Source organism: Cornus florida, unplaced genomic scaffold (assembly GCF_030987335.1).
Source record: "Cornus florida cultivar Cherokee Brave unplaced genomic scaffold, ASM3098733v1 CherokeeBrave_3.0.0_Hap2_Chr07, whole genome shotgun sequence".
Classification (NCBI taxonomy): Eukaryota; Viridiplantae; Streptophyta; class Magnoliopsida; order Cornales; family Cornaceae; genus Cornus; species Cornus florida.
The window spans coordinates 21,340,818-21,412,906 of NW_026775577.1; the positions used below are offsets into that span (position 1 = coordinate 21,340,818).

Here is a 72,089-nt window from a genome sequence, read left to right on the forward strand (position 1 = left end):
AAATAATTAAAAATACAATTAAAACAAATAAATAAATACCGAGACTATCCTTTTAAAATTAGGGGTATTACATTCTTCCCCCCTAACAAAAGGAATTCTGTTCTTGGAATTCGCCCTTACTTTCTTCCATTATGCTTGGAAATTGTGAATGAAAAACATCCTCCTATTCCCAAGTAGACGCAACCTTACTATGAGGGCTCCACTTAACTCCAATATACCAAGTGGTATACATGGTTCTTATATTGTAAGAAACATAATAATCATACAATGCATAGGTTGTATCAAACAATAACGTAATCCTCCCATTTCGATAAGGGAATGATCTACATACCTCCAAGTACCATAGAATATACGCACAAACTCCTATGCACCCAGCGCTAATAATTTGGTAATGCTAATCCAGAGGCGACTGCCTCAATTGCGAAACACAATCCTCTAAAAGTCAATGTAATAAGTAAAAATTGACCTTTCTCCAAAAATCGTCTTTCTTCCTACATGGAAGATATAACGAGCAAACTACTCCCTGATAGAAAATCTAGTACGAGGTCGACTATTTACAACATCCCACTGCTGCCTCCAAATTATGCGCAGTCCATTACAAAGGGGAGTATTTCTCTCCGACGTATTTTTAAATGAAGTCAAGGTCTGATTGTACAACCCTTTCTTCCATTTCAAACCAACAAATTAGAGGTATGCACAAGGTAATATACAAAACCTCAAACGTTGTCACCCCAACCTCCTTGTGCCAACAATACCACAGGCAAAAGTTGAAAAGCGAAATAAATACTTCCAATTGTCCATGAAAACATAGGATATATGTCTCAAACATATCCTTTATGGTCTAATTTAATCTCTCGATTAATTCATCTTCTATAGATATGAAGCAAAACTGCTGCTCCAAAATTATTATAAAGCTCCTTCGAAATAGCACTTTACATCCACTATAATGGACATCCACATGCTATAACACCACTATCACTGAACTATAGAACTACTATGAATTTCTAAAATAAGCATCACTCAAATTTATGTCCTCAAGCGATCTTTCTCAATCCACCACTCGAATTCCATATAAAAAATTGAAATTCCAAATCAATGTCGATCCTTCCCACTGACCGTCACTCCTGTTTAGTTCAACTTTCATATTTGTTATATGAAGTGGCTAAAGATTCCTATGATATCCGTTGATCAACTTTCCACTTTTGTAGCAGGTTTTATACTTAGGGCAATTATATACACGTCCCTATCCGTACCTATTCACCAAAATTGACATTTAATGTCGTGATGTACCTTCTAACCATTTGGGTGTACCAAGAAAAATTATAAATTTCCATCTCAGTCGCCCGACCGTCATATCACTATTTACAGAAACTACTAACTCTCCTCCAGTACCTTAAACTCCTTCTCTAGGGTTAGCTCCAATATTTAAAATTGACCTTCTGAACTACCTTGGTAATAACAAGTATTATTGTTACACCTACTATACATTCAATTGATAACTCATCAACGAACCGAAGGATTTAAATATCTTATCGATTGTTAAGAGCATCCACTTCCATAATTGCTTCCACTAGACGAAACTTGATATAAAGTGTGAATCACCACTTCTATCCATCTAAACAGTCTCGTGATCTATTATATTCGTATGAACTGAAGTCCTACCAGTTCAAAATAGATAAGAACTAAGTTGACCTAACTTATCAATCAACCAATATCCCATCCAGAATCATGACCCTTGTGCGAAGTCAGCAATCTCTCAACTAAATCCGTAGAAAATGCTCTCTCATTTCTACTTCAATATAGGGAATGGCTGTAAATGATCTAGTGATCTCTGATGGTCCATCTCGACTATCTAATAAATATTACACTGGGAGACAAAATCACTATATCCCCCCTTCTGCCTGTCCTCCAAACGTCTGCTTCATACCGTGAAGTATCATGTTTCCACTAGGATAAATAAAGAACTGTAATACCCCTAATTTTAAAAGGATAGGCTCGGTATTTATTTATTTATTTTTATTATATATTTTTTAATTGTTTAATTGATTATTTGACTAATTGTTTATGTGTTTAATTGAACCCTAATTTTAAAAGGATAGTCTCGGTATTTATTTATTTATTTTTATTGTATTTTTTTAATTGTTTAATTGATTATTTGACTAATTATTTATGTGTTTAATTGAATTAAGTGTTACTTGATTAATTGGCTACTTATCTATGTGTTACTTATATTTTATCTAGGTGTTATTGGTATTATTTGTTTAATTAGATTGTGTGCTTAAATGATATATTTGATTAATTGTAATTAATTGTAAATTAAATGATTAAATGTTTTATTTTATGGTTATGGTTAGTGGTAATGGGCTAACTAATTGGGTACCATGAACTACTTGGATAGGAGGTTGGATGGGTATGGTTAATTACCCATGGATAGTTGTATATGTATATATATAGATATATATGTATATACATATATATAAAAAGGAAAGTAATTTATTAATATTATAGTAACTTTAGTATTAATAAATAATCTGATGTATATATTTTATATATTTATATAATAAGGATATACATATATTTTATACGTAACATGTTTTAAGTTACCTTTTTAATATTATAGTAACTTTAGTATAAATAAATAATCTGATGTATATATTTTATTTATTTAACGAGGATACAGATAGATTATATACGCAACATGTTTTAAGTTACTTTTTAATATTATGGTAACTTTAGTATAAATAAATAATCTGATGTATATATTTTATTTATTTAATGAGGATATAGATAGATTATATACGTAACATGTTTTAAGTTACCTTTTAATATTATGGTAACTTTAGTATTAATAAATAATCTAATGTATATATTTTATTTAATTAATAAGGATATACATAGATTATATACATAACATATTTTAAGTTACCTTTTTAATATTTTCATTTTTTATTTTTCTTTATTAAGTTGACTTGGATTGGAAAAAGGAATAGGGTTATTATTTAGCCTATAAATACGCAACTATAGGTTGAAAAATGAGTGAAAATATATCACGTAATATATTCTAGAGAGAGAGAGTTAGAGAGAGAAGGAGAAAGAGGAAGGAATGAGGAGAAAACCCTTTAGAGAGAAGATTAAGGAAGAAGAAGTTTAACTTTCAGTCCGAAAGTTTAAGGCAAGTTCTTCTTCTATCTCTTTCCCTTTGATTCGTGTTTCTGTACATGCCTAGGAAATTCCAGGATTTATTAAACACATAAAATTAAATAATTATGCATGTTTAATTGGGTTAGAACATAGGTTTTATGAAATTGGCTCATATCTGTTCTTGTGTTATGAATTGATAAAATGCATGATTTTGATTTGATTTCTTATGCGAATTTTTACATGTTTAAATTATGTATTTTTCATATCTGTGAAATGATGGAACGTAGAAACATGCCTAGGATTCCTGAACATTAAATAGGGACTAGGTTTGGGTTTTAATAAATTTAAATAGACTCAATCATAATGATGCTTGCTATTTGAATGTTTTAAACAAACGAATGGATTTAATCTTTTAAAATATTTTAGCAATTGAGATTAAATGTGTAGGATGAATTGGATATAGAGAATCCTTATTTAACGGTATAATAAAATATCATCATGTATAAGATTCAGTTTGTATAGGACATATGATATAGGAAGTTTACAGAAATAATAAGTTATTCCTATTATGTGATAACTTGATATCATATTTATCATAGTTATTTATGGAATGTTTGATGTATTTCCTTAATTGTTACATCAATTGTTGGATTGTATGGTTTAATGCACCGGTATAGGACGGTGGCATTCTAGAGATAGATTAACTTATCAGTTAAGTCCTACCTATTTTATATAAGGGAATGGATTAACTAAAATGTTAAGTCCTACTTAAATTTAAGTTAGGTCAGCTGAACAAGTTGAATGACTTATGGAGGATTAATTTATTATATAAGGGAATGGATTAACTAAAATGTTAAGTCCTACTTATATTCAAGTCAGGTCAGCTGAACAAGTTGAATGACTTATGAAGGATTAATTTATTATATAAGGGAATGGATTAACTAAAATGTTAAGTCCTACTTATATTCAAGTCAAGTCAGCTAAACAAGTTGAATGACTTATGGAGGATTAATTTATACTGGATAGGATGGTTACTAGATTTTATATATATAAGTATGGTGTCATGATATGAGCTTGAGTCTCAGGATCAATAGTTAGGGCGCGTATATCGCCAGGGATGTGTAGCTAGATATAGTGTAGTTGTGTACCCTGGTAGGTCTAGGTACTCATGCCCACTATATGTGCGTTTTGCATGTTGCCTACTATTCAGGTTGAGACAACCCTATAGTCTAGTGAGGTTCCTTTAGTGTGTATATATATATATATATATATATATATATATATATATATATATACGGACTACTAATTACTGTTGGATTGACTAGGATGTATACGTGTATCGGATCTCTACTTGGACTGTAGTAGAGTAGAACTTGTTTGTGGGCCTGACCCACCATTATTTTTCAGGTGCTCACCACGAGTAGAGGTTGTTCGTGCTGAGCGAGGATCAGTCTACTTCATTCTTCCGATGCTACATAGGAGTTCCTTTATGATTCAGTTTTCTGTTTTAGATTACTGTCATTTGTTTAGTTTGGATTTTCTAGGGGTCCACACAGTATGGATTCCCGAGTTGTATTTTGGAGGATCAGTTGTATAAGAAGAGTTTATTAATTAATGGAAATATATTATGAGGTTTATTATTAGATTATCATTTTAGTTTCTTGTCAGCATTTTATTTATTCTTCTTTATTCTTTTGTACTCTGTGTTCGTTTATTATCAATTTGTTTTGATATCCTCGGGTATTCGGGCGTGGGCCTGGCCAGCCCGCATTCGAAAATTCGGGGGTATCACAAGAACTAAGAGTTGTGAAACTCAATCCTTGCATCCTCCATCCAATTTGTTTATAGAAAGTACCGTTAATCTGATACCACCAGCTTTCGTCTGTACCAATTGTTTAAATTGGAGCATCTTCAAAAGCAAATTCTACAACTAAATTTATCCACCACTGATCTGTGATAAACTTACCAATATTGAAAGTCAATCGGTAATTCCATTTATCAATAGTCAACTATGACTTTAACTTAACAAAAGTCAACAAACTACGACATTTCCATACTTACCATGCACCTCATCTTTATATAGGTGTTTGGTCTCACCATCTTATCTTTAACACACCCTGCTTCTGTAAGACAAGTTAATGACAATCCGACTTCTTTGTCTAACTTCAAAAGAATATGAAATCTTTCCATCCTCTACATAAGTCATCAATTTCCTAGCAACAACTAATTGTTGCAAATTGTGACTAAAAAATAATTCCATATTATTTATGGAAATGAAAAGACTTAGTTTCCTCCTCCATGTGCAACACCGACAAATTCTTCCTAATAACACACCCTCTTGAATAAATTTTTGATTAAGAATTTACTGATGAATATTTATTCAGTCTCCTATCCTCACTCGGTGTCATTCTAATAAGTACTTAATCTAATACTAAATCCTCCTTCCGACTTGGTAACAACTTTTGAAATTTTCAGCACCTCTAATAAATCATCATGGTGTTACAGTGATCTTTATTTACTACCACCTCACGCATACTGAAACATTAACAACCACCAATATCGTGGCATTCTAATATGATACGAATCCATACCTAACGTAAAGTATATCAAACTAATCGTTCTAAATTATTTGACTCATAGTGATGGTTTAACTAGCCCATCCTAAAACACACCATAATGACACATGTCCAGGTCCAATAGATTGGCTAGATTTATGTGTATTTACCAAATCCTACGACCGTATGCTTACAAATTTAGTGTAAATAACGCTATTACTCCATGTTATTAAAATAATAATTGGATGATCACACACTTGTGTCCCCAACTAAACCACATACCAAATCCCGAGTAATTAACAAAAAAATAAATAAATAAAACACGTATGATAAACACAATAAAACAAAATATACTCCTACTTAGGATATCGTTCTTTCTAAAAAAGAAAGTCTCCTTTGAAATCCACCTTACCAGATTGTTTCAAAATTTCCTTTTATAATTTCGTAAATAATCATCCAACCTCGAAACATATCCTTTAAAATATTGCTTAAAAACACAAATGTTTGCCTAAGCAAATACCAAGGGCTTAACCCTCATCCTTCTTATATGCGGAATGTAAACTGTCTAACTTGGCTTAATAAAGCGAATTAGAATGTCACAACATAATACCAATGCCCTCTTGTATGTGATTTAAAAAATTATGTATTTCGTTCTGATAAGAACACATCCGATCCCCAAACTCCTGAACAATACTTCTTATATACCTCTTTTAGAGATGATAAAAAAAACTTAATTATATGCAGATTGATCAACCCCAATTCTACTAATAACATTCGCTATACTACTAGCAATTTAGATCACCTCGCACGATCATCCATCTTCAAGATTTAGTACCCTCTCTATTGGATACACATAAGTCTCCTCTATTAGGGTCCTCTTCACCTCCTACTCCTCACTTGTCTCCTTTTTGAGATCAACTGAAGTCGTGTTGGCCCCGATATGCGGTGACCTATCACGTACACCTAAATCCTTCCTCGGCTTATACTGTTAAAGTTACGCCAAACGAACCAAAACCATCGATCCCTAACTCTGCCTTTGGCAATGAAATCGATAACGTACTCCTTTACTCTTTTGGGTCTTTATCGCTTTCGCTTTGAACCCATCCTTTTCCTAGTGCCAACCATTCTATGACTACAGAATATAATTGACATCAGCTCCTCCTAACAAACCGTAAATAGAGTACAACAAATCATAATACGGGCTCTAAGTTTTAAGAGACGCAACGCGGAAGTCGCATAACGAAAGACACTCCTAAGGACACTTGAACCCGGTGTGCTCTGATACCAACTGTGATACCCCCAGATTTACGAATGCGGGTTGGCCAGGCCCACGCCCGAATACCTGGGAATATCAAAAACAAATCGGCAATAAATGAACACAGAGTACAAAAGAATAAAGAAGAATAAATAAAATGCTGACAAGAAACTAAAATGATAATCTAATAATAAACCTCATAATATATTTCCATTAATTAATAAACTCTTCTGATACAACTGATCTTCCAAAATACAACTCGGGAATCCATACTGTGTGGACCCCTAGAAAATCTAAACTAAACAAATAACAATAATAACTGTCTAAATCAGGAAACTAAATCATAAAGGAACTTATATAGCATCGGAAGAATGAAGTAGACTGATCCCCGCTCAGCACGAACAACCTCTACTCCTGACGAACACTTGAAAAATAATGGTGGGTCAGACCTACAAACAAGTTCTACTCTATTACACTCCAAGTAGAGATCCGATACACGTATACATCCTAGTCAATCCAACAGTAACTAGTAGTCCGTATATATATATATATATACACACTAAAGGAACCTCACTAAACTATAGAGTTGTCTCAACCTGAATAGTAGGCAACATACAAAACGCACATATAGTGGGCATGAGTACCTAGACTTACCAGGATACACAATTACACTATATCTAGCTACACATCCCTGACGATATACGCACCCTAACCACTGATCCTGAGACTCAAGCTCATATCATGGCACCATACTTATATATATATAATCTAGTAACCATCCTATTCAGTATAAATTAATCCTCCATAAGTCAATTAACTTGTTTAGCTGACATGACTTGAATATAAGTAGGACTTAATATTTTAGTTAATTCATTCCCTTATATAATAAATTAATCATCTATAAGTCATTCAACTTGTTCAGCTGACCTGACTTGAATATAAGTAGGACTTAACATTTTAGTTAATCCATTCCCTTATATAACATAGGCAGGACTTAGCTGATAAGTTAATCCGTCCCTATAATGCCACCGTCCCATACCGATGCATTAAACCACACAATCCAACAATTAATGTAACGATTAAGGAAATACATCAAACAATCCAGAAATAACTATGATAATATGATATCAAGTTATCACAAAATAGGAATGACTTATTATTTATTTAAGCTTCCTATATCATATGTCCTACATAAACTGAATCTTATACATATGATGATATTTTATTATACCGTCAAATAAGTATTCTCCATATCCAATTCATCCTACACATTTAATCTCAATTGCTAAAACATATTAAAAGATTAAATTCATTCGTTTGTTTAAAACATTCAAATAGCAAGCATCATTATAATTGATTCTATTTAAATTTATTTAAACCCAAACCTAGTTCCTATTTAATGTTCAGGAATCCTAGGTATGTTTCTACATTCCATCATTTCATAGATATGAAAAATACCTAATTTAAACATGTAAAAATTCACACCGGAAATCAAATCAAAATCATGTATTTATCAATTCATAACACAAGAACAGATATGAACCAAATTCATAAAACCTATGTTCTAATCCAATTAAACATGCATAATTATTTAATTTTATGTGTTTAATAAATCCTGAAATTTCTTAGGCATGTATAGAAACACGAATCAAAGGGAAAGGGATAGAAGAAGAACTTGCCTTAAACTTTCGGATCGAAAGTTACACTTTTTCTTCCTTGATCTTCTTTCTATATGGTTTTTCTCCTCCTTCGTTCCTTAATTTTCCTCCTTCCCTCTCTAACTCTCTCTCTCTAGAATATATCACGTGAATATTTATAAACCCTTTTTACAACCTATAGCTATATATTTATAGGCTAAATAAAATAATCCTAACCCTTTTCCCAATCCAAGTGAACTTAAAAATTATATATATTAAAATATTAAAAAGGTAAGTAAAATATGTTGCGTATATAATTTATATATATCTTTATTAAATAAATAAATTATACACATTCCATTATTTATTAATGGATCATCCAATAATACTTAAGTTACCATAATATTATAAAGTAACTTAAAACATAACACGTATCAAATCTATGTATATTTTTATTATTTAAATATAAAACATATACATCAAATTAAATATTACTACCCAAGTTACTATAAAAGTAATTAATAAATTATCCATTATTTATTAATGGATTATGCAATAATGCTTAAGTTACCATAATATTATAAAGTAACTTAAAACATAATACGTATCAAATCTATGTATATTTTTATTATTTAAATATAAAACATATACATCACATTAAATATTACTACCCAAGTTACCATAAAAGTAATTAATAAATTATCCATTATTTATTAATGGATTAACCAATAATACTTAAGTTACCATAATATTATAAAGTAACTTAAAACATAACACGTATCAAATCTATGTATATTTTTATTATTTAAATATAAAACATATACATCAGATTAAATATTACTACCCAAGTTATCATAAAAGTAATTAATAAATTACTTTCCCTTTTATATATATATATATAATATATATCTATATATATACATACACAACTATCCATGGGTAATAATCCATACCCATCCAACCTCCTCTCTAAGTAGTCCATGGGACCTAATTGGTTAGCCCATTCCTACTAACTATAACCATAAAATAAAAATAAAAGAAAATAATAAAATAAAAGAAAATATTCAATTTACAATTAATCAAAATACCATTTAAGCACATAATCTAATTAAATAATTAACACATAGACAAATACAAATAAATTAATCAAAACACCATTTAAGCACATAATCTAATTAAACAATTAACACATAGACACATAATCAAGTACTCAAGTAACACTTAATTCAATTAAACCCATAAACAATTAGTCAAATAATCAATTAAATAATTAAAAATATAATTAAAATAAATAAATAAATACCGAGACTATCCTTTTAAAATTAGGGGTATTACATAGGCAGCTAGTCAAAACCAGACGCCGGTGACAGAATAGACAGCTAGTCAAACCAATCATGCTTCTTCAGTCTCTTCATTATCTGTCGCACAATTGCAAGATAGAGGCGTCTCACAGAGCACTCTCATGTACTCTCATGTACTCAAAGCCCAATATAGAGGCGTCTCACAGAGCACTCTCATGTACTCAAAGCCCTATATAAGGAGAATCGACAGTATGATGATGCATGTAGGATACTAACCTCCAAAGATTCAGCAATTTGACGGAAAAGATAACCCAAGCAACACATTGCCCATTTTGTCGAGACTTGTAACAATGCCAGAACGGAGGGGGACTTACTAGTTAAACAGTTTGTCCGCTCCCTTAAAGGAAACACATTCGAGTGGTACATCGACCTAAAGTCAGAGTTAATTGATAGTTGGGACCAAATGGAATGAGAGTTCTTGAACAAGTTCTATAGCACTCGTCGTACTGTTAGTGTGATAGAGTTGACTAACATGAAGCAATGGAAGGATGAGCCTGTAATCGACTACATTAATCGGTGGAGAGCACTCAGTCTTGACTGTGAGGACCGATTGTCAGAAATCTCTACTGTAGAGATGTGTATGCAGGGAATGCATTGAGGCCTTATTTACATTCTGCAAGGTATAAAACCTTGCATATTTAAAGAATTGGCTATGCGTGTCTATGACATGGAGATCAGTATGAAATCCCATGACAGCAAAGGTCCGGTGGCCATAGAACCACGCAAGGATAAGAAAGACTGGAAGAAGGGCGATAAGTCGTCAAAGACCGCTGCTAAATATTCCATGGCTATCTCAACCACCCCAATCAAGATATCTGTTAAAGATGACAAGAAGGATGATAAAAAGCCTCGCCCTTCTGCAAATAAGAAACAAAATATGGAGCAAATATAATTCTATTAATGATAATGATGGAGTACAATCTTTTGTAATATTCTTTACAAAAAGAATGGTCATCTGATTCGATTTTCTTTTTGTTGTTGGTTGGATCCAAGGGCTGCACGAGGTTGTTCTTGAATCAACGTGGATTTTGATGAAGAATGGCAAGTCATTGGTCGTGTTTGTTGTTGATCACCGTGGAATTTGATGAAAAACGACACGTCTTTGGATGTGCTTGATGTTCTTCGCTTTTGGGTTTGGATGTTGGGGATGAGAGTTTTTGTATTTCTCTCTGAAATTCTAGATTTCTGAATTCTCAATTTCTACACCCTTTTCCTCCTTCCTCCAGGCCTCTATTTATAGGCTTCTTGAATTAATAGGATGATGACACGTGTCATCTCCTGATAAGGATAAAATTATAATTGGGTCGAGCCGGTTATATTCTGATAATTATCCTTAAAAATAATTATTCCAAATATATTTTATTTAGGAATAATTATCAATTTATTTAACCATCTGGGCTGGGCTAATTAAATAATTTAAGTGGACCAAGTCTGGGCCAATTAAATAACTTAATTAAACATTAAACCCATATTTAATGGGTCCATTTGTCAAAACCAAAGTCCACTAAAATTTTAGTGTCTACAAATTTGTACACACAAATTTTGTTGTTCTGCAAATAAGAAACAAAATATGGAGCAAATATAATTTTATTAATGAGAATGATGGAGTACAATCCTTTGTAATATTCTTTACAAAAAGAATGGTCCTCTGATTCGATCTCCTTTTTGTTGTTGGTTGGATCCAAGGGCTGCACGAGGTTGTTCTTGAATCACCGTGGACTTTGATGAAGAACGGCACGTCGTTGGTCTTGCTTGCTGTTGATCATTGTAGAATTTGATAAAGAATGGCACGTCTTTGGATGTGCTTGATGTTCTTCATTTTTGGGTTTGGATGTTGGGGATGAGAGTTTTTGTATTTCTCTCTGGAATTCTAGATTTCTGAATTCTCAATTTCTGCACCATTTTCCTCGTTCCTCCAAGCCTCTACTTATAGGCTTTTTGGATTAATAGGATGATGACACGTGTCATCTCCTAATAAGAATAAAATTATAATTGGGCCGGGCCGGTTATATTCTGATAATTATCCTTAAAAATAATTATTCCAAATATGTTTTATTTAGGAATAATTATCAGTTTATTTAACCATCTGGGCTGGGCTAATTAAATAATTTAAGTGGACCAAGTCTGGGCCAATTAAAAAATTTAATTAAACATTAAGCCCAAATTTAATGGGTCCATTTGTCAAAACCAAAGTCCACTAAAATTTTAGTGTCTACAATAGTCACCAGCGACGACACAGACATTTGATCCTACCTAGCCCATTTGTATGTCTTTTAGCGAACTTAATGAAGTCTCTTATGTCTTTATGATACTATTTACTACCCCTGGTGTGATGATGAATCCAAGCCTTATCCATGTAACTGGTAAAAAAATAAATTCAATTATGGATATAATATAATTGATGCAAGTTGAATATAAACAAAAATTAAATACATAAATAAAAGAAAAAAGAAAAGAGAGAGAGATACCTCATTGAGAACACTGAAACAATAACTATGGAACCAGATGAGTTTGGTTTACAAGAAAGAGAGAGTAAAAGAAGTCTCTAAGAATATACATGCATACATTGCATAATTATGAATGCCAAAGGGAATTTAGGGGAAAAACAATAATCCTTACAGAAGCTTTGTCAAATGTGCTGAATCCTACACCAATAGCAATGGCTGGAAGGCCCTGTTAGAAAAGATAGTCACTATATGTTAGTAAGAATACATGAGAGAACAACACAGTTCCATCGGTTTCATTTTTATAAACAAATTTAACTACATCAGATGTACCAAGATATACAGACAAGAAACATAAATGCTGGAAATGAGATTAATCTGGATCAAGAATAAACACCTCTCTTGTGTAATCTGACAGTCCTACGAGTTGTGAATCTCGTACTGCTCTATACAAATCAATAGGAGTAATGGGCTTTTATGCACAGAGAAGCAACCAAATCAAAACATAACGACTAATTGATTTATGGAGTGCATCATTACTTGGACAAGATATCACCAATATATATATAAAATATACAACCAAAACAATTATTATGCACATAGCCATCCAACGGTGGAGATACAATGGTTGTGTTTTAGTATGTTAAAAGAGTGCAGGAGAGAATGCTGGGGAGCTTCTTCTTTTTTTTCCATAAATTTAGTGAACTTAAAACTTCCATGCCATCTCTTTCAATAGTTCATTTAAGAATCTGTCAACATGAATACATGAAAAAAATTACGCTAATGCTTTTTAAAGGATTGAATACCTCCAAATCAAAAGCCAATCATAAAATCAGCTTGATACCCATTGAACAATTCCAATGTAAATCAGTTTTTCAATTTCTTAACATGGATTCCAATTTTTTGTCTTTTCTTCATTTGAGGTTATTAATATTTCAACATGTTAATTTCAAATTTCAGTTTCGGGATGTTAAACATAGCCCACATGTGAGACGTACGCAGTGGAAAATACTTAAAAAGTTTTGTTTGTTTTAAAACAAATCAGTGTCGTTACCAACTTTACTTATTTTAGCAATTAAATAATTAATCACATGCAGATAAAATAAAGCAAAGTATAAAGTTAGAGATGGCACCAGGATTTTAGCGAGTAAACCCCAGTTGATAAAATATGTCAACTGTTATGGGAAAAATCTCGTGCACTGTGCAATCCAAAATAAACCAATCCATTATGCTTGAAACAAAGTATACCAAACTTTGATTCTGGCTCACACCCTATCGTTCTACCAAACACCAATTGCTGACAATCCAGCCTCTTGGCTTTGCGACTCCCCATCCAACAGCAACTTGACCTCAGGCTTATACTTGATATTTATAAAAGATTAGCGGGTAGATTAGACAACACTCCTTAAATGCTCCAACCTTTTCAAAGTGTGATTACTTTTACTTATGTTCTTCAATCGTCTGAATGATGTAGAAGAAGATCTGTTTTTGTCTGATCTATGTAGATGCAACTATATGATCATGATCAGGATTTGAACTTCACAACTCTAACCTAACTAGGTGAATATGTGTATGTTCTACGAAGACATAGAAAAATCAACTTAATTTGATTTTCTGAGAGGAATAAACTTCCTAAGGCTTTTTATGATGTATAAATAATGATTAAAAGCCGTAAAACAACCTATGTGTATGACATAGTTTATATAGAGGTTTGCAAAGTCTTATTCCTTCTGAAAATAAAAGAAATTTAGTGCATAGGACTTGAAAGGAAAGTTGGATTGAAAAGGTATTAAACAGAATAAGGAAACTTGAAACCTTTTACAATCCGGACTTGTGGAATTGGTTCCCACATTTGGTACCAGTTCCCAAAGGACAGTGAGTATTCTCAAATATTAGAACTTGGAACCGGTTCCCAAATCTTAGTACCGGTTCCCACTTGACAGATTCCAATTTGAACTTGAAAAATCTGTATTTTTTGAACTCTGTAAATATACCATGTATATCAATGTGTCCTAAGTAAGAAACGATGTCCTAATCGTTGTTCTTTCCTTTTCGATGATCAACAGTACTTTCCTCTTCTATTCAACTTCTGAATTCCACAGTCGATGTCAAGTCTGATATGGTAATTAAAATTACAACTCGACTAGGACTTGTTTTGTTACTGAAATATGCCAATTTACAAAAATATATCTCACACCACCTACGTATATGGATTAAATTGCTATTGTTTGCATAAAAATTGAAAACGAAAAAAAAAATAAAAATAAACAAGGTACTAAAACACATACCTTATATATATATATATATATATATATATATATATATACATGCCTCAAAAAATTGGGGGAAATTTATCAAACGTGTGGAGGCCATTTAAGAAATTACGCACACAAACCGTAAGATTGATTGCGAAAACTTACGGATAATTGTCAATTTCAATCACCGATCGGGAGAGAGAGTGTGAGCTCCGATTGACACGAGAGAGATTAGAAGCAGCAAAAAAGTAGACCTTCCAAATTCAATCGATCCTCTTCACTATGCTTCTATAAATGAATTCCTTCTTAGCCCTGGTTTTTCGTATGTGTATCGCTTCACGCCGAGAAGAGTGTGGCAAGCTGAACCTCCATGAAGTAGCTGCAACTGGTGTGGTGCCATCGGCTGTACAGAGAGAGTATATGAGTGAGAGAGATGAGAATGAGAAGCCGAACTGGCTGGTGTGAGATAGTTGCAACTGATGCGGCGTAGGTTATACAGGGAGTAGATAGATGATATATGTTGTTAGGTTAAGTTGTATAGTGAGAGAGATGAGAATGAGAAGAGAGAGAAAGTGGGTTTACAATTTTACAATACCCAAAACTGTGTAGTATGAAATTTTTTTAATATTTTGCACATGAAAATTTGGAATTAGGGAGGGAGGAAAATCAAGCGTCAATTCTTTTTGTTTTTGTTTTGTTTTATTTTTTATTTTTTAAGTTTAACACTTTGATATATGTTTATAATATTGTCTGGACGCTGCCATGTATTTGAATTTGAATGTGTTGACCAAATGTTTATAATATCGTCTTGATGCTGCCAAGTATCTAAAATTAAAAAACTTATTTTTAAATTTTGAACATGACCTTGAATTGAACTCGTGTTTAGGGGTGTCTATGACTATTATTATGATGTTTTGGCATCATAGATGACTTATGTTATTTAAGCTAAGTAGCATTGATACGAACACGTTGACATGTCAAAAAAAAAAACGTAGAACACGTGTACGGTTTGCTAAAAGTAAAATAGTAAAAGCCTATCACTCAGAAGAACCAAATGCAACTACACAAACTCTAGACAGTGGAAGCATAGGTGGGCATCTAATCAATTTAGACTAAATAATAGAAGCGTTTGTTGAACAGAAAAAACCTATCACTCAGAAGAACCAAATGCAATTACACAACTTCAATCAACAGCAATGATCATAGACTTTCTCCAAGCAGATGCCTAAAACTCAGTTTGACATAATTATTTCATCAAAAAAAACAAGCATAAGGTTATAACAGCATACAAACATTTTCAGCTAGGCACATGCCAGTTACATAGATTCAAGATATTTGTAACCCAATCATCTGTACTACTAATACACATAATGAAATAGAATAACATAAGACAAGGATCCATTTCTGTTACGATAAAATTTACTGAATGGCAACCATTTTCTATAAGAAAGATGATAATCTATTTATATTGTGAAGCAACACTCTTTTTTTAAAAAACGTACCACAAAACCTAAGAAATATTAAAATTGAAAATCAAACACCTCTCCAATTTGCTATTAGGACAACAACAACACACGCGGCACGTGGCGCACAAACATCACTCACAAATCCATGCGCCATGACGGAGCGTGGTATACATTTCCGGAACTTCATGACCTAGCTATTACTCTCATGCACGCTCATCTTTCCAACTCTCTGCAACAAGAGACAGCGAATCATAAGATGACCCACCATGGTTCAGCACGTTCCGTGCACTCTCTTGAAGCTCTTCAACCCTACGTCTCATGACCTTGCCTTTTTCACCTTCCATCACCAACCTCACCAGCCTCTCTATCTCTTCCCTTCCGATCACTCTCTCTCCTCCCCTAGCCACCAGCTTCACCGCCACCCCTACCTCCTCCGCCAGCATCGTCGCATTCATCCTCTGCTCCGCATAGAGAGGCCACGCAATCATCGGCACCCCATGGACGATGCTCTCCAACAACGAGTTCCACCCGCAATGCGACAGGAACCCACCGGTCGAGCCGTGGCGGAGCACCGCCACTTGCGCCACCCATGACGGCACCACCAGCCCCACTCCCTCCGTCCTCTTGGTAAACCCTTCCGGCAAGTACTCTGCCGGGTCGTTCACGTCGCTCCCCACGTTGAAGAATGCCGCCGAAGCACTCGCGTCCGTGGGTCTACGCGCCACCAGTATGAACCGCTGCTGACTCATTTCCAGACCCCATGCCAACTCAGTGAGTTGCTCAGTTGACAAGGTCCCGCCGCTTCCGAGCGCCACGAAGAGAACGGACTCACACGGTTGCTTGTCTAGCCACGTCATGATATCTGTGTCTGATTCTGTCATCGGTTCGGTTTCTTTGGTAAGCGGTCCGACGGAGTGAACCGGGGGAATTGGCATGTCTTGAAAGAACCGGGTTTGTTTCAGAGCTCGTAAGGAGACCGGTTCGAGATCCTGCCACGAGTTTGCGAAAATACCAGTAGCCATTTTCAACCTACTGACATGGTACAAGAACCATTTGTACTCATCAATCTTGCGGTTGCGAACCTGGTCGAGGAGGTCCTCGGTTCGCATTGGTGTGCAACCCGGGATCTGAACCGGTTCGGGCAGGTCGACGAACTCGCCTTCCACTTCCCGGTCAAGCTTGGGGAGGTACAATGAGAAGGCAAGCAGATAAGTGGAGGCGGTGAAGAAGGAATAGGCGGGGATGGAGAGGTCTCTGCAGACGTCAAAAGCCTCAGTGGTGAAGGGGTCGATGATGAGAGCTTTGGGCCGGTCCAGCTGGGTGAGGATGGACCGGAGTGGTTTGAGGGACTCGCGGACGATGAGGCACAGGTAGGTGAGGACTAGGGTATCCTCGGTGATGAGGTGGGACACGTCAGCGGGTGGGAGGTCGATGACGTGGAGGTCGGGAGGGAGGGTTGGTGAGCGGAGGAGTTGGTTCTGGGCGGCGGAGGCTTCGGTGGTGATGACGAGGAAGCTGACATGAGAGCCGTGGTGGATGACGAGGCGCTTCGAGAACTCGAGGAGGGGGATGATGTGGCCCATGCCTGGGCTTGGAAGGACTGCTACGTGCGGTTTCATGGAGTACTGATCATCAGCTACGGCCGCGGTTTCAGAGCAGTGAAGATAACAGGAGCAATTAAATTCTTGATTCCGGTGGAAGGGTATTAATTAGAATACATTTTTTCATAAATACGACAAAACGGATTTTTTTCCATAAATACGACAAAACGGATTTTTTTCCATGTTTCAAAAAACTCTATTCCATCCTTTTATGATGTGATGGTTCTTTGAAAAATGAACTTCAGGTCTTCGATGGCATCAATACTTTTTAGGATTAATTTTACTGTCACTCCTCGTGAGGTTTAGTCAAATATCAGTCTAAAGTTTTTTAAAAATAACTATCATTTACATCTAATTTCGCTTTTCCGTTACTGCCTCCGTTAAAAACATGTGAAAAGATATATTTGTCCCTAATTCTTTTTTTATAAAATTACAAATTATATATATATATATATATATATATATATATGAGTGGATCTGAATGACTATTAGGAGTAGACGATGGAAAATGGTAACGACGGCGAGCACGGAACGATAAGAAGCAAGAACTGTCGTGCCCGGCGAGATGCGAACTGAGCCGGTGAGCACGGACTGAACCGAGGAGACTGAACCGAGGAGACTGAACTTACAGTTTAGCAAGAACTGTTCCAGCAATCAGAAACTACGACGACAAATTTAGAGTTGCAGAACTTGATTGATTGTACAAATCACCGGCGAAGGTGCATGCACAAGTCCGGCAACAGTGCGAGATAGGAATTTTTTTTTTTTTTGGGGAGGGGGGGTGGTTTGGATAACTGTGCGGCCTCTATTTTTGTGAAATTTGGGGATGCAAAGGACGATTTGTGGCTGTAGAAGCATTTTCCTTCATCAACAACACCTAGAATTTGTTTCAATTTATGATAAGTGAATTGGATGTTGACACCCTTGACGTTTGTGGCTAAAAAGCCATTAATAAAAGAGAGCTGGGTGTAGAAACAAGAGTTGGGTAATAAGATTCATCGATGTTTATGAAGGAATCCATCCCATTTTCGTAATTTTTTTTTTGAAGACAAAAGGATGGTTGAAAAACCCTACTTGAGCAATTTCACGGTTGCAAAACTGGGTATTGAATAGATCTTCCATATTTTCAAGAAGGAATCGACCGCAAGGATTGAAGTGAGAGAAAAGGAGCCTGTTGGTGGATCATTTTGTTTTCTCTTCATGTGGCGCAGTTCTGCCTCGGGATTATAGTCTCCGTCCGAATGGTTTAATGAGTATGGAGTGGAGGATAAATAAGATGTGATGGATCTTTCTCGACCACGGCACTAAGATTTCCATAGCCCGGGTTTGAAGTTTCTGGCGAAGATCTTAATAGATCTCCTCTAGAAGCAAGAACTGTCGTGCCCAGCGAGACACGAACTGAGCCGGTGGGCACGGACTGAACCGAGGAGACTGAACTTACAATTTAGCAAGAACTGTTCCGGCAATTAGAAACTACAACGACAAATTTGGAGATGCAGAACTTGATTGATTGTACAAATCACCAGCGAAGGTGCGTGCACTGGTCCGGCAACGGTGCGAGGCTGATTCGGCAGAGGGAAAAACAGGGGAACCAAAAATAATAAATCCATAATGGATAACAGAGTATATTAGTAATGGTTGTGTCAGTGATGACTACAAGGTGCGTCAGTGATAAAAATGTGAAAAAAAATCCATAACGGATAACAGAACCGAAAATAAATTACTGTGAATTGTGGTATGATTGTGTCAGTGATGACTACAAGGTGGTGAGAATAACAGAGTATGTTGGCAATGGTGATGATTCATTCGACTCTGAAGTTAAGGTTTACAGCCTAAAGTTGAATTCCTGGAGAAGAGTTCAAGATTTTCCTTATAATCTCTTTTATATGGCATCGAATGCTATACTTGTTAGTGGGGTTTTGCACTGGGTTGTGAGACGAAGACAACGCTTGTCAGATAGGGCCAAGTTGATTGTTGTATTTGATCTTAGGGTTGAAGAATATCGGTTGGTGCCACAGTCGCAGTGTAGGTGTTGATATATGGGTAATGAAGGAGTATGGAGTTAAAGAATCTTGGACTAAATTGTTTTCTGGGGTTTGAGATTTTGAAGCCTCTGGGTTTTTCAAAAACCGGTGGGGAAGTACTACTGCTACTACTTGTACAGGATGATGAAAGGTTTATTTGGTATGATTTAAAAACGAAAACAATAAAAGATATTGAGATTTATGGTGTAGAATCTATACTGGAAGCTTATATTTGTTTTGGAAGCCTTATTCCACTTCGGTGGTGATGGTGGAAGTGATGAGGAGAAGCAGCAAGCAAGCAGAATCGAACGTTCTTCCCCAACTTGATTGTTGCGTGTGTGGAGTGTCTTGGAGGATGTCTGTTTGTACTATGCAATTATTTTGGGATTCATGTTGACAATGGATGATGATGGATTATGTTGATAATGATGATGGATTAAGGGTAAATATGTCATTTCAATCATAAAAAAATAATTAAATAGGTCAAACCAAAGTCAAAGGGTAAGAATGTCTTTTTACATGTAAAAAGTAGTCTGACACACCTGTCAACTAACTTTTGGGGTGTAAGTGAAAAACGGAGCAAACGTTTGTAATGTGAGTAATAGTTATTTTCGAAAGATGTTTTAGACTGACAGTTGGCCAAACCTTAGGGGGTGTCAGTGAAATTATCCTTACTTTTTAAGTTAGAAGTAAGAATGAATCCTCTAATTTCCTTAATGGCATAATCATAATCGATATTTTTGTAAATTAAATATAATGCAAATCCTTTCAAAACTAATTGAACGTTACTCTTACTCTCTATTTATTTTCTTTTAGTATCTCATCAAAATTTACATTTTTTTTTATAAGTTTTATTTACTTAATAAATTTCTCTCTAATTTTTTTTGTTTGTCCGCTACTTATTATATTATACGTAAAAAAAAATAAAAATAAAAAAAAATAAAAAAAGTAATGATAAATTTGAAAAAAAATCGAAACTAAGAGTAGGAACCTTTGACAACGGGATCAAGAATCATTATTATTTCGACAAAAACCTTTCTTATGGGGAATTCCATATTTTTAATATAAACCCAAATAATCCTTTTTTTTTATTTTTTTAAATATTGGTGTGTTATATATATATATATATATATAGTTGATAAGAATGCCAGTAGCATTAATGAAATAAAAAGGGTTTACCCTATACAGAGACCCCTTCAACCTTGTGCCATCTTGCTGTGTCTGTAGGGATATGTCTTATGGACTTGTGGCTTATCTAATTTATTATTTATTTATTTATTTACATTCTTATCTAATATACACAGGTAATGAAAAGCTGGTATTTTTGGTTATATATAGCATTTTGACTTTGGAAATATGATAACACATAACAAAGCTTAAACAGAGAAAGCTGTTGAGTTCATTGCATTCTATTTGTTCGTATCTTCAATGCACTGCCTTCATCTGAATATAACATAAACAAATTCATAATTAAAGAAACATTTTTATTATTCAATTGTGGATCTTTTGATTGGCCCGGGTTATAAAAATTAAGGTAAACAACACCAATATATAATTTGTTGTGATAACGAATTCAATATATTGAATTATTATCCCTTGTATTAGTCCCAAAATTCTTGGAGTGTTTGGGGAATTAATTTAACACGGTAGGGAGTTTTCAATACTTTTTGAGTAATGCTCGTAAGAGAACTCTCTAGTGCGAAGAGGCATAAGCTTTCCTTTTTAAACTATGGGATTGATATAGATTTTTGAGATGTGTAAAAAATCAAATAAATTATTTAATGCAATCTTTAAAAAAAAAAGGAGCTCGTGAGAAGATCCACTTAGGAGCATAACCCATTCTTTTTATTGTATTAATAAGAGTGAATTTTCAAATTTATCCTTGCTACCAATGATTAGTGCACTTGTTTAATCAATGATAGTTTCGAAATTTAGTTTGGAAATTTTCTAAAAGATAGTACATTCATTTTTAGTATGAGACATATACTTTGGGATATTTCAAAATAAAAAAAATGGGCAAACATTTTAAAACCAATGGAGTATATATTTTTTTCCTACGAGAAAAAATAAGGCCTGATCAAGACACCCGCATGGTACACTTCAACGGTCAATATTGAGTTATTAGTCAAATTTTTTATTTTTTTTTTCCTCGTTTGAAAAAAGCTGCAGGTGGAGACATTAAGTACACAATTGCTGAATTTCGAACCATAATCAAAAGAGAATTGTCACACATGATCACTTCCACGTTGGTGCATGAGTCTGACTTCTAAATTATAATTAACCTTATCTTAGGGAGATAATCTTCATTCGAAAAGTCACGGCGGAGTGTTCGTTCTGAGAAACTACAAACTGACTAGCTGCACGGCTGCACCATGTGTGTGTGTGTATATATTTATAAATATGTGTGTGTGTGTGTGTGTGTGTGTGTGTGTGGTTGTAGTAAGATTTTAGGGTTCGGCTGAGGGGCTGTTTGGCATCTACTTTATTTTTGTTGTTTTTGTTTTAGATCCGCTACAGTAACTCAAATGAAGCCCAAAATATGTTTGGTTAGTTATGTTTTGTTTTGCAAAGTTGTAAATCGTTTCAATAAAGAGGCCCAAAACTTAAAACACCAAAATGGTGTTTTATCTTGTTTCAGCACTGTTTGGGCAAATTTTCACTGTAGCGGAGGAAGCAGCCTGCCCAACTTGTTCCAGGTATATAAACATTTTAGGTCATTTTTTGGCAAATTCTCTCTCTCCTCTCCCGATACTCTCTCTGTGATTAAAGGGTGATTTCAAAAAAAGTTTATCAAATACAACACCGAAACTAGATTTTCATCACCACCGATCCAAGCCTAACTAAATTGAAGAAGATATGAAGTAGAAAAATCGAAGTGAAGAGTGAAAGACCTCAGAGAGGCCAAACGGAGATAATTGAAGAGAGTGGTGAAGCTCTCGGCAATTGCCACGGAGTCCCTCTCGACCACTTTGAGCGCTCCCAGAATCTCTTTCTAACCAAATTTTGAGGGTTTCGATTCACCAGCTTCGTTATCTTCTTGATGTTCCTAAGAATTCTGGTGACGCGTTGTTGATTGTTGATTCGTTTCGGTATCTGGTGACGCGTTGAGGAGATTGTTGTTGTCGTTTGAGCTTTGTGTGCGCCTCCTTCTTGTGCATCCATTTTCAGGTGGTTCTTCGAAGGTCACACCAGTTGGCTGCGAATTTGATCGTGAATCTGTAACCGATTAATGTTTGGGAAAGTTTTTAGTCCGAGCCCTTAACTGGATTTTCATCACCACCAATACATGTAAATAGTTTATTGCAAAAATTATATATATATATATATATATATATATGTATATATATATATATATTTGTGTGACCAAACATGTTTTTCATGTTTTTGTTTCCGACATTTTCACAATAAAGCATAGTTCCCAAACGTGCTACCAAATTTTTTCCAAAACACTGTACAACAAAAACACTGTTTCTGTTTTAGCCAAAAACAAAACGCATGCCAAACAAGCCTTGAATGATTATTCTTGGATGGAGATGGACAATGAAATTACTTCTTTCATGGAACTTCAAGGTGGCTTGCTTATAAATTCAAAAATGGCAACTTTCTTTTGGCAGTACATGCAATCGACAACATTTGTAGATATCTCTACAAGAGGGAAATTGTGCTCAAGCATTGACATTGTCAAAATTAGCCTCCGGAGTTGAAGGAAAATGGTTTTGTTCTCCATCAACCACGTTTATTTATATATTTATATATTTTTTAGTAGTTTCTTGGAGATTTTAATATTGCATGGGCTAAGTATATAAAACACCGGTTTACTTTTTAAGCAAATAACACTCCCGTTTTTTACTTTAGGTATATAACTCCGTTCAAAACTTTAAAATGTTGTAAATTATAACATTTTAGCAGTCAACAGCTAGAAAAGTACCAACGTACCTAGCACATGACTAATAGTTGTATTAAATACCAAAAATGCCCTTCTTTGATTTCAATAATGTCGTTACCCTTTTTGTAAATAAAGGCCATAATAGTCATTTTATATTAACGAAATTTTAGACTTTTTATCTTAATTGTAAGAAGGGCGTTTTAGTATTTGTATCACTCTATTAACGACCAAATGAGATGAAGTCCTTGTTTGCCTCTGAAATAAACGTAGGGGGTTTTCAAAACATATAGGGGATTATATGAGGTATATGAGTGCTACAAAAATGTTAAATGCTCGCGACCCCATAATTTATTAAAGAAAGAGAGGGATAAATATCAAATTGGATGCTAAAAAACTAGAAGTGTGGATGAAATTTTAGAATCTTAAATTCTATATATAAAAAATAAATAGGGAGCTCATATTTGTGCTCCCCGATCAGGGGCGGAGTCAAGAATTTGTTTCAGGGGGCATCGTATTAAAGATGATAAATTATAATTTTTTTCAAGCGAACAGTGATGCAAGACAGTAAGTCAAAAATAAAGTTTTAATAATGGTGGAATAATAGCATTTAATAATTTGAAAAATAATTATTTAAAAAAAATAGAAACATAAAATACCGACCTTAGCAACAAATTTAATTACCAAACTTTGAAAAGAAAAAAAAAAAATATAGTTTGAATAAAGGAATGCAACTTTTTTTTTAAGATAATATAAAAAAGAAGAAGCAGAAGAAGAAGACGAGGAGGAGTAAGAATGAAAAGAAAGGAAAAATTAAAGATATTTTTAAAAAATAATTATTTTAGTGGGCATTTTTGTAAAATTTTATAAATTATAAGCCTATTTGCAATAAAAATTAATTGGCCCAAGGGTAAATAATTATTTTAGAGGGCATTTTTTATTTTTTTATAAATTATTGGCCTATGTGTAATAAAAATTAATGGCCATTTTTTAGAAAAAAAAAAATTATTTTAGGGAAGACATTTTGAAAACTTTTATAAACCATAGACCATTTTATAATTAAAATTAATGGGCAAGCATGGGCCCAGGGGGCATGGGCCATGCCCCCTCTGGACCTATGCTGACTCCGCCTCTGTCCACAATAATACCCAGGCGTTTCACTTTCACTTTCTCTCAAGATGAAATTATAAATAAACCCTTATCATATCCATGTTTAATTTTTATAATTTATAATACCACAACTGTCCTTCCTTATTAAAGTGAGGCTTTTCCAATTAATTCACCATTTATCTCATTCACTTTCTATCCTCTCTGGACTCCTCTTTTAGAAACCTATTGTACAAGTATGTTGATAGTTAGAAAACCTATCACACAAGGCATGTTGATAATTTGGGTCTCTAGCAATATATATAGAAAGTTAAGGTTTTATTTATTTATTTTTTATTTTTTATTTTTTTAATGTTCTCTTCTGACATCAAACAAACTTTTTCTATAAAACATTGTTTCTATTTAAGGAAAATTGAACTTTCTTTTAATTTTCAATTCAATTAAATGTTTTTCTATAATTAAATAGGATCTATCAGTACTGTTCAATTGCTCCCTGGAAGTAATCTTTTAATTGTAAACTTAGGATCTAATCCTACGGTAATTAGTTAATTGACTTTTATTTTCTTTATTTTAAGAAACTTACATTTTCTTTCCATACTATTAAATATTGTTAAAGAAAAATGACAAAATTAAACAGTTTATTAAAGGAAACAAAAATAAAATAATTTGGCTATTTTTAAAATTAATCTAAAATTAAAAGTCATAATTTTTAGTTTTTTTTCCACACTTTATCAATTCTATTGATAAATTATGAAAAAACTTAGGATTTGCAATGATATTATACATATTTATACATATTTTGGCATGCTTTTACTGATCAACACTTTGAACATTTAATTTACCAAAAAAATAAAAAATAAAAAAATACTGAGAACATTTAGATGGATATATAATAATATATTAAGAGTTATTTTGCAGGATCTTTCTAAAAAAATTATGAAACCAATAGTAGTCTGCTAATTCTAAATTAATTGCTGAACAATTTCAAAATATTTTATTAAGCTGAGTATAAAACTTGGATCAATCATGAAATTTGAGTTTTGATTATAATCAATACTTCTCAAACAATCTTTATTTAATGGTCATTTTATTTATCTCTTTTGTTTAATTTTATTTGGTTTATGTTACTGCTTGCAAATTTGTTGAATAAACTTTGTGGAATAGACAATTGGTAGTGATGGGGAAGTGTTTTTTACTGGACAGAGAAACCAGACAAAAAAGTAGCCAAATTATTTTATTTTTGTTTCGTTTAATAAATTGTCTAATTCTGTCATTTTTCCTTAACAATATTTAATGGTATGGAAAGAAAATGTAAGTTTCTTAAAATGAAGAAAATAAAAGTCAATTAACTAATTGCTTACAATTTAAAGTAAATATATAGCAATTGAACACTACTGTAGGATCTATTTATTGATATACAATTTGTTTCTAATTCAAATATCATTTATTATCCTAATCACAGTCCTAAACTTTCTCCTTTTATTTAAGAATATCCCCTCCTCGAATTTTGTCCATTATTCTCAACATAGCATCCAAATGAATAAAATTTATTATAAAATCAATTTTGATAGATTGATAAAGAAGAAAAAATATTTTCAAAATCAACTCAAAAAATTATATTCTAATGAAAAAAAATAGAACAAACGTAAGAAATTAGAAGGGTTAATGATTGATTCATAGATTTTTTTAATTTTCTTGAATACCACTTGTCTTAACAAGTTCAATAACTTGTTCTAACTAAGACGCTCTATTATTGAGATCTTCTATTTTTACAGAGGGAGAGAAGGAGAGATGACTGGAGGTAACGTGAGAGGAGTTGAAGAATTTAAGTAATGAAGAATTCTACCTTTTGGCACTCAAAATCCTACCCCTAAAGGAAATGGCATTTATGGAACTAAAAATTATAAAAATAAGCCTTGTGTGGTGTGAGGGTTACTTTGCAATTTTAATTTAGAAAAGAGAGAAAATAGAGTGCCATAGGCTTATAGTGGAGGACGAATATCAGTTCCAAATAAATAAATAAACAATTAAAACATGCTGATCTTTGAAGTTTGGATTATATTAAAATTTAAAATTTGAGTGATACTAATATGATGGTTGATTTTTTTCAACCATTTCAAAAGATAAAGTTCAACAAAAACTCTATGTCAAGACATATAGTAAATTTTATTTTTTCATTAAAGTTTTATACATACAAGATGAAAAATAAAAGAAAGTTGATCTTTTTGGTTAAAGTTTTATACATGATGCAAGATGAAAAATAAAAATGTTTCATTTTCCTTTTAAAAAGAAAAAGAAAAAGAAAAATAAAAGAATTAAGGGGTGTCTTTTTCTCCCTAGGCCCCACATGACTCCATCAGTGATTATATATTGACTAGTAACTACTGATTCAAATATGACAACTTTGTTTTGACAGTAGATAAGAAGAGCAAGCAAGGTGGTTGAAAAATGTCCATTAAGGACAGTTGTAATCAAGCATGCTCTCAGATTGTCAAGATTGGCGACCCTAGTTGAAGGAAATGGCACCATTTTTATTTGTTACTAATAAATAAACTTGAACTTAAGGTTCCTTTGGATTAGATATTTTGGAAGTATTTAAAATATATATATATATATATGAAGTGTGTTTGGATTGTTTTAAATAAAGAGAATAGAAAGAATTGAGAGAGATTTGGAAAGAAATGATAGTGTTACGTAATATTTTAATATTTTTAAAACTACCCTTAACAATTAAAAAATATATATTTTTGTAATATTTGGAATCCCGTCTTATAATAGGCTATGATAGTAATTTGATTGTTGTAATTTCTTTTCTCTTCTATTCTCTTCTCTTCTCTTCTCTACCTTTTCTAAACAAGAATCATCTCATTTAAGTTATTTTTCTACATAATTTATTCAAACATGAATAGAGATTATTGTTATTTAATTTATTTTCTTTTATATTCTCTCATAACTAATGTTATCATTTCTTTTATTTTTCATTCTCTCATAACTAATGTTATCATGTTTTTTTTCTTTTTTCACCTATTTATCCAAACAAAGTCTAAAAGAATGCAAATTTCACAAGTATATCAATTGAGAGAAAAAAAAAAACTTGTGTGAAATTGCACGGATTGGACCTAGAAATCTTTACTGGGCTAAGTGTAATGTTGGACCTAGATAATAGAAATTTAAAATTCAAGGTTAGTCCACAGGTGTTGGTATTATGTAGTCCTGGTCTGAACTAAAACTCAAATATCTAGGCCCAGCCACACACTTAACAAAGGTTGGACTGTGCTGATGGGGCCATATATTTTACAGATCCAAATGAAAATTAAAACCAGTAAGGCCCATGTTCATGCTAATGATTTTATTTTTAATCCACAGTATCTATAAAATTGTGGAAGTTTAAAAACTGTTTTAGAATTCAAATTCTCAAGAATTAATATTTTTGTATTCGATTGTAGGTGGAGTTTCAACCATTTTAATTAAAAAAATAAAAAGGTACACTGTAATTCATAAATTTCATTTTATAATGGGTGGTCTTACAAGATAGGTAAAATAGTTTATATATAATAAAATGCAAGTTAGTAAAAACAATCTACCGTTGCCAAACAAACGAAGGATATTCAACTCCCGTGAGGGAGTACCGGGTTTGAGTCCCGGTAGTGGAATTTTTTTAACTTTTATATTTTGATTTTATTGCCTACTAGAGAAGATCAAAAAGTAATTTTTATAAAAATAAAGTTATACTCTGATTGTTCCAAAAGTAATTCATTTCACAAATCCGATTATATTGCCTCCTACAGAAGATCCAAAAATAATTGAAAATTTAGTAAAATTATCACATGAAACTCTACTTGTGCTTTGGGGTGGCAAAATTATCAATATTGGCCTTTTGTCTTAAACTTGGGTTTCTCAGTGATAAAATTGTCCATTACATATAAATTTTAACAGTTATACAATAATACAAGAAAAACATTTTATAGAAATTTATAATATATGATATTTTAGATTTCAAATATTAATGAAATTATAAATTATACATTATATAATTAAAATATAAGATAATTTGTATAATATCATATAATATTATATACACATATATAAATTTATTATGTCAAATAGTAATTGATATTTTAGATATTAATATAATTTTTAGTATGATAATGTTATAATGTTTAATCGATTTTTTGCGTAACTCTAATGGATAGTATCCAACAAGAATTCTTAGTCAGCATAGTCCCTCTCCTTGTAAAGTATTTATGTCAAGGGTTGACACCAACAACAAAAATCGATCACTAAGTTTTGATTTATGTATTTAAAATACATTTTTATTATAAATTTGTGGATTATTAAATTATTTGAAGTATATTAGGCAAAAGAGTCTTAATGACGAGAGAGAATGAGGGCAGTTGTTCAAAATTGGAACAACAAATAATTCGTATAACCTACACATCCTCTCTTTTTGAGGATCATGATTCCCTTCCTGGCGGAGGGGATTCTGTGCAAATGAACTTAAGTGCACTACACATAGTTCAATATAAACTGCGCAGATACAAAAGTGTACAAAAAATCATTGGAATCCAAACAAATCGTAAACTACATATAATATTAATAATATTAAACATAATATAAGGCTACATAGTCTACATGTCTTTGTGTTTGGATAGACATTTATTGTAATGACCCACTCCACCACATAGTATAATATTTCTACTTTGGACTTGATCCCGCAAGATTTTGCTCTTGGACTTTATCCCAAAAGACCTCATGTTAATTGGAGTGACACACTTATATATAAGCACTTCACATTTCCCTTTTCAAGGCTATGTGAGATTGTGCACTCGTAACTCGCCAGTGTGGTAGCCTATCAGTATCTCACACCCGCTCACGGCCCCATCCTTCCCCCCCTCCCCCCCATAGGGTCATCACAATAATCAATTTTGACAGCAAAAAGAAATAATGGAATAAATATAAATTCTAATCAATCAGTAATTCCATATATAATCTCCATATCTTCAATTAGAAATAATTATCGTTAAATCATAGATAATCATCTAACAATTAAAATATAAATAAATGCAGCGTTACAAGTAAGAATTAACTTGCCTAAAAATGAAGTCTGCTAAAGCTTCTTCGTTTCCTTGAAAAGATCGTGTAGAATTCACAGGACAGCATCGTATATCGTAGGCAATCATAGATAATCATCTACATGTCTTTGTGTTTTGGATAGACATTTATTGTACTCTCATTATGAAAAATTGTATACATTCAAAGTATAGTATAACCTAATGTTACTACTATTGACTTAAGAAGATTCTTGAAATTCTTATTAGAAACTATTGGGATCGGTTCGATTTTAATTTAGCTTGGAATCATATCATATTTAACCGTGTGCACCTCTAAATATGACATAGTTCACTTGCATCATAGAATCATGTCCACAGGTGAGTGATTCTTATTTTTTTCTTAGACTATTCAAAATTTGTATAATATATAATTATATGATATTCATTCTAACGGACGCTCTCTATTTTCATCGTTAATAGAGTGTGGGGAGTTTCCATGATAAATAGAGAATATTTATTGAGAAAATACCACATATCAATGTACCTCAGAATATTATAAACTTTCTCAAAAAAAAAAAAAAAAAAATGATTGCGTAGAGTATTGCTCACTCATAATCACTTGCTCGTTCTCCAACTCCAAACTAGAGTGTGACTTCTAATGAACCTTAATGATTTTTTTATTTTTCTTTTCTTTTCTTTTGAAACTACTTTGATTCAAATATGCCAACTTTGTTTTAAGAGCTAAGCAAGAACAATTGTGGTCAGCAAGGTCAAATTGTTAAGATTGGCGACCCGAATTGAAGGAAATGACACCTTCTTATTTGTTACTCCCTCCGTCCCATATTAATAGTCCGTTATCTCATTTTTTGCTGTCCCATTTTAATTATCACATTTCAAAAATCAATACACTACTTTTTATTACATTCTTAATTTACCCCTAAAAGATTAAACTAATTAAAATTTCAAAATAAGTGGACCCCATTTTCCATACTTCTACCTTTGAAACCCAAAAATAAGTGGACCCTATTAAAAATCAATACCCTACTTTTTAGGGAAGGGCAAACTTGGAAATGCATCTTTTGCCAACCCAATAAAATATAATAAAAATTGTTGCCTTAAAAAATGTGAAATGTGAAATTGGACTATTATTAAGGGACAGAGGGAGTAATAAATAAACTTTGGACCTAAAATTTCACTGGTATATTGGGCCTTGAAATAGCACCAAATGGACCTAGAAATTTATACTGGGTTAAGTGCAATGTTGGACCTAGATTTTAGAAATTTAAAATTCAAGGTGTGTTGTAATATGTAGTCCTAGTCTGAACTAAAACATAAATATAAAAGCCCAACCACAGACCTAACATGGTTGGACTGGGCTGAAAGGACCATATTGTACAGATCTAAATTAAAATTAAAACCAGTTAGGCCCATTTTTATGCTAATGATTTTATTTTTTGACATTTTATGTTATGTCAAAAAAATTTAGAACAAAATCTTCAATTACGAGGAATGTAATGTTTATGATTTTTGCCATTATTTTTTATTTTTATTTTTTGAATTTTTCTGTTTTATGAAGGTATTTTAGTCTTTTCTCGTTTTATGTGCCGGGTACCGTGGGGTGTACCGGGTGTGTCAGAGAGTTGATTGGGGCATTTTCTTGAGTTCAGGGCTTGTGGAAATGCAATGGTCGCCATTTCGATATTTTTCGTTTTTTGGGCCGGGAGGTTCCAAGTGGGACCCGTTACCAGAATTGTTGTGTACGGGGGTTGTGTCATGGGTTCATTTCATTTTTTGCATTGTTATTTTGTACATAAATTATTTGTTTTTATGTTAATTGGTGTGGTGGTGAATTAATTATTGTATATATATATATATATATATATATATAGATATAGATATTTATGTTATTAAAGTTTATTATAAAAGAAAAGGAAAAAAAAAAAAAAAAAAGTAGTGGGACCCGCATGAGTATTACACCTTATCAAGTGACTAGGGGTCATTACTGACCCATTTTTCTGTTCCTCTATTCCACGAAATTCTCATCTTCTCTCTTTTCTTTTTTCTTTTCTCTACCTTTAAGCTTGAATTTCTCCCAAACTATTGAGAATCCGATTCTACCACTTAAGGCAAATTTGATAAGCTTGTTGAGGCCTTCATTTTTATTGGAGCTGATTTCAATTTGGAGCATCCTTGGATTTTGAAATTCTAGGGTTCTTGAACTGAATTTGGGGCTTTGTTTCACATAATCTCCAATTGAGGTAGGGGTCTACCTAATGCATCTTGTTTTACCTTCCATTGAGCAAATTTCTAAGCCCTTTCCCATTTTATTTATTTATTTATTTTGTGTTAAATTATCACATAATGTATATGATTGTATGTTGAACATGTTTAAGGATGATTCTTGTACATGTTTACTTGGAATAGTGATGTTTTTGATGTGTTGGATTTCTAAAGCATGTCATGATTTTATTTGATTATTAAGAATGCCATGATTCTATTTAAGTATTATAAGTGCAATGGTGATATTGTTCTTGATATAGTGATGGAATTGAAATTATAAGGATGTAAATCATTATATAGCATATCATGACATAAGGGAGGGGTTCGGAGAAGAGGTGAAAGGAAAATTTTGATTCTTTTAAAGAGTAAAGTTTTTTTTAAAAGATGGAAAGGTTTTTTTTAAAATGAATCGGATTTCGCGAGTCCGGGGCTAACTTGACCTAGAGGAAGCATGGCCCGGTGTAGAGCGTGAAAAAGTTAATACTAGACCCTTTAACGATTGCCGGATTTGGAACCGAGAATAGTTATTAATCTCGCCTTGGTAAAGTCAGTTAGCGGATTTTTTTAAAAAAATGTGGGTTGGGTCGGTATAGACCAGATTAAGGACGGGTACATCACATCTCATATCATTTCATGCACATTAATTTTAAAATTGTGCTTGTGACTAGGAAAATTACTTATTAAATGGAAATGTTATTTGAACCCCATGGCATGACCCCGGCTTCATTTTCTATTTTCTTATGTGTTGTATGGCTTAAGGGAGTCCAAAACTAATGTCTTAAGCGACCTCTATGAGCTTTATGCTCACCCCATTACTTAAATAGTTTTTTCAGGGCACGGAAAAGAAGTGACGGACGACGTTCCACCACAAGCTTAGTTTGGATTAGACGACTATTTTGTTAGTTTTTGCAACCAAAGTTTTACGTTGTAATGATATAATTATGTTTTATATAATTTTGTGTTTGGAAACCTTGTAATTATAATGACGAGCATAGAGTAACTCTTGTAAAATGTCTTAGTATATGTTAGGACTCTAAATCATGTTTTGGGACTATAATTATGATACATTTAGATTAGATGGTATGTGGTTGTTGTAGCAAGAAATGAACTATGTTAGGGTATAATGAATGGATGAATGAAATGTTGGAATGTGTGATATTGCAGTACTTTGGGACAGGGTAGATAAATTTTAAGGTCTAAGTGAGGCCATTGTATATTTCTTATATTTTTGCAACAGGTTATAGTATGACTTTTTCAGCAGAGGTCATGCCAAATTTTTGGATCGTTACAAATTTGGTATTAGAGCGATGATTCGAAAACCCTTAGGACGACGGGTAGAGGCCTACATAGGGTTGTATGAGAAGTCATTTGCATTTTTTATATGGCTATTTGCTAAAGTGTTTTGTTATTTGAAAAGCATGCTTAACTGTTTACTTGCTTACGTGCTTATATGTTTATGCCAATGTGCTTATTGTATAACTTTGTATGCTAAATGTTAGTATAGTATCATTTTGTGTTGAGTCTTTCTCGGTTGGACCTTAGTGTCATTGTTGTTGAACTGTTTTCTTGTTTTTTTTTTTTTAGCACAATGCCATCGCGAAAGGAACCAAGGGGAGTTGGCCTTAGGCCAACAAGGGGTGATGTTCGTGAAAGCTTTAGCTCCAATCCCGCGGAGCCAATTGAAGATGATACACTTCTTAGGGACTTGATTCCCCCAAGAGGTGTTTCCACTAGAAGGGGTAATGTTGAGACGCCCATTAAAGAGGGTGAAGGTTCGGCTGAACTGGCACTTAATCGTTTGTTACAGAATGATTTGAGGGCTACGATTGCTTCTCTTCCGCAGCTAGTACCACAACCGGTAGCTCAGACAGAGGAGACGGAAGTGCAGAAACGTCTCAAGTTGATTTTAGGGTTTGTGAAGCTTATGCCAGTAATGTTTGAGGGTGGCGTAGATCCGATGGTAACGGATGATTATCTTGACCAAGTGGAAAGCCACTTAACTTCTATGAATGTGTCGAATGATCAGTTAAAAATCACATTGGCCATTTATAAATTTTCTAAGGACATTAAGCTTTGGTGGAAGTCGGTCACTTACCAGCACAAGGTAGAAAACATGAGTTGGGATATGTTCAAGGAACTGTTTTACGAAAAGTATTTTCTGATTACGAAGAGGTGGGAGTTAAGGAAACAGTTTGATGATCTCATACAATGCAATATGTCAATGACGGAATACGAAAACAAGTTCACCTCTCTTTCTCGTTTTGCTCCTAAGTCAGTGAGAAATGAGGCTGACAAGACAAGGAAGTTTGTCTCTGGCCTTCATTACCAAATGAGGCCATTGATAACGGCACAGTATTTCAAAGTTTATGCGGAGGCAATGGAAAGAGCATTAATGCTAGAGGCGGAAGCAAATGATAGAAATGCAAGAAGGGAACAGTGGAAGCAAAAGAGGAATGCAGGATCATCTTTAGAGGGACAGTCATAGAAGAAGAACAAGGGTGGTTCAACTCAGATTTAGGGACAGCAGTCAGCAAGATCCGCACCCACAGCTTTAGTGTCTATGGGATCTTCCAGGCCAGATGTGTGTTTTAAGTGCAAGTAACCCGAGCATTACAAAACACAGTGTCCACAGATTCAAATGGCGTCGGGGGGATGTTTTGGGTGTGGCCAGCAGGGCCATAAGGTGAGAGATTGTCCATAGCGGGGCAGTGATTCAGGCAGGGGTGGAGGTTCATAGTAGAGGCAGGGTTTCGACCGCCACCACCACCTCATCCATCTTAGCCAGTTATGTCAGCACAGAGTTCTCGACCAGGTAGAAGAGCTTCTTCCAGTGCACCTACTCAGCAGTCGGGTTATCAAACAGATAGTTCACAGGGATAGAGGACCCAAGGTCGTGTATATGCAGTCATTCCAGCTAATCCATAGTTGTTAAAGGCTCAAGGCGCACAAAAGCGCAAATGCCTCCTGGAGCCTAAGGCGCAAGGCGAGGTGCGTGCCTGACTGAAGCATGGTGCACGTTAGAAAAAAAAAAAAAAAAAAAAAAAAAAAAAAAAAAAAAAAAAAACCCACCCAATAAAATATTAAAGATGCCATAGTATATATAAAGATGCAAAAGTCAATTAAATGAATTATTTAAGTTCAATATTCAAAATAAAGATGCCAAAGCCAAGTAAATCAACTACTTGAGTTCAACAGTAAATAATCAAACATATTAACATAAAGATGCAAAAGTCAACTAAGAAGAATTATGAGATAAAACTAAAACAAACATAAGCATCATTTCTTCCTAAGAAGACAACACCAACGAATCTAAATATCATCCTCGTCATCAATAAGCATAACATTATTTTGATCATCACTAAATGATTCATAATTCTCAGGATCCTCTTCTATCTCATCTGAATCTGCCTCATCCTTATCCTCATCCACAAGTCGAACTGAAGAACTTCATGCTCCCTTTGTTGGTAACCGTGAACTAGAACTAGAATTTGATCTAATAAACCAGTGCGGCCTACTATCCTCTCCAATACTAGCAACACTAGCAACATCACCCCATGTCAAGGAATCATCTTCAAAAACTAGATCATGTTCTGCATCAGAATCATCCATCCTCCCCGTCAACCACTCGTTGCTCTCATCAATGTCATCGAGTAAAATGGGATCAAGATTGTCACGCATATTATATCGACGCCTCAATGCTCTATTATATTTGATGAACACTAAATCAATCAAAGTTATTTGAGCAAGCCTATTTCTTCTCTTGTTATGAAGCTGCAATAAATTCAACTTTAACTAGTAAGTAAAAAAAAATTTAATTTTAATTTTCAACAATTAAATTACAAACTTAGTTAGTAGATAGTATATACTTACATGCTCAAACACGTTCTAATTTCGTTTACAACCAGAAGAACTACAAGTAAAGCTTAAAACCTTTATAGCAAACTTTTGGAGAAGTTTTGTTAACTTGCCATAAGCTTCCCACCAATTAGCTATTAAAAAAAAAAATTAGTAATGATGTTTAGCAACTTTAGTTTCATCTTTATATGGACTCTATTGTCAAAATAATTTTAAAACTTAGCTATACTAACTTAATATACTTTACCACTTTACCTGGTCCTCGTGTACTTCTCTGTCTAATAGCAAAGGGATTACCAAAGAGGCCCTTAGCTTTAGAATATAAGGATAGCTCCTCAGTAATTTTGTATTGTTCTTTGACATCTAAGACTAACCTTGCAATGCATGCATACAAACCCTTTGCAATGTCTTCATCTTCTTCAATTTTTGGATTTGAATAAAAGTACTCTGGGTTCAAATAATAACATGTTGCATGCAAAGGGCGATAAAGTTGAACATTCCACCTCTTATCAATTATTTCAAAAATCTCCTTGTATTTGTCTTCTACTTCCCCAAATGATTTTGCAATGGCTTCTTTAGCCCTATCCAGAGCCGCATAAATGTATCCCATGGGAGGCTTTCTCTTGCCATCAAATAATCTCAAAACTGGAATAAGAGGACCGGAAACCTTAAGGCTAAAGATAATGGTGTTCCAAAAGGAATGCATCAAAACATAAGAAGTAACTCTTTTTACCGGCTTGCTCTTTCGCCCATTTATTATGATTTTATTCTTCTGAAGTAAACATCTTTCTCAAGTTATTCTTTTGCTTGTGAATACTTGATAATGTGATGAAACATGTAGCAAATTGAGTTTTAGCTGGCCTAAGCAGCTTCTTTTTGTGAGTAAAGTTCCTCATAATGTTCAACAACTTTGGACGCATATAAATATAACTATTCAACTCCACTACCTTCTGCATTGTTCTAAATATAGACAGTATTTTCCCAATGTCTTCCAACATCAAGTCTAAGCAATGAGCAGCACATGGTGTCCAATACAAATATGGGTGTTCTTTCTCTAACATCCTTCCTATTTGAAACCAAACGGAAAAAAAAAATTGATATAAAGAGAATGAGTAAATCAAAATTGATTTAAATTATATATTTGTAAAGAATGTAAACTCTAAAAGTTATAAACATTGAACATTCTTACCGACATACTTATTGCTTGATTCATTATCTGTGACGACTTGGATGACATTTGCTACTCCAATGCGGTTTATAAATTTATTAAGTAAGTCAAACATCTTTTCATCATCATTTGAAAAAGAAGAAATACCTATCGATTCAATAAACATGGTTCCCCTTGGACTATTTACCAGGAAATTAAGCAATGTTCTCCATCTCTTGTCTATCCACCCATCTGCCATTAATAAACATCCAAATTTTGACCACTCCTCTCTATAGTCATTCATCAAAGCATTGGTATTATCCAATTCCTTCCTAAGTAAAGGAACTCTCACCTCATAATAACTAGGTGGTTTCATGCCAGGACTATATTGTCCAAATGCTTCAACAACCTCGGCAAAGCTATCACACTTAACAGCATTGAATGCAATTCTTGCATCATACATCCACCTTGCAAAAGCAACACACGCTCTTCCTCTCAACTCTTTCTTTTATGCATCATTAATCGTTGACTGTTTTTCCCCCTCCTTTCTTTTTTGTACCACAATTTCTGGTCTAGGAGTGAAATATAAATCAATCTATCCTTTTTGCTTTTGCCTCTTTGAGGAATTGACACTAGCACTACCTACACTAGCTACCTTTTTCCCCGATTGCTAACTTCCATAACATCATCCTCATCCTCTCCATCAATGAAATTAATGTCATCACTAGGTAACAAATTCATTTGATTTTTTTTCTTTTCTTTTTCTTACTCATGTACTCTTTGATTTCTTCTCTAACACTAGATGGGCATCTTGTGCATGCACTCACATTTCTATACCCTTCAGCTAAGTGTTGCTTAGCCCGATAAATACCCCATTTTGTAACTTTTGCACAAAAGTTACAAGTGACGGCATTTGTATCTTTCAGATTCTCCAAATGTGAGTAATTCCATGCCAGATCCTTTCTTAAACCATTACTAGGCATCTTTTAAAGTACAAACTACAATCAAATTTAAGGTAAGAAAATAATAGCATCATGTAATTAGTGTCTGCAACAACTTTGACCAAAAAAAAAAAAATATATATATATATATATATATATATATATATATATACGGAGCTTCAAAACAATATTAACATTTCAATTTTAAAAAATAAATACACAGCTTTGACAAAATGCAAAATGCAGAATATTATTTCATAAAAAAATAAAAAATGCATCTATCTGTCCATGATTCTATGTTGATGCAAAAAGCAGTGTTGATGCAGAGAACAGAATATTATTTATATATTATTTCGATCTCAACTTATATATATATATTTATCCCATGTTTGGATGCTGCATTAATTGATAGAAAATTTGAGTTCATCTTGTAAAAAACACATGAATGTGCTATTATTATTTTTAAGTCAAATCAAATCTAATTTTCATTAAGCACGAATAAAACATTTTTGCAAGCTACAAGCACCATGTTTGGATGCATTAAATAGAAATTATGAATTTATCTTGCAAAAACCACAAAGATGTGCTATATTTTCAAATCAAATCAATCTAATTTTCTATAAGCACTATGATTGATTCTATTTTTCATTTTTGGGTAAGTGATTGATTGATCTTTATTAGTCTATTAAACAGATTAATAAGGGGTAAACAAAATCAACAGAAACAGAGAGGGATGATCATCAAACACATGCAAGGCACTAATCTAGACAAGCATAAAAATAAAAATAAATAAATAAATAAATAAAAACAGAGGACCAACATAAAATTAAAAAATAAATAAATAAAAATAAAAAAATAAAAAGAAGAATAAATCTGCCAAACTCGAGAAAAATAAATAAATAAAAAGAAGAAGAAGAAAAATAAAAATAAAAATAAATCTGCCAGACTCGAGAGAGCCGATAGAAGAAGAAGAAGAAGAAAAGAAGAAGAATAGAGAAAAAATAAAAAAATAAAAAAAAATAAAAAAAATCTGAGACTGAGAGATGATAGATTCAACAGATCCGATAAGAGAAGAAGGAGGAGAGAAGAAGAAGAGAGAGAAGGAGAACTTACCGGCAGACGCAGATCCGAAACTGAAAGATGATAGATCCGGCAGATCCGAGAGTCCGAGTCGCCTCTGCTGCCTCTGTCTTCTTTCCTTTGCTTTTTGGTTCTCTCTTCTTCTTTTTTTCTTTTTTTTCTTTTTTTTTTTTATGTTTTGTAACTTGTAGGTTTTCTATTATATTAACTAATAAAATAATATAATAGAAATAATAATAATATAACAATAAATAAACAAAACCAAAATAACAAAACAATTAAAAAACAACCATTTTCAAGCAAGTGCACTTTTAGCGCGCCTGTAACCTGGCGCCTTTGTATAAAAGGCACACACCTTGTTTAACCCAGTCGCCTCAAGGCATTCAAGGCGATAAGCTGGCGCCTGGAGGTGCCTTGCGCCTCAGGCACGCACCTCCAACGCCTTTAACAACTATGAGCTGATCCATCATTCAGTCCTTCAGTTGTCAGGGGTATGTTTCTTATGTCCCATTCTTGGGCTAGAGTGTTGTTTGATTTTGGTGTTTCCTATTCGTTCATTGCTTCATCATTTGCATGGGCATTGGGGTTGGAGATCAGTCAGTTAGACACCACTTTGTGTTGACACGCCTGTCGGGGGTTCAAGTGCACTTAATAGAGTTTGTTAGAGTTGTTCCATCACGATTGCCGGACGTGTACTTGAGTTCAATCTCATCCTTCTCGAGATGACAGGGTTTGATGTCATTCTTGGGATGGACTGGTTGTTACCCTTCAGAGCCGTTATCGACTGTTTCAGGGGTAGAGTGTCAGTGTGTACCCCTGATGGGGATTGCTTCTGTTTTGTGTGGGATCAGTGTGATTCTCTCACTCCTTCATTTTACGGTGTTAGAGATCGGGATCGACATGAGTTCTTCTTTGCTAGCCTTTTCGCTAATAATGATGTTGAGTTTTGTGGGGTTGAGTATCCTGAGGTTGTGCGTGATTTTTGGGATGTGTTTCCGGAGGACTTGACAGAGTTGCCTCCACTTCGAGAGGTGAAGTTTGCTATTGATTTGATGCCGAGTACCGCGCCAATCTCTATGGCACCATCTCGTATAGCACCGATTGAATTAGAAGAATTGAAAAAACAGCTTAATGATTTTAGGGTAAAAGGCTTTATCCGACTGAGTGTGTTACCGTGTGGCATACTGGTCTTGCTCGCTAAGAAGAAAGATGGTTCTTTGAGGTTGTGCATTGACTACCGGAGGTTGAATCATGCCACCGTCAAGAACAAGTATCATTTGCCAAGGATAGATAATTTGTTTGACCAGTTGAGGGGAGCCAGTTGTTTTTCGAAGATTGACTTGAGGTCAAACTACTATCAGTTGCAGGTTAGGGATGAAGAGATCCCAAAGACTACGTTCCGTACACAGTATGAACATTATGAGTTCCTTGTTATGCCCTTTAGTCTGACTAATGCACCAGCGACATTCATGGACCTAATGAACCGTGTCTTCTACGATTACTTGAATTAGTTTGTGGTAGTTTTCGTGGATGACATTCTTATATATTCACAGAATCGGGAGGAGCATGAGGTCCATTTGAGTATAGTGTTACAGATTCTATGGGAGCACCATTTGTATGCCAAATATGAAAAGTGTGAGATTTGGCTACAAGAGTGAAATTTTTTTGGGCATGTTGTTTCGGAAAGTGGGGTTTCAGTTGATCCTTCAAAGATAGAGGCAGTTCTGAATTGGGAGCAACCCAAGAATGTTTTTGTGATCCGAAGTTTTCTTAGTCTAGCGGGCTACTATTGTAGATTTGTGAAGAATTTTTCCCGTCTAGCAGCTCCTATGACTAGATTGACCCGAAAAGGAATTAAGTTTACATGGAATGAAGCATGTGAGTCATCATTTCAAGGGTTGAAGACAAGATTAACTACAGCTCCAGTGTTGGTGATACCCGAGCTTAGCTTGGGCTATGTGATTTGTTGTGACGTTTCACGTGATGGTTTAAGTTGTATGTTGATGCAGGATGGTAGAGTGGTGGCTTATGGGTCTCGACAGTTGAAGAATCGTGAGCTTAGCTACCTTACTCATGATTTAGAGTTAGCGGCAGCCGTGTTTACTTTAAAGTGTTGGAGACACTACTTGTATGGCGAGAGATTTGAATTGTTCTCGGATCATAAAAGTCTCAAGTACCTTTTCTCTCAAAAGGACTTGAACAACAAACAGAGGCAATGGGTTGAGTTTTTGGAAGATTATAACTTTGACTTACAGTATCATCTGGGCAAGACAAATGTGGTAGCTAACGCCTTAAGCCGAAAATCTTGAAGGACTTCGGCCGGTTTAGCCATTCGGAAGAGGAAGATGCTTGAAGACTTAGCAGAAATAGGATTATGTTGCTTTGATGAGGATGTTTGCAATGAGTCGGCATTCTTGTTTAGTCTTGTGGCTCAGCCTACTCTTGTCAGATAAGTGATTGAGTCACAAAGACAGGATCCGAATTTGGATGTTATTCACACTCTGATTTCTGGTGGTAAAACAGTGGATGGATTGGGGCTTACATGTAGATGGAGGTTTACGGTTTAGGGGTTTGTTAGTTGTTCCCACAGTTTGTTGTGATAACGTCTTACGGGAATTTCATACTTCCCGCTTTGCAATTCATCCAGGTGGTACCAAGATGTATCACAATTTGAGACGTCAGTATTGGTAGAGTTGGATGAAGAAGAATGTTGCACAGTTTATGGCTAGATGCCTCACCTGTCAGTAGGTGAAGGCCGAGTACCAGAGGCCAGCTGGGTTATTACAGCCATTGTCGGTAGCGCAATAGAAATGGGAGCAGATTGTTATGGATTTTATGACAGGTCTTCCTAGGTCACGGAGGGGAAATGAGGTCATATGGGTCATTATTGATAGATTGACCAAGACGGCTCACTTCTTGCCTATTAAGGCAACAGATGACGCAGAGGCACTTGGTGTACTGTGACGAGGGCCGTTTGCAATCCGCCAAACTGAATATAGTGAATGTGTAGTTCAAGAAAAGCCTTTTATGTCAAATTTAAATTTATAAAAACCACTACCAACACCACTACTAACGTAGCAAGAGTGAGTAGGGATCGTCCCAAGGGATTATATGTGTTGGAATTTCAACTTCGACTCTAGCGTACCAAATGATTGCAAAAGAGAGTTGGGTTGGTTGATTACTTCTAGAAAAGAATTAATTAAAATGCATTAAGATAAAGAGTAAGTAAGAAGGAAAGGTCTTGGGGTGTAGAGATCACCACCAAACAATACTATTCCAAACCATAATCAAGTGACTAATGAGGGAAATGAATGTGTTGCAACAATATTGCGTGTATAAAAGACATTCAATTGGTAAGGGTGACTCAACAAGTGCAAATTGTCTCAATCAACATGTGTGAGGCCACAATACATCTATTGGTAGAGGAATATATTGTCTAGACATCATGTGAAGAGAACAAAATATCAAATCAAGTCATTGAACCTTTCATTAAGCTCATAGTCTAAGCAATCAATAAGGATGACTTAGTTTAACATGCATTATCTAAACATCATGTGAGAGGCCACAATTTATCTATTGGGAGAGGAATAAATTGTCTAAACACATGTGAAAGATACAACATATCATAACTAGTCATTAATCCTTCATTAAGCTCAAAATTCCATTACACCACAATATTAGAGCATATGCTTCTTGCATTCAAAAGCATGGAACATCAAACATCAAGAGTGGATTGTCCTCCCATCTAACATTACACTACAACTACACTACTAACATGAAAATAAACTAAGGGAGAGGTACAATCCATCAAGGAATAAGTATGAACCATCAAAAGACATAACAAGAGCATTCCATTAAGCATATTATTTTGATAATCTCTAGATCTATAGCATCAATACACATAGACATGCATCAAAAACACTAAATCTAGAGATAAGCACATGAATATCCTACTCTAGCATACATAGACATATGGATAGAATAGAATAGTCAATTGGAAGCATTAAACCATACAAACCATGAAATAATCAAGATTTATATATACATGAATATCAAGATGTATCATACAACACTAATCCCTCAATAATACACAAGATTATAGTACAGAAAGCATGCTTGGGGCTAACTCTAGCCCCAAGAGGATGTCTAGACACTCATAGTAGTGATGATCCAACCCTCAAGGGCTAACTCCATGGCTGCTCCTTGTTAGTGAAGATCTCCTCCAATGGTGCTCTAGCTTCCCTCCTTCCTCCTCTCCAAGAAGAGCCTCCAAGATGATTTTCAATGTGTGTCAAGAGACTCTAGACTCTTCTCCAAAAAGTGTATCATATTCCTTATATAGGTAGGTCAAATACACCCTATGATGAGCTGTGGTCATGCAAGGCATATTCTCCAATTATTGGGTGAAGGACGGAATAAATGAGCTGGACTTTAACTTTTTCTCGCTGGAGGAAGTTCGATCGATCGAACCTTAACTTGGATCGATCGAAGATGTGTTCAATCGATCAAACTGCATCTTGGATCGATCGAAGTGGTCTGACTCCTCCGGATAAGAACAAGGCTGAGATATTTTGAAGATATTTATGGGGAAAAGGACAAAAGTGGTTGGTAGGCGTACAGCTGTGGATAAGATCAATCATTTGAATAGGACAAAATAAGGTTCGATCGATCGAAGGTGATGTTCGATCGATCGAACTTGATATTTCAGCAAAGGCCAAGGTTGGATCTATCGAGAAGTACTGTGATCGATCATAGATGTTCGATCGATCGAACTCTAAGTTGGATCGATCGAACTTTTCAGCTGCACAACTTTGATTCCTTTTTGCTCCTTGCTTTCTCCACTTTGCTCCCTCCTTTGGTTTATCTCAGGATTGCTTCAATTAAGCTCTTATTTGGCTGAGTTAGCTCAATTTTGGGATTAGTGCCTGAAAATATAAATAACACGCAATAAGTCTAAAACGGCAAAGTAAGATAGATAAAGATACTAGAATGCTTAAGCTTAACGGGTTTAAATGCGCATTTTTCAGTGCTCATCATACTGTATGTGAAGGAGATTGTGAGGTTGCATGGAGTTCCAATATCTATTGTTTCAGATAGGGATGCCAAGTTCACTTCGAAGTTCTGGGAAGGACTTCACGCAGTGTTTGGCTCACCGTTGCATTTCAATATGGTATTCCATCCACAGACGGACGGCCAGTCGGAGCGTACCATCCAGATCTTGGAGGATATGCTACGGGCCTGTGTTCTTAATTTGGGAGGTAGTTGGGAGGATCACCTTCCACTTATTGAGTTTGCCTACAACAACAGTTACTAGGCGAGTATTCAGATGGCTCCATTAGAGGCGTTGTATGGTAAACCTTGTAAGTCTCCTGTTTGTTGGACTGAGGTAGGCGAGACAGTCGCCTTAGGACCCGATATTGTACTCTAGACTACCGAGAAGATTAAGCTGATTAGAAAGAGGTTACTTATAGCTTAGAGCCGACAGAAGAGTTATGTGGGTAGGCGGAGACAGCTGCTATCCTTTGAGGTGAGAGACCACGTCTTTCTTCGGGTTTTTCCACGGAAGGGGTTGATGAGGTTTGGAAAGAGTGACAAGTTGTCTCCACGATTCATTGGACCTTTTGAGATCTTGGACCGTGTAGGAGAGGTTGCCTACAAACTAGCATTGCCATTACAGATGGACAGAGTCCATAATGTTTTTCATGTATTGATGCTACGGAAATACGAACCGAATTCATTTCACATTTTGAGTTGGGTTGATGTAGACATTGATGAAGATGTTTCCTACGAGGAGGATCCGGTTCAAATCCTTGACACACGACAGAAGGTGTTGAGGAACATGGCGATACCGTTGGTGAAGGTTCTTTGGAGGCATCACAGAGTTGAGGAGGCTACTTGGGAGCTTAAATAGGAGGTTCGTTCCAAGTATCCAGAGTTGTTTTCTCCCTCAGGCATGGCTTGATTTCGGGGACGAAATCTTTTTAAGTTCGGGAGGATGTAATGTTTATGATTTTTGCCATTTTTCATTTTTTTTGGAATTTTTTTGTTATATGAGGGCATTTTAGTCTTTTCTCGTTTTATGTACCGGACAAAGTGGGGTGTGCCGGGTGTGTTAGAGAGTTGATTGGGGCATTTCCTTGAGTTCAAGGCTCGTGGAAATGCAATGGTAGCCATTTCGGCATTTTTCGTTTTTCGGGCTGGGAGGTTCCAAGTGGGACCCGTTACCGGGATTGTTGTGTACGGGGGTTGTGTTATGGGTCCATTGCATTTCTTGCATTGTTATTTTGTACATAGATTATTTGTTTTTATGTTAATTGGTGTGGTGGTGAATTAATTATTATGTGTATATATATATATATATTTAATTTATTAAAGATTATTATAAAAGAAAAAAAAAATGGTAGGACCTACATGAGCATTACACCTTATCAAGTGACCAGGGGTCATTACTGACCCATTTTTCTATTCCTCTATTCGACGAAATTCTCATATTCTCTCTGTTCTTTTTTCTTTTCTTTTCTTTTTCCTCTACCTTTAAGCTTGAATTTCTCCCAAACTATTGAGAATCTGATTCTACCACTTAAGGCAAATTTGATAAGCTTGTTGAGGACTTCATTTTGATTGGAGCTGATTTCAATTTGGGGCATCCTTGGATTTCGAAATTCTAGGGTTCTTGGGGTGAATTTGGGGCTTTGTTTGACATAATCTCCGGGGTCTACCTAATGCATCTTATTTTACCTTCCACTGAGCAAATTTCTAAACCCTTTTCCATTTTATTTATTTATTTTGTGTTAAATTATGACATAATGTATATGATTGTATGTTGAACATGTTTAAGGATGATTCTTGTGCATGTTTACTTGAAATAGTAATATTTTTTATGTGTTGAATTTCTAAAGCATGCCATGATTTTATTTGATTATTAAGAATGCCATGATTCTATTTGAGTATTATAAGTGCCATGGTGATATTGTTCTTGATATAGTGATGGAATTGAAATTATAAGGATTTAAATCGTTACATAACATATCATGGCATAAGGGAGGGGTTCGGAGAAAAGGTGAAAGGAAAATTTTGATTCTTTTAAAGAGTAAAGTTTTTTTTAAAAGATGGCAAGGTTTTTTTAAAAAATGAATCGGATTTCGCGAGTCCGGGGCTAACTTAACCTAGAGGGAGCGCGACCCGGTGTAGGACGTGAAAAAGTTAATACTAAGCCTTTAACGATTGCCAGATTTGGAATCGGGGATAGTTATTAATCTCACCTCGGTAAAGTCAATTAGCGAATTTTTTTAAAAAAAATATGGGTAGGGTCGGTATAGACCAGATTTAGGATGGGTACATTACGTCTCATATCATTTCACGCACATTAATTCTAAATTTGTGCTTGTGACTAGGAAAATTACTTGTTAAATGGAAATGTCATTTGAACCCGATGGCAGGACCCCTGCTCCATTTTCTATTATCTTATGTGTTATATGGCTCAAGGGAGTCCAAAACTAATGTCTTAGGTGACCTCTACTGAGCTTTATGTTCACCCCATTACTTAAACATTTTTTTCAGGATACGGAACAAAAGTGGCGGACGACGTTCCACCACAAGCTTAGTTTGGATTAGAAAACCGTTTTGTTAGTTTTTGCAACCAAAGTTTTACGTTGTAATGATATAATTATGTTCTGTATAATTTTGTGTTTGAAAATCTTGTAATTATAATGATGAGTATGGAGTAACTCTTATAAAATGTCTCAGTATATGTTAGGACTCTAAATCATGTTTTGAGACTGTAATTATGATGCATTTGGATTAGATGGTATGTGGTTGTTGTAGTAAGAAATGAACTATATTGGGGTATAATAAATGGATGAATGAAACGTTGAAATGTGTTATATTACAGTGCTTTGGGACATGGTAGATAAATTTTAAGGTTCAAGTGAGGCCATTGTAAATTTCTTATATTTTTGCAACAGGTTGTAATAGGACTTTTTCAGCAGAGGTCATGCCGAATTTTTGAGTCGTTACAAGTAAAGTAATTAATGACATAGTTTTTATTTAATTTTGTGATTGATTTATTATATTGTGTATTAGCAATTATACATCTTTCGAATTTAAAAGATGCGGGAATATATCGAGTGGGGTGTGGAATTCACCGGGTGATGTCATGTGGTAGAACACACACTCCACTTACTAAACACCCATTCAACATGCTCCAAATTTGACGAATATAACATTTTTATGTGTGTATATATCACAGTCTTGAATCAGAGAATGATATGTAGCCTTGATTTAAACCAAAACTCAAATATCAAGGCCCAACCATAATCCTAACAAAAGTTGGACTGGGCTGTAGGGCCCATATTATACATATCTTAATTAATATTAAAACCACTTAGGCCCATTTTTATACTAATGATTTTATTTTTAATCATCAAGATCTATAAAATTGTGAAAGTTTAAGAACTGTTTTAGAATTCAAATTCTCAAGAATTAAATTTTTGTATTGGATTGTAGTTGTACCTTCAACTACTCTAATTAAAAAATTAGAAGATTCAGCAAATAGTTAATATATATTAAAATGCAAAATTTAAAGTTTTAGTAATGCTACAATGTTGAATCGATTTTTTTACCCAATATCAAGATCTATTGATGAGAAAAAATTTTAATACCCTTTGATAACTTTCAACTATATAATAATTTACAACAAACTAATTAAAATTATAAAATAACTTTTGATCAGGTGCATTGCACGTGGTTTTTACTAGTGTGTGTGTGTGTATATATATATATATATATTAAAACAAAGTTATTTTGATAGGAAAAATTATAAATGATTGTAAAAATAAAAGCGGTGAAAATTTCAAGATATGTATCATAACACATTAATTTAAATAATGCTTTCGAAAAAAAAAAATGGACGAAAAGGTTAAACATAGTTAAATATTACTTGTATGTTTTTTTTTAACATGTTATGTTATGTCATGACTCTTTTTAGAAAGAAATCTTTAATTTCGAGTAAAGTAATTAATGATATAGTTTTTATTTAATTTTGTGATAGATTTATTATTTTGTGTATTAGCGATTATACATCATTCAAATTCAGAAGATGCTGACTAGTGAATATATGGAATGGGGTGTGAAATTTACCAAGTGGTAGAACCTGTACTCCTACTTACACAATCAATATCCATTCCACATTCTTCGAATTTGAAGAATATATCATTTTTCTGTGTGTGTGTGTGTGTGTGTGTTTATATATATTAGTAAAAGGCCCGTGCGATGCACATGATGAATGTTTTCTAATTTATATAATTTATATTTTTTATTTTTTAATTGTTTATAGTTTTATAAAAAAAAATAAAAATAAAAATAAAATAGGCAAATCAGGTTCAGGCCCAGAATGTATGAAAATATAGGTAAAAAAATAGGCAAAACAATTTTTAGATTGTAATAATTTTCACCTTAAAAGAAACAAAATATACCGAGAAAGGTTAGCCAAAAGACCGAGAAGGTTAGCCAAAAGAGCAACCCAAAAAAATTTAGTACTATACTTGATCTTAGTCAAAAGACCGAGAAAGGTGTGATTATTATTTATTTAGGTCTATAAATTTATAAGAGGTTTCCATGTAATCCTTTTTACTTAAAACCAATGTGGTATAAGAAAAATGAATTTTATTAGGTAATTTGTAATTTGAATTAAACTCTTTAAATTAATTTTTATAAATTTTATTAGGTAATTTGTAATTTGAATTAAACTCTTTAAATAATTTTTAGGTAATTTTTTGTTTATAAAAACTCTTTTTTATATTAATAAATAAATACTGAAACTCTTTGCACATTTAATAATAGTATTAAAACTCTTTAAATTTTGAATTATAAATTTTATTAGGTAATTTGTAATTTGAATTAAACTCTTTAAATAATTTTTAAGTAATTTTTTGTTTATAAAAACTTTTTATTATTATTAATAAATAAATAGTGAAAGCCAAAAGGTCGAGAAAGTAGTATTACACTTAATCTTATCCAAAAGTCCAAGAAAGGTTAGCCAAAAGGTCGACCCAAAAACAATTAGTACTACACTTAATTTTAGCCAAAAGGCTGAGAAATGTGTGATTATTATTTCTTTAGGTCTATAATTTTATAAGAGGTTTCCATGTAATCCTTTTTACTTAAAACCAATGTGGAACAAGGAAAATGAATTTTATTAGGTAATTTATAATTTGAATTAAACTCTTTAAATTAATTTTTATAAATTTTATTAGGTAATTTGTAATTTGAATTAAACTCTTTAAATAAATTTTAGGTAATTTTTTGTTTATAACTTTTTTTTTATATTAATAAATAAATACTGAAATATTGAAACACTGAAACTCTTTACAAATTTAATAATAGTATAGATATAGATATATATATCACGATCTTGAATTAGAGAATTATATGTAGTCCTGATCTAAACCAAAAGTCAAATATCAAGGCCAACCACGGACCTAGCAAAGGTTGGACTGAGCTGAAGGGGCCATATTTTACATGTCTAAATTAAAATTGAAACCAGTTAGGCCCATCTTTATGCTTATGATTTTATTTTTAATCCTCAAGATCTATAAAAAATAGTGAAAGTTTAAGAACTATTTTAGAATTCAAATTCTCAAGAATTAAGATATTTGTATTGGATTGTAGTTGTACCTTCAACCACTCTAATTAAAAAAGTAGAAGATTCAGCAAATAGTTTATATATATTAGAATGCAAAATTTAAAGTTTTAGTAATGCTACAATGTTGAATTGATTTTTTTACCCAATATCAATATCTATTGATGAGAAAAAATTTTAATACCCTTTGATAACTTCCTACTTGGTACCTCCAACCAATTATATCATTTCATTTCCATAATAATAGCAAACCACAATGTATGATTGGAAAAAATCCTACATTCATAATTCAACTACTCCCACCGCCACGGGGTATCATACTCCGGGAGATCTAATATTTTCTTGTATGATTGGTACATTTTTCTTGATAATAAGATAAATCAATGAATGATTGATTGTGGTACTATTTTTCCTGAGTACCCTACTATACTCAATACTTACTTCCTGATTTGGTAATTGTTACTTATCAAATAGTTTACCCTTTTTCGTGATTTGATAGTTGTTACTAGGGGTGGACAAATAATTAGTGAATCCGCGAATCTGATCCAATCATTGCTACACCCACGGAGCAGTGCCAAATTTAAAAAAATCGAATCCGTAACTCGCGGATTGGGCTGTTAAAAGTCCAATTTGATCCGCGAATCCAATCCAATTCGAGCAGTGAAATTTATATATATATTTTCAAAGAATATATTAGTTAATTTAATTAGTTAATGATAATTTAATGGGCTCTAAGGATTTATTTGTTAATAATTATTTAAATATATGAATTAATATTAATAAATTAAAATTTTATCTATTCAATTATGGTTAAAAGATAAATAAATAAAAAATAATATTAATTATAAAAATAATAATGAATAATTTAAATAAAACTCAATCCGAGGATCCAATCCGATCCTACCAGTTATTAAACAGATCCAATCCGTGAAATAATGGATATGTGTCGGATTAAAATTTGTCTAATCTATTAAGAGTGAATCGAATTACAATTAATGTCTAATGCGATTAAATCCGTAACCACCCTTAATTATTACTTATCAAAAAAGTTTACCCATTTTCATAAATTTTTAAATTTATGCATACAAAACAAAAACCCCCCAAGGCCCCAGATGATTCCATCGGTTGAAAAATGTCCATTAAGGACAATTGTGGTCAAGCATGGTCTCAAATTGTTATGACTGGCTACTAAAATCGAAAGAAAAAAGTTTATAGTTTATATAGATTAAAATGAAACTCAGTGGCAACAAATCCGCTGTACCCAACAAACTTAGGATATTTAACTCCCGCAAGGGAGTTCCGGGTTCGAGTCCTGGCAGTGAAATTAACTATTTTTTTAACTAGTTTAATAATTATTTTGATGATCCGTTTGGAAACTTAATTTTATAAATATTAATTTATACTCTAATTGTTCTAAATATAATTGATTTCACTAATCCAATTTTATTGCCTCCTAGAGAAGATATAATTTTAATAAAAATTAAGTTATACTCTTATTGTTCTACAAATAGTTCATTTCACTAATCCAATTCTATAGCCTCCTAAAGAAGGTCCAAAAAGGGATTGAAGGAAACCATAGAATTGAAGTTCATATGAAACTCAACTTGTGCTTTCGGGTGAAAAAATTATCAATATAAAAATATATATTAAAAAAATTATAGTCATTTTGATTTAAAAAGTTACAAATGATTGTAAATAAACAAAGGGGTGAAAAAAAAAAAAGAAAAAAAAAAAGAAAAAAGAAAAGGGATATGGATGAAAAAGTTAAACATAGTGAAATATTACTTTTTAAACTTTTCAATGGTTTTCTTTTAACATGTTATGTTATGTCATGATTTTTTAGAACGAAATCTTTAAGTATGAGTAAAGTAATTAATGATTTTTTTTTTTTACTTAAATATGTGATAGATTTATTGTTTTGTGTATTGACAGTTATACATATTTTGAATTCAAAAAATGTAAATAGGATGCAAAATTAATCACATGATATCAGAGTGATGACATTTGATAAAACACACACTTCACTCACAAAACACTCATCACTCATTGAATGTACTCCTAACTTTGAGGATGCATTATTTTGTTTTTAGTGTATAAGTATGTTTTCTGAAAAGTATTTATATGTCATTATCATTTTGTCTAATATTAGAATTTTGACATTTGAATGTTTGTGTTGAAACAATGTGTACTGCCAACCAAATGAAGGTGATATTGACCTGTTATTTATCATATTACTTATTTATTAAATATGTATATAATATACATATTTAATATGTTTGTCTGTGTTTCAAGAAAAGAAAAAAAGAAAAATTCCTCAACTGAAAAGTGAAAAATTAAATACCCATTCTATTTGAATCCATCTAAAATTCAGCTTGCAAAATAATAATAATAATAATAAACACTACAATTCAGTAGCTTTTTCAACTTTTGAAGATCACACATCATCCCCAAACTAAGTTTTTGTGAAAATTGAATCATTATATTTTAGTTTTCTGTAGGCGGATTCAGAAATTGTCATGGGATAGATTAATATTTTTTTGGGTGGACTAATACTAGTATATATATATATATATATATATATATATATATATATTTGGGCTGTGCTAAAATTAGGTATAATAAAAAAAGAATTTTTTTTTTTTGGGGTGGGCTACTTTCTTCTCAACACTCACGAAAAAAGTGAGTTTTCTTTATTGATAAATTCTTACCCTTTAAATTAGAACTCTTCTCCAAACTCTCAAAAGAAATAAGTTAATTTAATAAAAAAAAAATCTTAATATACTATGCAAATTTTCAAGAAAGAAAAAAAAAAAAAAAACTAAAGTGCCAATTACCAAATAAGTATTTGAACATCTATATATATATATTCATTCATAAACTCAATTGTATATATATTTTTTATTTTTTTTTATATTTTACGCCTATTGCACGGCGTATATTGCTTAGTAGTATGGATTATAGAACTCTATTTTATTTTTTATTTTTTATTTTTTATGCCTATTGCATAAAATAAAATAAAAATAAAAAACTGGACCTAAAATTTTATTGGTATATCAATTGATAGATGAACTAGTGTGAAATTGCATCCAATGGACCTAGAAATCTATACTGGGCTAAGTGTAAGATTGGACGTAGATAATAGACATTTAGAATTTAAGGTTAGTCTACATGTGTTGGAAATTTGTTGTCCTGGTCTGACCTAAAACTTAAATATAAAAGCCCAATCACAGACCTAACAAGGTTGGACTGGGCTGTAAAGGGCCATATTTTACAGATCTAAATTAAAATTAAAACCAGTTAGACAGGCCCATTTTTATGCTAAAGATTTTATTTTTAATCCTCAATATCTATATTGAAGTGGTAAACATGAACATCAAATCTGCTGTAGCCAACAAACCAATGAAAATTCAACTTCCGCAAGAAAGTTTCAGGTTGAGTCTCGGCAACAGAAATATGTTGTTTTTACTTTTAATAATAATATTGTTTTTTGATTCGGTTTGGAATCTTTATTTTTATAAAAAATAATTCATTTCACTAATAAAATTGCCTTCTATATATATATATTTAAAAAAAGTTATTTCGATAGAAAAAATTACAAATGATTGTAAAAACTAAAAGGGGTGAAAATTTCAAGATATCTATCATAACACATTAATTTAAATAATGCTTTCTGGCAAAAAAAAAACATGGACAAGGTTAGATATTACTTGTACGCTTTTTTTTAACATGTTATGTTATGTCATGACTTTTTTTAGAATGAAATCTTTAATTTCGAGTAAAGTAATTAATGATATAATTTTTATTTAATTTTGTGATAGATTTATTATTTTATGTATTAGCAATTATACATCATTCAAATTCAAAAGATGCTGACTAGTAAATATATGGAGTGGGGTGTGAAATTTACCGGGTGGTAGAACTCATACTCCCTCTTACACAATATCCATTCAACATTTTCCGAATTTGTAGAATGTATTATTTTTCTATATATATAACGGTCTTGAATTAGAGAATGAAATTGACATTGTATTTATCAATTTTTTTGTTTTATTGATGGGCTTTGCAATTCCTACTCTTTATGCCCATGTATGATATGGGTATTGTTGTTTAATGTGTTCCTTTCATATCATATTCGTAACTTCCTTCTTTTTTTCATTTTTTTTTCATCTATGATTTTCTGCTTATATTAAAAAATATTAATGGCAAAACTCTGATTTTTGGGATGACAAAACACTGGTGCTAATAATTGTCTTTGGCATAAGATACATAAATATTATGTAAGGTTATTATTGTAAATTTTTAATTATTTAGTAATAAAAGGACTTTTCGACACATTGTTACCAAACACTTTTGCAGATAAAATCACTTTTGCAGATAAAAACACTTTTGGACTTCATGTTAGCCAAACAACTTTTTATTCTCAAATTTGTTTTTGCAAAGTCATTCTTGTAAGCCCTTTACGATGAAAGGACTTTTTGTATTAAGAAGCCTCCCCAAACACAACCTAAGCTGACAACTTTCATAGCCTTCTTAAGTGTCTTCAGCTGATAGATCAATGATTTCTTCCTCAGCAGGAGTGAGAGAAAATCCCTGCAACTGTTGCTCCAAACCCCCCACGGCTTCGTCATCTGCCATGGTGAGCAAAGGATGGCAGACAAACAATGAAAATGGATCAAATGGTGAGGGAAGAGACGAGAAAGGAGGAAACAAGTAATGAAAAGAAAAACAAGAAAACAATCTACGGCGAGATGTCTAGATTTGAGATAAGACACTCGCAAACCCTAAGTAAAGCCAGGGTCCCTCTTAGGAGAAACCAAGAGAAAAGTTTAATTCATTATAAAATTAAATTATGAAACAATAATGTTACATTATGCGAATCAAACAAAAAGTAATACAAAAAGCATGGCTTTTGAGCCTTTAACAATAATCTTCCAAAATGGAAAAAATCAATCTTCCGACTAAGGGCGGATTCAAGAATTGTCAATGAATTGAACTAACACTAGTAACAATTTTTTGATTTTTTTTTTTTTTGTTTTTTTTTTTTAAAAAAAAAAAAAATTGGGCTGAAATTGACTATAATAATAAAAAATAAAAATAAATAAAAAAATTTGGACCCACCCAGCCTACCTCTCCTTCAATTATTGTACACCCCCCACACACTTCACACACATGCCCATCTTATGCTTATGATTTTATTTTTAATCCTCAATATCTATAAAAAATAGTGAAAGTTTAAGAACTATTTTAGAATTCAAATTCTCAAGAATTAAGATTTTTTTATTGGATTGTAGTTGGACCTTCAACTACTCTAATTTAAAAATTAGAAGATCCAAAAAATAGTTTATGGGTCTGTTTGGCGGGGCTTTTTGTAGTCTCAAAACGAACTTCTAAGCCCAGAAAGTCATTTGCCGATAATAAAGAGCGTTTGGTAACATTTTTGAAAACGAATTTTTAAAAAGTCTTAGGTTATGTTTGACTGAGCTTTCTGAAGGCTTCAAACGGGCTTCAAAGCCCAAAAACACACCAGTTATACCAACCAAAAGCCCCCTCGCCATTACTCACTTCAAAAACCCAACGAACCAGTAGCTTTTCACTCTTCTTCTATCAAGCAATGAAAGTTCCCTTTACAACACCAAAAAAGCCCACCAATCTTCGAACCCGAAACCTTCCTCTTTTAAGCTTCGCAATCTCTACTCATCGGGTCAACTCAGCTGACTCGTCGTCATCTTCTTCGGAATTCATTCAGATCATCAAACCAGTCACCCGATTCTTAGAATCACTGCTGTTGTTCCAGAAGAGTACGTGATCGAATCGACATTGGTAAGAAACAGGGGCAGAGCCAAGATTTTATTTTAGAGGGGGCAAAATGCACTTGTTGAAAAAAAAAAAAAATCAATAAGTATGACAAATTCGAAGTATAATTTTTTTTAATTCAAAAGAAAAAAATAGTTGTAAAATAATATGCTAAATAAATACTGTAAAAAAAAATAAACATGGACTGGAGCAGGCTACCATGAGACAAAAGATCTTCTTTCTAAAGAGATTCGATTCGGAACTATTATATGTCCAATGTCTAATATTGAAATAATTTAAGAGGTTTTTACTGACTTTGTCCGTGCTAACAAACAATTCGAAATACTTCGACTTTTTTAGAACAGGCCCGGGTCAAATAGCAATGATTTGAAACACTTCTTTTTACACTATTTCGAAAACCCGGTGACTCAATCGTATGGATATATAAAATACAGGATTTCCAATCCTAGCAAGAAAAGGAGGGAAACGAATACTCAATTTAAAGTGAGTAAACAGAATTTCATACTCGATCTCATAGATAAATATAGAATTCTGTGGAAAGCCGTATTCGATGAAAGTCATATGTACGGCTTGGAAGGAGATCTTTCATATCTTTCGAAATCCACCCTACAATATGGGGTAAAAAAGCTAAAATAAGTGATTTTAGCCCTTATAAAAAGAAAAATGATTCTTGAACCCCTTTCGCGCTCATGTCACGTCGAGGTACTGCAAAAGAAAAAATTGCAAAATGTAGTCTCTTTTTTTTGAAAAAAAGAAGAAGGAGGAAGTGTGAGGAAAAATGACAAAAAGATATTGGAACATCAATTTGGAAGAGATTATGGAGTCGGGAGTTCATTTTGGCCATGGTTACAAATATAAGAATCAAAATATTGTTTAATAATATTTTAATTAAATACAACCACAAATGTCATCAATAAAAAGAAATAACAAAAAAAAAATAAAAAAAAATACATAATTATACTTAAGTGAAAAAAAAAAAATTTTGAAAAAGGAAACAAAAATTAGAAAAAGAAACACATATGATATACTTGAAGAAGGGGATATATGTGACTTTCGGTTTTTTTTTTTTTTTTTTTAAGAAGAAAATTTGAAAAATTTAAAAATTTTAGAAGGTGCACTATTTAAAATTAGTATATAAATATATATATATAGCAAAAAATATGTACCTATATATATAATAAGTTAGAGCAAGGTGGGGGCACGTGCCCCTCTGAGCCTTAATTGGCTCCGTCCAATTCGCCCGTGAGCTCAAAGTTGGGTTCCATATTGAATTCGTGTCAATTCGGAACTTTGAATTCTTATCATTCAAAGCAATCAGGTTCATGGGTGGAGAGAAGACCGCCGTTCTTTTATCTCCGACGATCATCCGACTGTTTGACGCCGGAATTTTGACTGATCTCCCGTGGACAGTGAAGAGATGATAGATGGTGGGACGTCGTCGTTCCATGAGAGTGTCATCAACGGGCTTGAATTCTACTCTACCGTGTTTGGCTCTCTAGGTGACGGTTGCGGCGGCCGCGTTTGAAGGATTGAGACGTTTCTACTGCGTCTGAATATTTTTGCGGCGGTGGAGGAGGCTGCCGGAAGAAATGCGACGCCGTTGGAGGTGTTCGTCGGCACGGGGATGAGGCCGGTAGGGTCTGAGTCGATTCGCATAGTTTGAAGTTTGCCGAGGAGGGTAGAAGTCAACGGGTTCCATGTGGCAGAGCGATAGGCTGAGTCGGTGTTGTGCTGGCACGAAAGGGCCCAGATTGTCACGTCCGCATGGCAGTTGGTAGCAACAATATGATGTACGTGTGTGTGTGTTTATATATAGATAGTTATATACACATGATTATACGAGTTAAATATGTTCATCACTTATTTTTTTCTTATTTCTGAAATTAATGTTTGCTGAAGTTTAATTTTGAACTTTTAGTATTATTATGGAAGTGTGGTTCATTGATGTTTTATAATTAGAAAATTATTATTAAGTCACATTTCTTATAAAAGTCACTTAATTTTGTATTTTCTTATTTTATTGAAGTTGAAAATTGAGATCCTAAAAATTAAATATAATTTCATGTATGATATGTGTCACATATTCATGTGTCACCACAAATAAAGATAACATTTAATTATACAGGGTACATATAATAATAATACGATTTTATACATAAGTACAAATAAGGACAGATCTATAAAGGATTTAATAAAGATAACATTTAATTATACAGGGTACATATATGTGCTAATCTTGAATGTAATACTAAATAATAATACGATTTTATACATAAGTACAAATAAGGACAGATCTATAAAGGATTTAATAAAGACAACCACCCCTATTAAATTGCAAGACCCCAACCCAGGACTCTACTGCCAGACTAAGAGCAAGCACTTTTTAAACAAGGACTTGGACAATTCCTAGTGAAGACAGCAAACTTTCAAGGGACGCCACTTATGCTGAAAATTTAAGAAGATTGGAGTATAAAAAATATTCATTTTAAAAATCATTTATATTGTTTTATAATGATATTTTAGTGCAAATATTGTAGGTCCAGTTTTCTTAATAATAATAGAGGGAAGTGGATAGCTACAATTCGATTCCATTTCTTTTAAATTGTTCGGTTCAGTTCGAATGACGGTTTGGTTTTGATCAATTTGGTATAACACCACTTTGTATCATTATTTACGTACTGTCAGTGGATATATATATATATATATAATGAAGAAGAAATAAATAATTACGAATCCCAGAATTTTAATTTTATCTTTGTGAATGGGTTATCAATTTTTATGAAATTTTTGTTTTTGACATTATTAATTAGTACAATATGTGACCACAAAACAAGGATAAATTGATAAGGTTTGACATGAGATTCAATTGTACCACAATATTCATTTATAGGTATTAAGTTTTGATTTTCTATCAAAATTAATATCATAATTTTCAATGTCAATTAAAATATCTTTAGTCTCATGCAAGGTTGAACTTAGTATTTGAACTTAACATGGATTATGTCCACTAAATTTAAGAGGAATTATATTTATACATGAAATTTTTAATTAATGAACCTAGCTGAGAACCAAAATTGCAACTGTACTATTTTATTTATTTAGAAAAACAGATTTAACGGTTCGAGCCGTTGATTTTTTTTTTTTTTTTTGATGAATCTCTAGAAATTATGATTTCAATTGAAAAGGTATCACTTCGTGAACGTAGCCTTGGAAAAATTGTGATTTAGTTTCCTTGATCACTCTTATTCTGTGGCTCTTTTTATACATCAGCTGGGACCAAACATCATAATTTGATTCTGTAAGAATAATCCCTGCATTAGAAACACCTTCAGATTGAACAACAAAAGGAACTGATTTCGTCCCAGATGATTCAATATTTTTTTCACTTATTTTTTTTTTCCAGAGATAGTGTATTACGGAAGAAAAAAAAATGGCTTCAAATAACAATGGTGACTCTATGTTACGGCTGCACAGCGATGATGAAGGCACGACAACAATGGCGACTCTGTGAGATTTCAAGGTTTCAAAGAGATTCCGGGTTCGGATTTCTGGGTTTCAAAGGTTTCAATGTTTGGATTTCTGGGTTTCAAGGTTTCAAAGAGATTAGCCTTGTGTCAGTACGCTCTGATACCATCTTTCAATTCAGACGAAAAATATGGGAATTAAAATTGTATTATGATATTATTTACTGATGGGGTTAGATATAATTATATAGAATACAAACCTAGCTAAATTAGGTAACTAATTATACAATAATTGAAAAACTAATTACCTACATAAAAGTCAATCCTAAAATTATACAATCTGTTCAATCCAGGACTACAAGAGAAAAATCTCAGAAGTGAGTGCTGAGTAGGGAGATGAAAGAAAGAGTGGTCACGTGAGCATTTCCGTGTGCTAACAGCTGGTGAGAAGGATATTACTTGATGTATCGCACCTGTATTAAACAGGACCTTCCTAGCCATTGCATGTTTTCCTGACTGATCGATTTGTGATAATGGTGATTTCAATTGAAAATCATATCTGTCTGTCAAGTATATATGATTCTATAAACATAGATGGTGAGCTTATAATTATCAAAATTTTGGTAGCAAGTTAACGAATAATAGATGAAATTTTACGATAATATATGTCACATTTGTAGAATAAACTAGTAATGGTATTATTTTTAAACTCAAATGCAGTTTATTTATTTAAATATTTACAATAATGTTGTTATCACTTTAGAGATTGTTCTGTTTAGCTTCGATGAGTAGCCTTAGAAAAATTGTGTTTTGATCTTTAGTCTATACTTGCAAATTAGCAATTCAGGATCAGGAGTCATTCTATGAGGTAGTGAAATATATGATTTTAAAATTCTTGTTGAGATTTAGACTTTTTGTACATTCTTTACCGATAATAAATTGTACAATTTCTAAACTTATTATTATTATAATATATACAAACACACGTGTTTATTGGCAATCATAATATAAACTAAATTGGTTAATTAAATGACTTGTCTTTCAAATTAATTAATTAATCACCTGATTTTGGAAGAAAGCTAGCTTCTCTTTACCTACATTCAATTGATGAAAATTATATCTGATCAATTCAAAAAAAATAAGCTGAATTTCTTGAATATGCTAGTTTTACTTTCAAACCGAACTCGCAACACCTTTACTACGGTCGGGTTATTTTGCTTATCCGGATGGGCTCACCCGGACTCTTCTGTATCGATGCTTGGTATAATACCAGATCAAGGATTAGATCTAACTCTGATACTAACCGTAACGAATCGAGTGATTCGTGATTTGACCCCAAAACTTAAACTATTCAATGACACTAACAACCAACTCGTATATACACTCATTCCAATTTTCAACGTGAGACAAGAATCTAATAAGACTATAATCAATGCTCTTAATACAATGATATACAGAATAATAGTTAGCTATAAAAAAAATAGTGTTAACAAACATTAAATCATTTCGTTATACGCGCGAGCGCGCGTACCATGTGTGTATATTATGTTTTGAGGCTGTGACATCCAAAATTAATTTTAGCAAGTTTATTGAATTAGCTTTTTTATTAATTCATGCATATGTGTGAGCCTTTCCCCCCTGCCCCACATACCCCCACCTTTTCCCCCTGCATACTTCCCCCAGCCCCCCACCACGTGGTCTCTCACCCGCCCTACTTTTCCCCCACTCCTCTCTCTATATATAGAGAGACACCATTGCCAGTAGATCACACCGCCTTTGAATTTGCTCATAAACTTGCTTCAGCTAGTCTATCAACATCAACATTGCTTCAGCTCCACCACCTTCCAACACCACCACTCCACCTCCCCCTCCCCCTCCCCCTCCTAACAATACTCCGATTGAGGTCAATAACACAGCTCCTGTGGCCTCCAACATCACAGCTCCAACTGAAAGACGTACGAGTGAAGAAGGACCAAGTGGAGGATGTGTCGCGAAAGCCATAGAGGCTTTGGAGAGTGGAGTGGCCTCCAACATCACAGCTCCAACTGAAGTATGTACGAGTGAAGAAGGACCAAGTGGAGGACGTGTCACGAAAGCCATAGAGGCTTTGGAGAGTGGTATGGAGAGTGATGTTGATTTGAAGTTGCTTGACGTTCGTAAGGAAGCTTTTGAGGACGTCGAAGAGGCTATCCCTGCCGGGAACTGTAGTACAATCAAGGCCATTTGGGAAGAAGCCTCACAGGAGAAACCCTGATAATTAGTATTACAAGCTATTTGCGTTAATGTTGTTTTAAATTTGTTTTGTTTGTCTTTGTCATATTTTTACCCGGTAGTAAACATCGCTTTCCTATGTCTACTTTTTAGGTGATAATATACTCTTTTTTCTATTGTTTTTTATTTTTTTATTAAACTTTCACTTTGCAAACAATTAAACTAAACGGGAACTACTTAACAAGATTTTGGTTGAATTTTAATTTAACCCTTCTTGGGAGACATGTCTTGCCTGACTAATTGATGTCAAATTCATCCACATATGTCTACCATTTAGGGTGTTGTTTCAAATTGGCTAATTAATTAATTAATCACCTGATTTTGGAACAAAACTAGTTTCTCTCTAACTACATTCAATTGATGAAAATTAGAGCTGATCAATTCAAAAAAAATAAGCTAAATTTCTTAAATATACTAGTTTTACTTTTAATCCGAACTCGCAACACCCTTACTATGGTCGGGTTATTTTGCTTATCCGGATGGGTTCACACGGACGCTTTTGTGTCGATGCTTGGCGTAATACCAGATCAAGGATTAGGTCTGACTTTGATACTAACCGTAACGAATCGAGTGTTTCATGATTTGACCCCAAAACTTAAACTATTCAATGGCACTAACAACCAACTCGTATATACACTCATTCCAATTTTCAACGTGAGACAAGACTCTGATAAGACTATAATCAATGCTCTTAATACTATGATATACAGAATAATAGTTAGCTATAAAAAATAGTGTTAACAAACATTAAATCATTCCGTTACATGCGCACACACGCGTACCATGTGTGTATATTATGGTTTGAGATTGTGACATCCAAAATTAATTTTAGCAAGTTTATTGAATTAGCTTTTTATTAATTCATGCATATGTGTGAGCCTTTCCCCCCCTGCCCCACATCCCCCCAACTTTTCCCTCTGCATACTTCCCCCAGCCCCCCGCCACGTGGTCTCTCACCCGCCCTACTTTTCCCCCACTCCTATCTCTATATATAGAGAGACACGCATTGCCAGTAGATCACATCGCTTTTGAATTGCTCATTATCTTGCTTCAGCTCGTCTATCCACGTCAACATGGCTTCAGCTCCACCACCTTCCAACACCACCACTCCACCTCCCCCTCCCCCTCCTAATAATACTTCGATTGAGGTCAATAACACAGCTCATGTGGCCTACAACATCACATCTCTAACTGAAGGACGTGCCAGTGAAGAAGGACCAAGTGGAGGATGTGTCGTGAAAGCCACAGAGGCTTTGGAGAGTGGAGTGGCCTCCAACATCACAGCTCCAACTGAAGGATGTGCGAGTGAAGAAAGACCAAGTGGAGGACGTGTCACGAAAGCCATAGAGGCTTTGAAGAGTGGTGTGGAGAGTGATGTTGACTTGAAGTTGCTTGACGCTCGTAAGGAAGCTTTTAAGGACGTCGAGGAGGCTATCTCTGCTGGGAACTGCGGTACAATCAAGTCCATTTGGGAAGAACCCTAAACAGTTTGATGTTATCCCTGCCGGGAACTGGGGTACAACCAAGGCCATTTGGGAAGAAGCCTCGCAGGAGAAACCCTGATGATTAGTATTACAAACTATTTGTGTTAATGTTGTTTTAAATTTTTTTTGTCTGTCTTTGTCTTATTTTTACCCGGTAGTAAACATCGTTTTCCTATGTCTACCATTTAGGTGATAATATACTCTTTTTTCTATTGCTTTTATTTTTTATTAAGCTTTCACTTTGCAAACAATTAAACTAAACGGGAACTAATTAACAAGATTTTGGTTGAATTTTAATTTAACCCTTCTTGGAAACATGTCTTGCTTGACTAATTGATGTCAAATTCATCCACATATGTCTACCATTTAAGGTGTTGTTTCAAATTGGCTGATTAATTAATTAATCACCTGATTTTGGAACAAAGCTAGCTTCTCTCTAACTACATTCAATTGATGAAAATTAGATCTGATCAATTCAAAAAAAAATAGGCAAAATTTCTTGAATATGCTAGTTTTACTTTCAATCCGAACTCGCATCACCCTTACTACGGTCGAGTTATTTTGCTTATCCGGATGGGCTCACTCGGACTATTCTGTGTCGATGCTTGGCGTGATACCAGATCAAGGATTATGTTTGACTCTGATACCAGCCGGAACGAATCGAGTGTTTCATGATTTGACCCCAAAACTTAAACTATTCAATGGCATTAACAGCCAACTCGTATATACACTCACTGCAATTTTCAACGTGAGACAAGACACTAATAAGACTATAATCAATACTCTTAATACTATGATATACAGAATAATAGTTAGCTATAAAAAATAATGTTAACAAAATTAAATCATTCTGTTACACGCGTGCGCGCGTGTACCATGTATGTATATTATAGTTTGAGATTGTGACATACAAAATTAATTTTAGCAAGTTTATTGAATTAGCTTTTAATTAATTCATGCATATGTGTGAGCATTTCCCCCCTGCCCCACATTGCTACCTTTTCCACCCTGCCCCACATCCCCCCACTTTTTCCCTCTGCATACTTCCCCCAGCCCCCCGCCACGTGGTCTCTCACCCGCCCTACTTTTCCTCCACTCATCTCTCTATATATAGAGAGACGCGCATTACCAGTAGATCACACCGCCTTTGAATTTGCTCATCAACTTGCTTTAGCTCGTCTATCAAAGTCAACATGGCTTCAGTTCCACCACCTTCCAACACCACCACTCCACCTCCCCCTCCCCCTTCTAACAATACTCCGATTGAGGTCAATAACACAGCTCATGTGGCCTCCAACATCACAGCTCCAACTGAAGGACGTGCGAGTGAAGAAGGACCAAGTGGAGAATGTGTCGCGAAAGCCATAGAGGCTTTGGAGAGTGGAGTGGCCTCCAACATCATAGCTCCAACTGAAGAATATGCGAGTAAAGAAGGACCAAGTGGAGGACATGTCACGAAAGCCATAGAGGCTTTGGAGAGTGATGTTGACTTGAAGTTGCTTGACGCTCGTAAGAAAGCTTTTAAGGACGTCGAGGAGGCTATCCCTGCCGGGAATTGCGGTACAATCAAGGCCATTTAGGAAGAACCCTAAGCAGTTTGATGCTATCCCTGCCGGGAATTGGGTACAATCAAGGCCACTTGGGAAGAAGCCTCGTAGGAGAAACCCTGATGATTAGTATTACAAGCTATTTGCGTTAATGTTGTTTTAAATTTGTTTTGTCTGTCTTTGTCTTGTTTTTACTCGGTAGTAAACATCGTTTTTCTATGTTTACCAATTAAGTGATAATATACTCTTTTTTCTATTGCTTTTTTTTTTTTATATTATTATTTAGCTTTCACTTTGTAAACAATTAAACTAAACGGGAACTAATTAACAAGATTTTGGTTGAATTTTAATTTAACCCTTCTTGAGAGACATGTCTTGCTTGACTAATTGATATCAAATTCATCAACATATGTCTACCATTTAGGATGTTGTTTCAAATTGGCTAATTAATTAATTAATCACCTGATTTTGGAACAAAGCTAGCTTCTCTCTAACTATATTCCATTGATGAAAATTAGAGCTGATCAATTCAAAAAAAATAAGCTAAATTTCTTGAATATGCTAGTTTTACTTTCAATCCGAACACGCAACACCCTTACTACGGTCGGGTTATTTTACTTATCCGGATGGGCTCACCCGGACTCTTCTGTGTCGATACTTGGCGTGATACCTGATCAAGGATTAGGTCTGACTCTGATACTAACCGTAACGAATCGAGTGATTCGTGATTTAGCCCAAAAAGTTAAACTATTCAATGGCACTAACAACCAACACATATATACACTCATTCCAATTTTCAACTAGAGATAAGACTCTAATATGACTATAATCAATGCTCTTAATACAATGATATACAGAATAATAGTTACCTATAAAAAATAGTATTAACAAACAGTAAATCATTCCGTTACACGCGTGCGGGCGTACCATGTGTGTATATTATGGTTTAAGACTATGACATCCAAAATTAATATTAGCAAGTTTATTGAAGTAGCTTTTTATTAATTCATGCATATGTGTGAGCCTTCACCCCCCCCCCACCCCGGCCCCACATTGCAACCTTTTCCCCCCTGCCGCACATCCCCCCACCTTTTCCCCCTGCATACTTCCCCGAGGCCCCCGCCACGTGGTCTCTCACCCGCCCTACTTTTCCCCTACTCATCTCTCTATATATAGAGAGACACGCATTGCCAGTAGATCACACCGCCTTTGAATTTGCTCATCAACTTGCTTCAGCTCGTTTATCAATGTCAACATGGCTTTAGCTCCACTACCTTCCAACACCACCACTCCACCTCCCCATCCCCCTCCCAACAATACTCCGATTGAGGTCAACAACACAGCTCCTATGGCCTCCAACATCACAGCTCCAACTGAAGGACGTGCGAGTGAAGAAAGATCAAGTGGAGGATGTGTTGCGAAAGCCATAGAGGCTTTGGAGAGTGAAGTGGCCTCCAACATCATAACTCCAACTGAAGGACGTGCGAGTGAAGAAGAACCAAGTGGAGGACGTGTCACGAAAGCCATAGAGGTTTTGGAGAGTGGTGTGGAGAGTGATGTTGACTTGAAGTTGTTGGACGCTCGTAAAGAAGCTTTTGAGGACATCGAGGAGGCTATCCTTGCCAGGAATTGCGGTACAATCAAGGTCATTTGGGAAGAACCCTAAGTAGTTTGATGTTATCCCTGCCGGGAACTGGGGTACAATCAAGGCCATTTGGGAAGAAGCCTCGCAGGAGAAACCCTGATGATTAGTATTATAAGCTATTTGTGTTATTGTTGTTTTAAATTTGCTTTGGCTGTCTTTGTCTTGTTTTTACTCTATAGTAAATATCGTTTTCCTATGTTTACCATTTAGGTAATAATATACTTTTTTTTTCTATTGCTTTTTTTTATTATTATTAAGCTTTCACTTTGCAAACAATTAAACTAAACGAGAACTAATTAACAATATTTTGGTTGAATTTTAATTTAACCCTTTTTGGGAGACATGTTTTGCTTGACTAATTGATGTCAAATTCATCTACATATGCCTACCATTCAGGGTGTTGTTTCAAATTGGCTGATTAATTAATTAATCACCTGATTTTGGAACAAATCTAGCTTCTCTCTAACTACATTCAATTGATGAAAATTAGAGCTGATCAATTCAAAAAAATAAGCTAAATTTCTTGAATATACTAGTTTTACTTTCAATCCGAACTCGCAACACCCTTACTACGGTCGGGTTATTTTGCTTATCCGGATGGGCTCACCCGAACTCTTCTGTGGCGATATTTGGCGTGATACCAGATCAAGGATTATGTCTGATTCTAATACTAACCGTAACGAATCGAGTGATTCGTGATTTGACCCCAAAAGTTAAACTATTCAATGGCACTAACAACCAACTCTTATATACACTCATTCCAATTTTCAACTAGAGACAAGACTCTAATAAGACTATAATCAATGCTCTTAATACAATGATATACAGAATAATAGTTAGCTATAAAAAATAGTATTAACAATTAAATCATTCCGTTACACGCGCGCGCGCGTACCATTTGTGTATATTATGGTTCGAGACTGTGACATCCAAAATTAATTTTAGCAAGTTTATTGAAGTAGCTTTTTATTAATTCATGCATATGTGTGAGCCTTTTCCCCCCTCCCCCCGGCCCCACATTGCAACCTTTTCCCCCCTGCTCCACATCCCCCCACTTTTTCCCCCTGCATACTTCCATACTTCCCCCAGCCCCCCGCCACGTGATCTCTCACCCGCCCTACTTTTCCCCCTGCATTCTTCCATACTTCCCCCAGCCCCCCGCCACGTAGTCTGTCACCCGCCCTACTTTTCCCCTACTCCTTTCACTATATATAGAGAGACACGCATTGACAGTAGATCATACCGCCTTTGAATTTGCTCATCAACTTACTTCAGCTCGTCTATCAACGTCAACATGGCTTTAGCTCCACCACCTTCTAACACCACCACTTCACCTCCCCCTCCCCCTCCCAATAATACTCCAATTGAGGTCTACAACACAGCTCCTATGGCCTCCAACATCACAGCTCCAACTGAAGGGCGTGCGAGTGAAGAAAGACTAAGTGGAAGTTGTGTTGCAAAAGCCATAGAGGCTTTAGAGAGTGGAGTGGCCTCCAACATCACAGCTCCAACTGAAGGACGTGTGAGTGAAGAAGGACCAAGTGGAGGATGTGTTGCGAAAGCCATAGAGGCTTTAGAGAGTGAAGTGGCTCCAACATCATAACTCCAACTGAAGGATGTGCGAGTGAAGAAGGATCAAGTGGAGGACATGTCACGAAAGCTATAGAGGCTTTGGTGAGTGGTGTGGAGAGTGATGTTGACTTGAAGTTGTTTGACGCTCATAAAGAAGCTTTTAAGGACGCCGAGGAGGCTATCCCTGCCGGGAATTGCTGTACAATCAAAGCCATTTGGAAAGAACCCTAAGCAGTTTGATGTTATCCCTACCGGGAAGTAGGGTACAATCAAGGCCATTTGGGAATAAGCCTCGCAGGAGAAACCCTGATGATTAGTATTATCAACTATTTGCGTTATTGTTGTTTTAAATTTGCTTTGTCTGTCTTTGCCTTGTTTTTACCCAGTAGTAAATATCGTTTTCCTATATCTACCATTTAAGTGATAATATACTATTTTTTCTTTTCTTTTCTTTTCTTTTTTTTTTTTTTTTTTTTTTTTTTTTTCTATTAAGCTTTCACTTTGCAAGCAATTAAACTAAAGAGAACTAATTAATAAGATTTTGGTTGAATTTTAATTTAACCCTTCTTGGGAGACATGTCTTGCTTGACTGATTGATGTCAAATTCATCCACATATGGACTCACCTTAGCACCATAGCCAGACGGGAAGTCAGAAATGTAGAAATCTACCACATGCCTCGGCAATTATACACAAAATATTTCAATCCTACAAAATTATATACGCCTGTGTGAATATTTGAGCATCGTAAAGTACTAAAATTGATCAAATGGTGCATGACCACATCATTTTTTTAGGTTTTCCCCTCCCCGGTCTCCTTCCCGGTGACAGGTCGTGAGAACTTGGGACAGAAGATTATTGTAGGTGGTGACGTGGCAAAAGAGAGGGGAAAGGGCTTTAGCCCAAATGAACATGGCCTCTACTAAGAAGTAAACACCCTATAATAATTAATTCCAATTCCTATTCTTGTAACATTAATTCTTTTTTAATCCGAACTCGCAACACCCTTACTACGGTTGGGTTATTTTGCTTATCCGGATGGGCTCACCCGGACTCTTCTGTGTCGATACTTGGCGGGTTATTTTGGAAAATTCTTCGTACAGTAAATCACTCATTCCAGTTGGCTTTTGCACTGTTCAGGGTTGTTTCGGTCGATCGAAACTCTGTTTCCCAAAACAACCTCCTCTAAAAAAAACATGCTTTCAGCAAATTTATGCCCAGGTCAGTCGTCTGACACTCCAGTTTGGTCAACTGAAACAGCCCTCATACGCCAGCCTTCTAGATTTTGTTTCAGCACTGAAGTCCTAACTTCAAAGGGTCATAATTTCTTCGTTTCTTATCCAAATTGGGTGATTCTTGGTCCTAAACTCAAGGATTTTGAGTTAGCTTTCCAATGGTACCTATGCCATTCTCATATTCCAATCACAGTGGAAGATATTTATGTTTTAGAGAGATAGTGTTAGTTTTCGCTTAAACTGGGAAAGGGCAATTGTGTGGAATTCTTGGCCAATGTTCTTAGAACCTCTTAAAATGTTATGAAATGATTAGATTAGGTTGTATTCACCTTGTTTGACTTGTTTAGAGTCAATTTTCTCTTTTTAATTGTGAATTGACCATTTTGCCCTTAAATAACGGATTTAACCCGTTTCAACTCTAGTTTTCACTTTCCCTCTCCTCCAGTTCCGTGACCTCATGGAATGTCACATTGGTGTCTTAGAGATAATTTACATCTCAAATGACTATGGTTTCATCTTTTGATTCCGCATTTCGGATCCGTTATCGGGTCAACTTTCGGGTCATCAGTGACGCACCGGGTTGAAAAACTTGGGCCGTCACAAGTGGCCTCCAACATCACAGCTCCAACTGAAGGACGTGCGAATGAAAAAGGACCCAGTGGAGAACGTGTCACGAAAGCCATAGAGGCTTTGGAAAGTGGTGTGGAGAGTGATGTTGACTTGAAGTTGCTTGACGCTAATAAGGAAGCTTTTGAGGACGTTGGGGAGGCTATCCTTGCCGGGAACTGCAGTACAATCAATGCCATTTAGGAAGAACCCTAAGCAGTTTGATGCTATCCCTGCCGGGAATTGGGGTAGAATCAAGGCCATTTGGGAAGAAGCCTCGCAGGAGAAACCCTGATGATTAATATTACAAGCTATTTGTGTAATTATTGTTTTAAATTTGCTTTGTCTGTCTTTGTCTTGTTTTTACCCTGTAACAAACATCGTTTTCCTATGTTTACCATTTGGGTGATAATATGCTCTTTTTTCTATTGTTGTTGTTGTTGTTGTTGTTTATTTATTTATTTATTTATTTATTTATTAAGCTTTCGCTTTGCAAGCTATTAATCTAAACGGGAACTAATTAACAAGATTTTGGTTGAAATTTAATTTAACCCTTCTTGGGAAACATGTCTTGTTTGACTGATTGATTTCAAATTCATCCACATATGTCTACCATTTAGGGTGTTGTTTCAAATTGGCTGATTAATTAATTAATCACCTGATTTTGGAACAAAGCTAGCTTCTCTCTAACTACATTCAATTGATGAAAATTAAAGCTGATCAATTCAAAAAAAATAAGCTGAATTTCTTGAATATGCTAGTTTTATTTTCAATCTGAACTCGCAACACCCTTACTACGGTCAGGTTATTTTGCTTATCCGGATGGGCTCACCCGGACTCTTCTGTGTCGATGCTTGGCGTGATACCAGATCAAGGATTAGGTCTAACTCTGATACTAACCGTAACGAATCGAGTGATTCGTGATTTGACCCCAAAAGTTAAACTATTCAATGGCACTAACAACCAACTCGTATATACACTCATTCCAATTTTCAACATGAGACAAGACTCTAATAAGACTATAATCAATTCTCTTAATACAATGATATACAGAATAATAGTTAGCTATAAAAAATAGTGTTAACAAACATTAAATCATTCTGTTACATGCGCGCGTGCGCGTACAATGTGTGTATATTATGGTTTGAGACTGTGACATCCAAAATTAATTTTAGCAAGTTTATTGAAGTAGATTTTTATTAATTCATGCATATGTGTGAGCCTTTCCCCCCTGCCCCACATTGCTACCTTTTTCCCCCTTACCCCACATCCCCCCACCTTTTCCCCCTGCATACTTCCCCCAGCCCCCCGCTACGTGGTCTTTCACCCGCCTTACTTTTCCCCCACTCATATCCCTATATATAGAGAGACACGCATTGCCAGTAGATCACACCACCTTTGAATTTGCTCATCAACTTGCTTCAGCTCGTCTATCAACGTCAACATGGCTTCAGCTCCACCACCTTCCAACACCACCACTCCACCTCCCCCTCCCAACAATACTCCGATTGAGGTCAATAACACAGCTCCTGTGGCCTCCAACATCACAGCTCCAACTGAAGGACGTGCGAGTGAAAAAGGACCAAGTGGAGGATGTGTCGCGAAAGCCATAGAGACTTTGGAGAGTGGAGTGGCCTCCAACATCACAGCTCCAACTGAAGGACGTGCGAATGAAGAAGGACCAAGTGGAGGACGTGTCACGAAAGCCATAGAGGCTTTAGAAAGTGGTGTAGAGAGTGATGTTGACTAGAAGTTGCTTGACGTTCGTAAGGAAGCTTTTGAGGATGTCGAGGAAGCTATCCCTGCCGGGAACTGCGGTACAATCAATGCCATTTAGGAAGAACCCTAAGCAGTTTGATGCTATCCCTGTCCGTAATTGGGGTACAATCAAGGCCATTTGGGAAGAAGCCTCGCAGGAGAAACCCTGATGATTAGTGTTACAAGCTATTTGCGTTATTGTTGTTTTAAATTTGCTTTGTCTGTCTTTGTCTTGTTTTTACTCTGTAGTAAACATCGTTTTCCTATGTCTACCATTTAGGTGATAATATACTCTTTTTTATATTGCTTTATTATTATTATTATTATTAAGTTTTCACTTTGCAAGCAATTAAACTAAATGGGAACTAATTAATAAGATTTTGGTTGAATTTTAATTTAACCCTTCTTGGGTGACATGTCTTGCTTGACTGATTGATATCAAATTCGTCCACATATGGACTCACCTTAGCACCATAGCCAGATGGGAAGTCAGAAATGTAGAAATCAACCATATGCCTCTGCAATTATACACAAAATATTTCGGTCCTGCAAAATTATATACGCCTGTGTGAATATTTGAGCATCGTAAAGTACTAAAATTGATCAAATGGTGCATGACCACATCATCTTTTTAGGTTTTCCCCTCCCCGGTCTCCTTCCCGGTGACAGGTCGTGAGAAATTGGGACAGAAGATTGTTGTAGGTGGTGACGTGGCAAAAGAGAGGGGAAAGGGCTTTAGCCCAAATGAACATGGCCTCTACTAAGAAGTAAAAACCCTATAATAATTAATTCCAATTCCTATTCTTGTAACATTAATTCTTGGTGAATCCGAACTCGCAAAACCCTTACTACGGTTGGGTTATTTTGCTTATCCGGATGGGCTCACTCGGACTTTTCTGTGTCGATACTTGGTGGGTTATTTTGAAAAATTATTTGTACAGTAAATCACTCATTCCAGTAGGCTTTTGCACT

General features: G+C 34.4%; 3 protein-coding genes across 3 annotated transcripts; 1 reads left to right on the forward strand and 2 right to left on the reverse strand.

Annotated features, from left to right (window-relative positions):
* Positions 1 to 16,049: 16,049 nt before the first annotated feature.
* Positions 16,050 to 17,796, reverse strand: LOC132266765 (anthocyanidin 3-O-glucosyltransferase 5-like). The gene has a single exon (XM_059767751.1). The coding sequence runs from the start codon at positions 17,731 to 17,733 to the stop codon at positions 16,318 to 16,320; it is 1,416 nt and encodes a 471-aa protein (XP_059623734.1). The 5' UTR covers positions 17,734 to 17,796; the 3' UTR covers positions 16,050 to 16,317.
* Positions 17,797 to 33,648: 15,852 nt separating this feature from the next.
* Positions 33,649 to 34,545, forward strand: LOC132316395 (uncharacterized). The gene has a single exon (XM_059814877.1). The coding sequence runs from the start codon at positions 33,649 to 33,651 to the stop codon at positions 34,543 to 34,545; it is 897 nt and encodes a 298-aa protein (XP_059670860.1).
* Positions 34,546 to 35,507: 962 nt separating this feature from the next.
* LOC132316396 (uncharacterized) lies at positions 35,508 to 37,525 on the reverse strand. The gene is made up of 5 exons (XM_059814878.1): positions 37,105 to 37,525; positions 36,733 to 36,981; positions 36,171 to 36,560; positions 35,991 to 36,049; positions 35,508 to 35,831 (listed from the first exon to the last, which is right to left on the reverse strand). The coding sequence occupies exons 1-5, from the start codon at positions 37,523 to 37,525 to the stop codon at positions 35,508 to 35,510; spliced, it is 1,443 nt and encodes a 480-aa protein (XP_059670861.1).
* Between the last annotated feature and the right edge of the window lie 34,564 nt (positions 37,526 to 72,089).

Coding starts and splice junctions, on each gene's coding strand:
- LOC132266765 (XM_059767751.1), bottom strand. CDS start 17,733: ATGAAACCGCACGTAGCAGTCCTTCCAAGCCCAGGCATGGGCCACATC.
- LOC132316395 (XM_059814877.1), top strand. CDS start 33,649: ATGCCATCGCGAAAGGAACCAAGGGGAGTTGGCCTTAGGCCAACAAGG.
- LOC132316396 (XM_059814878.1), bottom strand. CDS start 37,525: ATGTATGATGCAAGAATTGCATTCAATGCTGTTAAGTGTGATAGCTTT. Junction 36,982..37,104: donor ATCAAGCAATAAGTATGTCG/GTAAGAATGTTC, acceptor GGTTTCAAATAG/GAAGGATGTTAGAGAAAGAA. Junction 35,832..35,990: donor TCCAAAAGTTTGCTATAAAG/GTTTTAAGCTTT, acceptor AATTTATTGCAG/CTTCATAACAAGAGAAGAAA.